Source organism: Heterodontus francisci, unplaced genomic scaffold (assembly GCF_036365525.1).
Source record: "Heterodontus francisci isolate sHetFra1 unplaced genomic scaffold, sHetFra1.hap1 HAP1_SCAFFOLD_550, whole genome shotgun sequence".
Lineage (NCBI taxonomy): Eukaryota > Metazoa > Chordata > Chondrichthyes > Heterodontiformes > Heterodontidae > Heterodontus > Heterodontus francisci.
The window spans coordinates 495641-567729 of record NW_027140873.1 but is presented as its reverse complement, the minus strand read 5'-3'; the positions used below and the strand labels follow the sequence as shown (position 1 = coordinate 567729).

At 46.1% G+C, this 72089-nt stretch overlaps 2 long non-coding RNA genes across 2 annotated transcripts; one reads left to right on the top strand and one right to left on the bottom strand.

Annotated features, from left to right (window-relative positions):
- Positions 1 to 1840: 1840 nt before the first annotated feature.
- On the bottom strand, positions 1841 to 3299 carry LOC137361304 (uncharacterized). Its single transcript, XR_010972149.1, has 3 exons — positions 3010 to 3299; positions 2780 to 2882; positions 1841 to 2157 (listed from the first exon to the last, which is right to left on the bottom strand). It is a non-coding gene; the product is annotated as an uncharacterized lncRNA (long non-coding RNA).
- A 16106-nt stretch (positions 3300 to 19405) lies between these two features.
- On the top strand, positions 19406 to 66318 carry LOC137361303 (uncharacterized). The gene is made up of 4 exons (XR_010972148.1): positions 19406 to 20143; positions 23429 to 23603; positions 61598 to 61665; positions 62309 to 66318. It is a non-coding gene; the product is annotated as an uncharacterized lncRNA (long non-coding RNA).
- The last annotated feature ends 5771 nt before the right edge of the window (positions 66319 to 72089 follow it).

Here is a 72089-nt window from a genome sequence, read left to right as displayed (position 1 = left end):
AAACAAATACTGCACAGAAAAAACTGCACTTGTCGTTATAGCAGCGGTGTGTGGACTTTCTGTTTTACAAAATATTCCATTTTACTTTGTAAATGAACCTGGAATAATGATTGATAACATACCATGGTTCTGTGTTGTAAAATCTGCATTCTATATTTTGCCCGTTTGGATGGTTTACTTGTGGCTTGACACTATTTTAACCCCATTTGCTGCATTTTTCTTAATTTTGTTCTTCAATGCTCTGACCATCAGACACATTGTAATGACCAATAGAGTCAGGAGGGGATTCCGGGAAAAGAGCAAAGATCCAGAGATAGAGAGCCGCAGAAAATCCATCATATTACTGCTCGCTATTTCGGGCAGTTTTATCTTGTTGTGGATTCTAATCTCCATCTGTGATATTTCTGTACAATTTACGGAAAATCAATTTGACCAAAGTGATTACAATGACCCTTTCACCATCATGGAACAGACCGGATTCATGCTCCAGCGTTTGAGTTCCTGCACCAACACGGTTATTTATGCAGTGGCACAGACCAAGTTCAGAGATGAGTTAAAGAATATTATTAAATATCCCTTTACCCAGATGATTAAGGTAAATAAATTAAATTAATCGGAATGCGTTAAATTTATCTCCCCACCCACCCACCCCGGATTGGTCTCATATCATACTCAATTATCTGCCGTTTAGATTGGATCTGTCCAACCACTCTACAGAGGCATATTGTTCCTGCTGTTTAATATACTACTGAAAATCAAGTTCTCTATTTGCCCTGGCGGAACTGTGGCCAGCAGAGCTGTCAACAGATTTGGAGAGACTCAAAGAGAAATGTGAGGGTAAATGTTTATGTTTACCATTTAAAGCTCTTTACAAAGACTAACATGATCTCAATGGGTATTTAATGTCCAGGAATTAAAGGTAATGAACTAACTTATTCTGTTTACACCAATTTCTAACTGGTCAAATATTTACATAAAACCAATCCAGGTTTGGAAAGAATTAAATGTATAAGTAAAATTTGCGCGGCATTTTTGAAGAATTTACCTTTGTATCGGCTGCTTTAATGTTGTCATTGTATACAATAGGTTCAATTCAGCTTCACTCAAAGAAATACTGTTCTCCCTTTTTTAACACACTATTGGTCTGATTGTTCAGTTTGCTGCAAGTAGTTTGCTTGATGGATGAACCAGTCCACTCAGTTCAAGAATCTGATTGTTTGTGTGATTTGCTCAGCTACATATCTGCTTGGCTGCTTTTTGAATTTTAGTGATGAATTATTTAATTTCACGAAGCTTCCGGCCATTTAATGTCGGCACTTTTCAGATCACAACAAATTGCTCTTGTTGACATGCAGAAAGGACAGTGACAGATTTCCCCAGCGGTGTGCCTTGGGCTATTGGATCATATAACATCGTGAATACAAGAAGCCGAGCAGGAGATGGTAAATATCCAAAAGGGATTCTGCCAAATGCTATTTTTCAGGCAGTTAAATGGGCATAAATTCAGATGAGTTCATTAGCGGTGTGTTTCTCTTGCTCCAATCGTCCTCTACTCACCAGGCAATCCAACAGCCCCAGCGTAGGAACAGGAAATATATTCTGGAACATTTAAAATATTGTCTGGAACATTTTAACTCCCTTGTTTGATGAGAAAATATTGACAGTTTTATTGCAGTAATAAAATATTTACAGCACTTTTACCATGAGACATGCAATCTTATTATTTTCCAAAACATGAAACAACTGTAGCTATCTAAGTTACAACCACTGTTTATCTGGTTTATTAAAACTCAGTCACTGTGACAATTATACATAAAACAATATAAATGTTGTGTCACTCTGTTACATTACAAAGATAAGGAAAATCCTGGGAACTCACAGGATAGACAATAAAAATCTAAACTCTAAATCTAAAATCAGGTTCTTTTGTGATGAAGTTAAACTGATGGGTTCCTGCCAAGAAGTGAAAATAGTTTTTGTCATGATTTTTCTGATCCAAGCTCTCCATAACTTTGAGCTCCTCTCATCAGATCACCACTCTGTCTTTTACCTTGTCCCACTTTGTGTAAATGGAACGGAGATCAATATAGAAGATAGAGAATATAGACTAATTCACGCTCCCTGGGCAACACAGAAGGAGTCGAGACCAAATGTAATCTTGAAGAGAAGCAGAGTTAAAGATTTCAAAGATTAATGGAGCATAAAATCTAGAAATAATATAACCCCAGTTTTAAAATGTTACATTGTGCTCCTATATTTCATGTCTTGTTATAAGTTCTGAACTCTATATTTATCTTGAAATACCTGGAATGTGTAATCAGACGGATTGTAAAACCGGTGTTGAACCTGAACGCACGTCATTGCACCAGGTGTGTTAGGTTTCAGTCAGGAATGTTTCCTCCATATTTTGTGCAGAGATTAATTTAACAATTACTCTCCCACATCCCCCCACTCCAAACCCATTTCCTTCTCATAACGATTATGGTGAAATTAACTTCAAAGGAATGAGACAAAACAGATCGCCTGGATTGTCAGTCTGAATTCTTTTTTGTGTTTTTCTGTGCTGCATTTCTCTGCACATCTGTGTCAAAAGCGTTTTGTTTTCTTCATTGGAAAAACTCTCTTCAATATAATACTTGAGAACTGCAACATTTAACCGATTTGGTGTCTATAGTTTGAAACAGATGCCAAACAAGACATTGTGATGACAAAATGTTAACTATGAAACAAAAGGAAAACATGACAATAAACGAGCTGGTTTTCTCCCAGAGCATCTCACCTTTCACCAGTAATTAAACTGAATAGTATGAGATCAATATACTCCCCAACTTTTACCGTCAACTTCTAACCTTGAGGGCTTAGGGCCTAGGATGGGTGCAGCGCTAAGAAAGAGAATTCGGATTAGATTTTAGCTTCAGAACCAAAGAATCAACCGAACCGTTCACTATAATTGCAATTCATCCCGTTCTCCAGTCCAAGATGGAAATGATCATTCCTCACAGCACCAACCTCTTCAGTTTGTCCTCCTGAGAATCCACTCCTACTCCAGATGCTCGCGGTTGCCTGTTGCCTTTCAGTATTTGCAGTGATTTTCACCCACTAGACGCTGGATCTGAGAGCATCAAACACAAAATGTAAAACTTAAATAACTAGAATGGTGCCGACCTTCGACTGACGGAGGGTGAGGTGGTTGGGGGGAATGCGGGAGGAATGTGGCTGAGAACCGACAGGGGAAAGTCCAAACTATGCAGCCCAGAAAAGGTGCCCAGTGAGGAACAATTACCACAGGTTATTAATAATAAAGTGAAGAAATCCCTCAGCAACGTAAGTGTTACAATAGGGCAATGTCAGAGCAGTAATGATATTAACAGTCATGTATGAGAACAGCCTGCTAAATTACTGATCAGTGAGAGCAGGGACCAGGAACAGGCACACAAGGGAAAATAAACACATATAAATATTTTCTTTTTGGGCCTCCTTATCTCGAGAGACAATGGATACGCGCCTGGAGGTGGTCAGTGGTTTGTGAAGCAGCGCCTGGAGTGGCTATAAAGGCCAATTCTGGAGTGACAGGCTCTTCCACAGGTGCTGCAGAGAAATTTGTTTGTTGGGGCTGTTGCACAGTTGGCTCTCCCCTTGCGCCTCTGTCTTTTTTCCTGCCAACTACTAAGTCTCTTCGACTCCCCACAATTTAGCCCTGTCTTTATGGCTGCCCGCCAGCTCTGGCGAATGCTGGCAACTGACTCCCACGACTTGTGATCAATGTCACACGATTTCATGTCACGTTTGCAGACGTCTTTATAACGGAGACATGGACGGCCGGTGGGTCTGATACCAGTGGCGAGCTCGCTGTACAATGTGTCTTTGGGGATCCTGCCATCTTCCATGCGGCTCACATGGCCAAGCCATCTCAAGCGCCGCTGACTCAGTAGTGTGTATAAGCTGGGGGTGTTGGCCGCTTCAAGGACTTCTGTGTTGGAGATATAGTCCTGCCACCTGATGCCAAGTATCTTCCGTGTTGTTTTAGTCGCTGTGAGGCAACTATGGAGTGACCTCTCCATGGCGCATGCCTGGGCAAATTTATGGAGGTTGAGAGTTGCCCAGTCGTCAAAACCCCCCTCTCGGCCTTTCTGGTGGGGTCCAAAGGAGTGCAGGACACGACGTTTGGCACCAGTATGGCTGCAGGAACTGCCGGAAACATGCCAAAGGTGACACATGACCGCCTACGGGGTTCCGCTCCGGATTTTCTGTTAGGGTTTACTCCCTTAGCCTTGGTCTCTCCCGAGACGCCCACAAGGCAGTGGGGTTGTTGGGGCCCCTACACAGGTGTAGGATGGTGCCGGTGGGAGGAGGGGATGCAAGGGGGAGGGGTAGAGGGAGGGGGTGGGGGGGGGTGCAGGGGAAGGGGGTGCGGGGTGAAGATGGTGCGAGGGGGGGGCGGGCTGGGACGGGGTTGTGAGGGGGTGAGCTGAGAGGGTGGAGCAGGGAAGGGGACGGGGGTGGGGGGGGGTGGAAGGGGGGTAAAGGGGGGGGAGGGGGGGTGGAATCTGGTGCAGGTAATAAGCCATTTCCTCAGTGCCCACCATCGACGTCCGGAAAGCTCATCCATGTCCTTCGGGAGGTGAAGCATCATTTGGCAGACTTAGAGGTGATTACATTTGCTAAGGGTTTTTTTTTCTGCAGTGGTTTAAATAAAGGCATGCAGCATTGCCGACAGTGCGCTGCAGATGCTCTGCGAGCCATCTCCCGCGGGCGCTTTGAAGTTGCGGCCGGGGGGGCCGTTCGTGGATGTTTTGGGTGTTCGGGGCACCTTTTCACAGGACTTCTCTCGGGTCCCGCAGCTCCTTCTTCACCTCAATGGACTTACCGCATGCCGTGGCTGCAGACACTCTGGACTGTGAAGACAGCAGGATCGGAGATTGAAGTATCGGCAGCTGTTCTCGTCAATTTCATCCGGATCAATTTCATTGAGAAAACAAAGAGCAGGTGTGGCTGGGGGAGGGCAGTGGGCCCAGGTAACATACACTAAACTAACTGTTAACTTTTAGATAGGGCTAAAATGAACTGATTTAAATATAAGGAATGGGAATTGGAGCACACCATTCAGTTCACTATAAAATTAAATTTGACGGAGATGAAGAGATCTTTTCTCAAATTCTCAAATCACTTTTCACCTTTTTGTTCCTACACGAAGTAAATTTGAAATGTAAAATCAGATCAAAATCAGCTCATGGGCTGAATTATCATCAGAAAATCATCCAGGCAGAGCATTTCAAGGTCTAAAATCTATTTCTAGCTGAACATTATTTATTCGGTGTATAATCAATGTAAGGTCACATAAGGCTTGTTTCTGCAGGTGTAACATCAGAATATGATCATAAAGGGGGAGTTTCTGCAGCGTCACCACGTAATGACGTCAACGAGATGACGTCCGAGTGTTGCCCGACCCGTCAATGGCCGCGATTCCCGCCTGATTCCCCCAACATTAACCCACTCCCTCCCGCACTCGTCGCCTCAGTCGCTGCTTCCGCCTGTAGACGTGTGCTCGCTGCTCCATCCCGCCGCTCCTGTGCTCGCTGCTCCATCCCGCCGCTCCTGTCTGCTCGCTGCTCCATCCCGCCTCTCCTGTCTGCTCGCTGATCCATCCCGCCGCTCCTGTGCTCGCTGCTCCATCCCACGGCTCCTGACTGCTCCCTGCTCCATCCCACCGCTCCTGACTGCTCGCTGCTCCATCCCACCGCTCCTGTCTGCTCGCTGCTCCATCCCACCGCTCCTGACTGCTCCCTGCTCCATCCCACCGCTCCTGACTGCTCGCTGCTCCATCCCACCGCTCCAGACTGCTCGCTGCTCCATCCCACCGCTCCTGACTGCTCGCTGCTCCATCCCACCGCTCCTGTGCTCGCTGCTCCATCCCACCGCTCCTGACAGCTCCCTGCTCCATCCCGCCGCTCCTGTGCTCGCTGCTCCTGTGCTCGCTGCTCCATCCCACTGCCCCTGTCTGCTCCCTGCTCCATCCCACCGCTCCTGACTGCTCGCTGCTCCATCCCACCGCTCCTGTGCTCGCTGCTCCATCCCACTGCTCCTGACTGCTCCCTGCTCCATCCCACCGCTCCTGTCTGCTCGCTGCTCCATCCCGCCGCTCCTGTCTGCTCGCTGATCCATCCCTCCGCTCCTGTGCTCGCTGCTCCATCCCACCGCTCCTGACTGCTCGCTGCTCCATCCCGCCACTCCTGACTGCTCACTGCTCCATCCAGCCGCTCCTGTCTGCTCGCTGATCCATCCCGCCACTCCTGTCTGCTCGCTGATCCATCCAGCCGCTCCTGACTGTTCGCTAATCCATCCCACCGCTCCTGACTGCTCCCAGCTCCATCCCGCTGCTCCTGACTGCTCCCTGCTCCATCCAGCCGCTCCTGTCTGCTCGCTAATCCATCCCTCCGCTCCTGCGCTCGCTGCTCCATCCCACGGCTCCTGACTGCTCCCTGCTCCATCCAGCCATTCCTGTCTGCTCGCTAATCCATCCCGCTGCTCCTGACTGCTCGCTGCTCTATCCCGCCGCTCCTGTCTGCTCGCTGATCCATCCCTCCGCTCCTGACTGCTCGCTGCTCCATCCCGCCACTCCTGACTGCTCACTGCTCCATCCAGCCGCTCCTGTCTGCTCGCTGATCCATCCCGCCGCTCCTGTCTGCTCGCTGATCCATCCAGCCGCTCCTGACTGTTCGCTAATCCATCCCACCGCTCCTGACTGCTCCCAGCTCCATCCCGCTGCTCCTGACTGCTCCCTGCTCCATCCAGCCGCTCCTGTCTGCTCGCTAATCCATCCCTCCGCTCCTGCGCTCGCTGCTCCATCCCACGGCTCCTGACTGCTCCCTGCTCCATCCAGCCATTCCTGTCTGCTCGCTAATCCATCCCGCTGCTCCTGACTGCTCGCTGCTCTATCCCGCCGCTCCTGTCTGCTCGCTGATCCATCCCTCCGCTCCTGTCTGCTCGCTAATCCATCCCTCCGCTCCTGTGCTCGCTGCTCCATCCCACCGCTCCTGTCTGCTCGTTGATCCATCCCTCCGCTCCTGTCTGCTCACTAATCCATCCCTCCGCTCCTGTGCTCGCTGCTCCATCCAGCCGCTCCTGTCTGCTCGCTAATCCATCCCTCCGCTCCTGCGCTCGCTGCTCCATCCCACCGCTCCTGTCTGCTCGCTGCTCCATCCCGCCGCTCCTGTCTGCTCGCTGCTCCATACCGCCGCTCCTGACTGCTCCCTGCTCCATCCCACCACTCCTGACTGCTCCCTGCTCCATCCTGCCGCTCCTGTCTGCTCGCTGCTCCATCCCGCCGCTCCTGACTGTTCGCTGCTCCATCCCGATGCTCCTGACTGCTCCCTGCTCCATCCCACCACTCCTGACTGCTCCCTGCTCCATCCTGCCGCTCCTGTCTGCTCGCTGCTCCATCCCGCCGCTCCTGACTGTTCGCTGCTCCATCCCGCCGCTCCTGTCTGCTCGCTGCTCCATCCCGCCGCTCCTGACTGCTCCCTGCTCCATCCCACCACTCCTGACTGCTCCCTGCTCCATCCTGCCGCTCCTGACTGCTCGCTGCTCCATCCCGCCGCTCCTGTCTGCTCGCTACTCCATCCCACTGCTACTGACTGCTCGCTGCTCCATCCCGCCACTGCTGTCTGCTCGCTGCTCCAGCCCGCCACTCCTGACTGCTTGCTGCTCCATCCAGCCGCTCCTGACTGCTCGCTGCTCCAACCTGCCGATCCTGTCTGCTTGCTGCTCCATCCCGCTGCTCCTGACTGCTTGCTGCTCCAACCTGCCGATCCTGTCTGCTTGCTGCTCCATCCCGCCGCTCCTGACTGCTCGCTGCTCCAACCTGCCACTCCTGACTGCTTGCTGCTCCAACCTGCCGATCCTGTCTGCTCGGGTGGAGCCTCGGACTGCAGTCCCTCCAGCACCGGGATTCTCGAAGCTTGTCCTAGGGAAGTGGGTGGAGCATCTGTGTCTACAACATGGAGAGACATTGTAATAACATGGAAATGAGGGGGAGGGGACTAACCCTGCCTCCCAGTTAATGTTTCTCCAGGTGGGAACCATTTGAAAGGGGACATGAGGAAACTGTCAGTAACCCTTGTGGCTGCTCCCCTCTGATCGGGTCTCCTGAGAGGGACTGGCAACAAATTGAAGCAGCTCTAAAATAGTAAATCGACATTTTCACCCACAGGAATTTGTTAGATATGTGGGTGTAAATAAAAACAGCAGTCAGAAGTCTCCAGCCTCTAGATAAATGTCCGATGTCTGTAAAGGTAAAGTACGACCATGTTATGCACTCCATAAACACCAAAACCAGCCACTCAAACTCGAGAGTGGGGAAGATTCTATTCCTTTTTTAGTACAAACATCTTCTTTTCCCCATTATTCCTCTTTCATCCCTGGGCAAAGTTCTGTTTTATTCTCCTACATTCAAGTTTTAGATCAGATTGAGCAGCTAGTTTTTTCAGCCAGCACAAACATGATGAGCTGAATGGCCTCCTTCTATGCTATAATTTTTCAATGGTTCTATTTGAACATAGATCACAATTCCTTCAACATCACTGTTTTAAGATCTGGGATTCTGTCCCCTCTTCATTCTCTTTAGGGTTCTGTATTTGATACCTATTGTACTCAATACTTCTTTAATAGCCTCCCATTGTTTTACTCTAGGTTTCCCTGTTAACAGCTCAGCTGAGTTTTATGTGTTCACCTTACATGTCATTCTGTCCAAGTCAGCCTCACTAACATTAAAACCATAGCATGTGGGGGACCTTTCTCCTGGAACTGAATGTCTGTCTCTGACATATTGTGGTCACTGATTGCTAAATGTTCATTTACTATCCGAATGTTATAGTCACAGTCATAGAGTGATACAGCATTGAAACAGGCCCTTCAGCCCACCGAGTCTGTGCCAACCATCAATCACCCATTTATACTAATCCTATATTAATCCCATATTCCCTACCACATCCCCACCTTCCCTCAATTCCCCTACCACCTACCTACACTAGAGGCAATTTACAATGGCCAATTTACCTATCAACCTGCAAGTTGTTAATTAATTCCTGGTCATTATTCATTGTTAAATCTAGTACACCCTGTTTTCTTGTCAGTTACACGATATGTTGTGTCAGGAATCTGCCCTGAATTCAATCTAGAAAATAATTGCAGAAATTGCGAGTCAGTCGCGTTCATCTTGAATGAGCCAGTGAGGGAGGAGGAAGAAAGGAGAGATCAATGTTGAGTAAATCACTGATGTTCCCAGAGTTACTGTTAAATGGGGAGAGTCAGTGTTGGCTGCATTTAGGGGGATTGGGGATGTTTTAGATGATGGTGCCTCCTCCTGGTAGCAGAGAGTGTTACAGCTCAATGTTCCCTGAATGATCCAGTAGGAGGCCATTTGGCCCATAGTTTCTGTGCCAGCTCTTTGTAAGAGCTATCCAATCATTCCCACTGCCCTGCTCTTTCACCATAGACCTGAAGTTCCGCTATTTATCCAATTCCCTTTTGAAAATTACTATTGAATCTGCTTCCACCACCTTGTCATTACTTTATTCAGATCATAACAACACACTACGTAAAAAATATTCTCATCATCTGCCCCTCTGGTTCTTTCACCAATTATCTTAAATCTGTGTCCTCTAGTTACTGACCCTCCTGTCACTGGAAACAGTTTCTTCTTATTTATTCTGTCAAAACCCCTTATAGTTAAATCTCCCCCTTAACCTTCTCTGCTCTGAGGAGAACAATCCCAACTTCTCCAACTCTCCACATAACCGATTCTGCTCAATCTCCTCAGCACAATCTCCAATGACTTGACATCCTTCCTAAAGTGAAGACAATTCTCCAGCTGAGACCTAACCCAGTGATTTGTAAAGGTGATACATAACATTGTTATATAAATGTAACCAGTTCACTGTGTGGTATCCACCAAACACACTAAGAACTGGACTCAGAAGGTGACCAGCAAGGAAGTTTTCTTGACAATGAATCCTGTCCCGTGCACCCAATATCGAGAGTGTTGGAAATGTAGAGTCAGCTTGTGTGAGTAAAGTTCAGTGGAAGACCAGCTCTCTGTGCTGGATGAGGAGATGGCAGACAGACTGGAGACAGTGATCGTCTCTCTGAGTTTCCAAGCAGAGGGAATCCCGCGATATTTTGGTGAGAGGCTGTTGAATAAGCTCAGAGGAAAGATCACGTGTAGTTTTCAGGTGAAAGGGGTGAAATAGCAAAGGCTCTGACCATCATTTTCTAATTTTCTCTGGCTGCAGGCATGGTGCCGGTGAAGTGGGGGACCACTAAAGTTTTACCATTATATAAAAAGGGAGGAAGGGATAGACTGAGTAATTACAGCCAGTCAGCCTAACCTTGGTAGTGGGAAAATTATTGGAAATAATTCTGAGAGATGGTATGAACCATCATCTAGAACAGTTTAATCAAGGACCATTAGTTAAGGGAAGGTTGTGTCTGACTAACTCAGTTGAATTCTTTGAGGAGGTAACAAGATGTGTTGATGAAGGTAGTGCATTTGATATACTCGACATGAATTTACGCAAGGCTTTTGATAAGGTCCCACATGGCGGACTGGTCATGAAAGCAAAAGCCCATTGGGATCCAGAGCAAAGTTGGATACAAAATTGACTCAGTGGCAGGAAGCAAAGGGTCGATGGGTGTCTTTTTATGACTGATAGGTTGTTTCCAGTGAGGTTCCACAGGACTCAGGACTGGGCCCCTTACTGTTTGAGGTATATATCGATGATTTAGATTTAAATAAATGTAGAATAGAAACATAGAAAAATAGGAGCAGGAGTAGGCCATTCGGCCCTTCGAGCCTGCTCCGCCATTCAATATGATCATGGCTTTCATCAAAACTCAGTACCCAGCTCCCACTTTCTCCCCGTATCACTTTAGCCCTAAGAACTATATCTAACTCTTTCCTGAATATATTTAATGATTTGGTCTCAATTGCTTTCTGTGTTAGAGAATTCCACAGGTTCACCACTCTCTGGGTGAAGAAATCTCTCCTCATCTCAGTCCTAAATGGCTTACCCCTTATCCTTAGACTGTGACCCCTGGTCCAGGAATCCCCCACCATCGGGAACATCCTTCCTGCATCTAGTCTGTCCAGTCCTGATAGAATTTTGTAGGTTTCTATGAGATCCCCTCTCATTCTTCTAAACTCTAGTGAATACAAGCCTAATCGACCCAATCTCTCTTCATACATCAGTCCTGCCATCCTAGGAATCAGTCTGGTGAACCTTCGCTGCACTCCCTCCATAGCAAGAACATCCTTCCTCAGATAAGGAGACCAAAACAGTACACAATACTCCAGATATGGTCTCACCAAGGCCTTATATAATTGCAGTAAGACATCCTTGCTCCTGTACTTGAATCCTCTCGCTATGAAGGCCAACATACCAATGATTAAGAATTTTGCAGATGATACAATAATTGGCCTTGTGATTGATAGTGAGAAAGAAAACTGTAGACCACAGGAAGATATCAATGAAGTGGTCAGGTGGGCAGAAAAGTGGTGAATGGAATTCAGTCGAGAGAAGTGTGAATTAAGCATTTGGGGAGGGCAACCAACACCAGGGAATACAGAATAAATGGTGCAATTCTGAGAAGTGTATAGGAACAGGGGGACCCTGGAGTGTTTGTCTTCAGATACATGAAGGTGGATGGACAGGTGGATAAGGTGGTCACGAAGGCATAAGGGATACTTACTCTTATTAGCTGAGTAGGGAGGTTATGCTAGAAAACTGTATAAAACATTCGTTCGACAGCAGCTAGAGAACAGTGTACAGTTCTGGTCACTGTATTACAGGAAGGATGTGATTGCAGTAGATAGGGTGCAGAGGAGATTTATGAGCATGTTGCCAGGAATGGAGAATTTTAACTGTGAGGAAAGATTGGATTGGCTGGGGTTGTTTTCTGTAGAACCGAGAAGGCTGAGGGGAGATTTAATTGAGGTGTATTAATTATGAGGGGCCTAGACAGAGTAGATAGGAAGGACCTATTTCCCTTAGCAGGGATGTTAATAACCAGGGGGCATAGATTTAATGTAAATGGTAGAAGAATGAGAGGTGGTGAATTTTTCACCCCGAGGATGGTGGGGATCTGGAAGTCACTGTCTGAAAGGTTGCTGGAGGCAGAAACCATCAGAACAGTGAGAAAATACTTAGAAATATCGTTGAGGTGCTGTAACCTACAGGACTACAGACCAAGAGCTGGAAGGTGGGATTAGAATGGAAAGCTCTTTTATGGCTGGCATTGACATGATGGGCCAAATGTCCTCTTTCTGTGCTCTAAATCTTTCTATAAATGAAAGGAAGAACTTGCATTTCTATAGCACCCTTTACTACCTGAGAATAGATGGACTGGGAAGATGGGCAGAGCAGTGGAAAATGGAATTTAATCCTGAGAAGTGTGAGGTGATGCATTTTGGGAGGACTAACATGGCAAGGGAATATACAATGGACGGTAGGACCCGAGGTGGTACAGAGGGTCAGAGGGACCTTGGTCTACTTGTCCATAGATCACTGAAGGCAGCAGCACAGGTAGATAAGGTGGTTAGGAAGGCTTACGGGATACTTGCCTTCATTAGCTGAGGTATAGAATATAAGAGCAGGGAGGTTATGATGGAGCTGTATAAAACACTAGTTAGGCCACAGCTGGAGTACTGTGTACAGTGGTCACCACACTATAGGAAGGATGTGATTGCACTGGAGAGGGTGCAGAGGAGATTCACCAGGATGTTGCCTGGGCTGGAGCATTTCAGCTATGAAGAGAGACTGGATAGGCTAGGGTTGTTTTCCTTAGAGCAGAGAAGGCTGAGGGGGGACCTGATTGAGGTATACAAAATTATGAGGGGCAGATAGGGTATATAGGAAGAAACATTTTCCCTGAGCAGAGGGGTCAATAACCAGTGGACATAGATTTAAGGTAAGGGGCAGGAGGTTTAGAGGGGATTTGAGGAAAGATCTTTTCACCCAGAAAGTGGTTGGCATCTGGAACACACTGCCTGAAGGGGTGGTAGAGGCAGGAACCCTCACAACATTTAAGAAGTATTTAGATGAACATTTGAAACGCCATAGCATACAAGGCTACGGGCCAAGTGCTGGAAAATGGGATTAGAGTAGATAGGTGCTTGCTGGCCGGCATGGACACGATGGGCCGAAGGGCCTGTTTCTGTGCTGTATAACTCTATGACTCTATCCCAAAGAGCTTTACAGCCAATGATGTACTTCTGAACTGCAGTCACTGTTGTCGGAAACATGGCAACCAATGTATGCACAGCAAGCTTCCATAAGTAGCAATGATATAAAACAACAGGTAATCTGTTTGGGGTGTTATTTGAAGAATAAACATCAACCAAGGGCACCAGGGAGAACTTCACTGCCCTTCTTCCATTAGATGCCATCCTTTACATTCACCTGAGGGGGTAAATGGGGCCCTCGGGTTTAATGTCTCATCTGAATGACAGCACCTCTGACAGTGCAGCACTCCCTCCGTACTGGCATTAGGGAGTGTCAGCCTGGATTATGGGGCTCAAGTCTCTGAAGTGGGCCTTGAACCCACAGCCTCCTGCCTTAGAGTAGAGAGAGTTACTAACTGAGTTGGGTGAAAGAGCAGGATATGGAGGGACTGAAGATTAAATCCCATTTTAAACTCATCTGATCTCTCCTGTTCCCATCTAACTGGTCAGTGTCCTGTGACCTTGAACATGGGGATGAAAAGAGGAAGAAACACTGGAACAAGTATTTTGAAAAATGATATCGATTGATGGACACATGCTGGTTTAAATGATGGATATTGTCCTGCACGGAAGGAGCCGTGATGAAATAAACAATGAAATGGAGGAATCATGAAGTTTAAAAGTCAGCTGTTAAAATACATCACAGGAACTTGAACACTTGAAACACAGTCAAAATGGAGTAGTGACCACGTGACCGCTCCTGTACTGGAAATCCACAAACTCAACTGCAAAGATGAAGCTCATTAGCCTTGTCTGAAATAACTCTGTGGAAAACCCCTGTGAAATTGAAAGGAGCCAAGGCATATTAATGACTATGATTGATGTGAATAGACTAACAGAGGATGCTGGAGACAATCAGACTCACAACTCAAACCAAGATGAATAAGGTGTAAAGTAGCAACATCTTCACAGAATGCTAGCCATTTAAACATCAATCGATAGCAATCGCTATCACATCCTGACCCATTTTGTGGTCACAACAGGGGACAGGTCATGTGTTTCCTAACAGAAACTCTAATGTGATAAACTTTTATCTTGAAAGGTAAATGTCTGGAGAGAGAGACAGAGATCAAGCAAACACCTTCAGAAAGCAGTCAGGCCAGGGACTGTGGAAACAGTTCCAGCCAAGCAAGAAGATGTCCTGCTGCCAAGTCTACCCTTCAACTTGCTGCAGCAGGGAACTGAAAATGACCACCAGCTCCAGTCTGAAGTCTTACCCTCTAGAAATCTGCAACACCTCAACAAGCCAAGACTGCATATACCCAGGCCTGCACCTTTAAAAGAGACTGGTCTCCTGAGAATTTTCAACATGTTTTACCCACAACCGAAGTAAGGCTCACAGGTCTATAATTACCAGGGCTGTCTCTACTCCCCTTCTTGAACAAGGGGACAACATTTGCTATCCTCCAGTCCTCCGGCACTACTCCTGTCGACAATGACGACTTAAAGATCAACAACAACGGCTCTGCAATCTCCTCCCTGGCTTCCCAGAGAATCCTAGGATAAATCCCATCTGGCCCAGGGGACTTATCTATTTTCACTCTTTCCAAAATTGCTAACACCTCCTCCTTGTGAACCTCAATCCCATCTAGCCTAGTAGTCTGTATCTCAGTATTCTCCTCGACAACATTTTCTTTCTCTACTGTAAATACTGACGAAAAATATTCATTTAACGCTTCCCCTATCTCCTCTGATTCTGCACACAACTTTCCACTACTATCCTTGATTGGCCCTGTTCTAACTCTTATCATTCGTTTATTCCTGATATACCTATAGAAAGCCTTAGGGTTTTCTTTGATCCTATCCGCCAATGACTTCTCGTGTCCTCTCCTTGCTCTTCTTAGCCCTCCCTTTAGATCCTTCCTGGCTAGCTTGTAACTCTCAAGCGCCCGAACTGAGCCTTACTTCGGTTGTGGGTAAAATGTTGGAAAAGGTTATAAGAGACATGATTTATAATCATCTTGAAAAGAATAAGTTCATTTGCGATAGTCAGCACGGTTTTGTGAAAGGTAGGTCGTGCCTCACAAACCTTATTGAGTTTTTCGAGAAGGTGACCAAACAGGTGGATGAGGGTAAAGCCGTGGATGTGGTGTATATGGATTTCAGTAAGGCGTTTGATAAGGTTCCCCACGGTAGGCTATTGCAGAAAATACGGAAGTATGGGGTTGAAGGTGATTTAGAGCTTTGGATCAGAAATTGGCTAGCTGAAAGAAGACAGAGGGTGGTGGTTGATGGCAAATGTTCATCCTGGAGTTTAGTTACTAGTGGTGTACCGCAAGGTTCTGTTTTGGGGCCACTGCTGTTTGTCATTTTTATAAACGACCTGGATGAGGGTGTAGAAGGGTGGGTTAGTAAATTTGCGGATGACACGAAGGTCGGTGGAGTTGTGGATAGTGTCGAAGGGTGTTGTAGGGTACAGAGGGACATAGATAGGCTGCAGAGCTGGGCTGAGAGATGGCAAATGGAGTTTAATGCGGAGAAGTGTGAGGTGATTCACTTTGGAAGGAGTAACAGCAATGCAGAGTACTGGGCTAATGGGAAGATTCTTGGTAGTGTAGATGAGCAGAGAGATCTTGGTATCCAGGTCCATAAATCCCTGAAAGTTGCTACCCAGGTTAATAGGGCTGTTAAGAAGGCATATGGTGTGTTAGCCTTTATTAGTAGGGGGATCGAGTTTCAGAGCCACGGGGTCATGATGCAGCTGTACAAAACTCTGGTGAGGCCGCACCTGGAGTATTGCGTGCAGTTCTGGTCACCGCATTATAGGAAGGATGTGGAAGCTTTGGAAAGGGTGCAGAGGAGATTTACTGGGATGTTGCCTGGTATGGAAGGAAGGTCTTACGAGGAAAGGCTGAGAGACTTGGGGTTGTTTTCGTTAGAGAGAAGGAGGAGGAGAGGTGACTTAATAGAGACATACAAGATAATCAGAGGGTTAGATAGGATGGATAGTGAGAGTCTTTTTCCTCGGATGAGGATGGCAAACACGAGGGGACATAGCTTTAAGTTGAGGGGTGAAAGATATAGGACAGATGTCAGAGGTAGTTTCTTTACGCAGAGAGTAGTAGGGGCGTGGAACGCCCTGCCTGCAACAGTAGTAGACTCGCCAACTTTAAGGGCATTTAAGTGGTCATTGGATAGACATATGGATGAAAATGGAATAGTGTAGGTCAGATGATCGGCGCAACATCGAGGGCCGAAGGGCCTGTACTGCGCTGTAATATTCTAATTCTAATTCTAATGTTTACTGTTAACCATGAATACCTAACTCAGTTTGAACTAACTCCTACCCTTTTCTCTCTATCTATCTATTCTTGTTTATGTGTGTGTGACTGAGTATGTGTGTGAGTGAAGTTGTGACCATTTCAGGAATTGTGTAAAAATAGTTATTTTTTTAACCAACAAGAAAATCTGCCATTTGTCTATTTTTTGACCAAAAAGATACTCAGTAGCTAAAGCATCATTTTTAACTAAACACGATTGCAGTCAGTTGGATGGTGAACAGTGGGAACCACCCACATTCCTTCACAACCGTCCGTAACAATATGCTGTGTAAATGTGGTTGCTTTTGGTTGGAAGAAGCTACTTAAATAGGTACAAACCCTTTTAATATATACATGGTTTCAAATTATTTATCTACTGTTTAAAGTTATACTTGTTTTCTGAAATATTAGGTCCTCCATTTCAATGTATAGATATGTTGCATTAAATTTCACACACTCACATCTCTATAGTTACCACTAATAATGTTAGCTTATCAATACAATATTGCAGATAGATGTTATTCCGAGAGATAAGTCTACCCAGATATATTGTACACCTGCTGCCTTATATTACACAATGCTGCTTGGATTTATATTTCTATTGTGGTGAGTTTTAGATAAGTCTTATGATAAGCTCATACTTAATATTTTAAATTATATCAATGCTGATTTGAAGTGTACATGTCAACCAATAAATTATCTGCTGTGGATACCGAATTGAAACTCTCCCATATTGACACACATATCTATAACCAACAACAACTGGCAATGATGGAGTGTCTTCATATAGTAAAACATTACAAAGTGTTTCACAGGAGCGATGATCAGGCAAAATTAGATACCGAGTCACATAAGTAGATATTAGGACAGGTGACTGAAAGCTTGGTCAAAGAGGTAGGTTTTATGGAGCATCTTATAGGAGGAAGTGTCTCCCTCACCTTCTAATCTATCATCATCACACACTCCTTAAATATTCCACCCTTGACCACACTGTCCTGGAAAATTACTGCCCAATCTCCAGCCTCCCTTTCCTCTCCAAAGTCCTTCTCCCAAATCCGTGCCCACCTTTCCCAGAACTCCGTGTTTGAATCCCTCCAATCAGGTTTCTGCCCCTGTCAATATACTGAAACGGTTCTCATCAAGTCATTAATGACATCCTATGTGACTGTGACAAAGGCAGTCTACCCATCCTCATCCTTCTCAACCTGTCTGCACCTTTTGACATGGTTGACCACACCGGCCTCCTCCAACTCCTTTCCCACATTGTCCAGCTGGGTGCGACTGACCTTGCTTACTTCCATTCTTATCTTTCCAGTCATAGCTGGAGAATCACCTGCAATGGCTTCTCTTCCTGCTCTCCCACTGTTAGCTCTACAATCTCTCAAGGAGCTTTCCTTGACTTCCTTCTATTTCCCATCTCCATGCTTCCCCGCGGAAACATCGTCCATAAACATATTGTCAGTTTCCACATCTGCGCTGATAACACCCAGCTCTACCTCACCACCACCTCTCAACCCTCCACTGTCTCTGATTTGTCACATTGCTTGTCTGAAATGCAGCAACGGATGAGCTGAAAATTCCATCAAATAAATATTCGGAAGACCAAAGTCATTGTCTTGGGTCCCTGCCACAAATTCCATTCCCTAATCATTGACTCCATCCCTCTCATTGGTCACTGTCTGAGGCTGAACCAAACTGTTGTAACATTGGCATCCCATTTGACCCTGAGATCAGCTTCCGACCACCTATCTGCTCTATCACGGAGACTGTCTATTTGCAGCTATGTAATGTCACACATCGTTGATTCTGTCTCAACTTATCTGCAACTAAAACCTTCATCAGCTGCTGAAATCCTCATCCATGCTTTTGTTATCTCTAGACTTGACTATTCCAATGCACTCCTGGCCAGCCTCCCATTTTCACCCTGCAGAAACTAAAACTCATCTAAAACTAACCTGAATTCACTCCAGTTCCCATTCTGCAATCACCCCTGTGTTCACTGAACTACATTGTCTCCCGGTCAAGCAACGTCTTGATTTTAAAATTCTCATCCTTGTTTTCAAATCACTCCATGACCTCGCTCCCTCCCTATCTCTGTAATCTCCTCCACCCACTCAACCCTCTGAGGTATTTCTGCTGTTCTAATTCTGCCCTCTTGAACATCCCTGATTTTAATCGCTTCATCATTGGTGGCACCTTCCGCTGCCTCGGCCCTAAACTCTGGAATTCCATCTCCAACCCTCTCCGTCTCTCTACCTCACTGTCTTCCTTCACCTCCCTTTCCCCCGGGTGCCTCTCCTCTCATTCACTGATTTCCCGCAGTTCAGCTCGTGCTGCAATTGACAACAGTGAAATATGGTTGTACAACAGTAATTCTCTGTGCAGCCTCGCTTTAAGCACCTTTGCCCCGCCTCCAGCATCAGCAGCTAACTGGTCGGAATTGCCCTTCAGAGCGCCATGACGTAATGACGTTCAGCCAAGTGGATGCAATGACACTGAACGGGGAGGAACACTACAGGAATTGAGCAGCAACGCTCTTCTTTGATTGGTTAGTGTGCAGCAATTCTGCTTACCGATTGGTTCACTGAGCTGTTGGTCACACACATTGAGAGGCGGTGCTGAGCTGAGAAAAGCCGCGCTAGGATTGGTCGGAATTTGACACGCCGCTTCTGGTGTGTCGAGACATGTTGCACGGCGGAGGCGGAAAGACTGCACGTCGATTGGGTAAAGCAGCTGTCACTCAGACAATACAATAACTTTATTCGTTGCAGAAGATGTCGGTCACATTGTAGTCCCTTGCCATTGGTTGGGGCCGTGTCGGTCTCTAACCGTCCGCTCTGATTGGCCTCCTCATGTCTCGAGGGCGGGGATTATCGCGGACTGATCACACACTGGGCAGAGCGGCAGCGGGTGGCTGTGTTTTGGCGGGGATTTCAGTCTCCCAGCCTTGGCCAGGTTTATGATCCAGCTACGGGGCTGCAGAAGAAGGAAGGCGTTTAGGGCTGGGAATCCCCGCGTCGTCCGACTATTAATCGCCAGCTCAGGGTTGCCAGTGGGAGAATCCGATGTAAACATGTCACGCTGCAGTTCCCCAGTCCTGCCAGTGAAGGAGCTGCAGCAACTGTTCAATCCCCCTGGAGTCAGATCACTCAGCACAAGGCGGGGATAGCGCCTGGGATCTTCCTGTGCTCTGTGTTTGGGCTTTGGTACCACACCAGCTTTGAGCATGTCACATAGCACAGGCTGGGAATGGATCCTGGGATCTTCCTGTGCTCTGTGTATGGGGTTCTGTACCAGACTGGGTGAGAGAAGCTCCTTCAGCATGAGCTGGGGATGGAGCCTGGGATCTTCCTGTGCTATGTGGGGCTCAGTGCACTCTAGTTGGATATCCCTCATTGTATGTTTCTGATTGCAGCCTCTCTCTCAGTTAGTCTGGGAGTTCCTGACTGATCAGAATGCCCCTCTCCTGTCACACCCATCACACACATTGAAGATGGACGACCTGCTGCCAGAGATCCAGATGATCAGGAACTCGAGCCTTCGGTACACTCATTTACTTAAGTGACTCCCAGTCCCTGATTCAACATCAGTTTCCCTGGAATGTCAGGTACATTATCATCTTCCTCCACTGTGAAGACTGACATAAAGTAATTATTCAACAAATCTGCCATTTTCTTATGTGTGGGTAAACATGTCAGGAAAGGATGAACAGACTGGGTCTCTTTTCGTTTGCAAAAAGGGAGGTTGAGGGGTGGCCTAATAGAGGTCTTTAAAATGATGGAAGGTTGTGATATAGTGGATCCAGAGAGAATGTTTCCTCTTGTGGCGAAGAACATCACTCGAGGCCATCAATATAATATCGTCACCAAGAAATCCAATAGAAGAAACTTCTTTACCCAGAGAGTGGTGAGAATGTGGAACTCGCTACCACAGGGAGAGGGTGAAGCAAATAGTGTAGATGCATTTAATGGGAATCATAGGAGGGAGAAGGGAATAGAGGGTAATGATAGATTTACATGAGGAAAGACAGGAGGAGGCTCGAGTGGAGCATAACCGCTAGCATGGACTGGCTGGGCCGAATGGCCTGTTTCTGTGCTGTGTATCCAATATAATCCTAGTTATGTGGAAAGATTAGAGAAACTGGGGTGGTTTTCATTATAGCAGAGAAGGTTAAGGGAATATTTGATAGAGTTGTTCACAATCATGAATGGTTTTGAAAGAGTAAATAAGGAGAAATTGTTTCTGATGGCAGGAATGTCAGGAACCAGAGGACACACATTGAAGGTAATTAGCAAAATAACAAGAAGGAACATGAGGAAATGGTAATTTACACAGTGAATTATTATGATCTGGAATGTTCTGTCTGAAGAGGTGGTGGAAGCAGATTCAATAATAACTGTCAAAAGGGAATTGGACGAATAATTAAAGTTGAAAAAATTGCAGCCAACGTGGAAATAACAGGTGTGTATAACTGATTGGAAAGTTCTTTCAAAGAGCCAGCATAGGCATGATGGGCTGAATGGACATCTCCAGTGCCATATCACTCTATAATTCATTATATATATTAATGACCGAGACTTGGGTGTGAAAGGCATAATTTTAAAATTTGCAAATGACACAAAAATTGGAAGCATTGTGAACTTTGAGGACTGTGATAGACTTCAAGAGGACATAGACAGGCTGGTGGAATGGGCAGGCATGTGGCAGATGACATTTCATACAGAGAAGACTGAAGGCATTTGATACAGTGCCACACAGCAGACTTGTCAGTAAAATTATAGCTAATGGAATAAAAGGGAACTTGAAAAGGACAAAGACAAGTTGGTGGAATGGGCAGACAAGTAGCAGATGAAGTTCAATGCGGAGAAATGTGAAGTGATTCATTTTGGTAGGAAGAACATGGAGAGACAATACAGAAACATAGAAAAATAGGAGTAGGCCATTCGGCCCTTCGAGCCTGCACCGGCATTCAGTATGATCATGGCTGATCATAAAGAGCAGAGGGACCTCGGTATATATGTGCATAAGTCATTGAAGGTGGCAGGACAGGTTGAAAGAGTGGGAAATAAAGCATACAGTATCCTGGGCTTTATTAATTAGGGGCATAGAGTACAAGAGCAAGGAGGTTATGGTAAACTTGTGTAAGACACTCGTTTGTCCTCAGCTGGAGTATTGTGTCCAATTCTGGGCACTGCACTTTAGGAAAGATGTTAAGGCTTTGGAGAAAGTACAGAAAAGATTCAGGAGAATGGTTCCAGGGATGAGGAACTTCAGGTATGCAGACAGATTGGAGACGTTGGGACTGTTTTCCATGGAGAAGTGAAGGCTGAGAGGTGATTTGATAGAAGTATTCAAAATCATGAGGGGTCTGGACAGAGTGGGTAGGAAAAAACTGTTCCCACTCATGAAAGATTGGAGAACGAGAGGGCACAAATTTAAAGTAATTGGTAAAAGAAGCAAAAGTGACATGAGGAAAAACATTTTCACACAGCGAATGGTTAGGATCTGGAATGCACTGCCTGAGAGAATGGTGGAGGCAGGTTCAATCGAGGCATTCAGAAGGGAATTAGACTGTTAACTGAAAATAAAGAATGTACAGGGTTACGGGGAGAAGGCAGGGGAATGGTATTAGGTTAATTACTCATTCAGAGAGCCGGTGCAGACACGATGGGCCGAATGGCCTCCTCTGCACTCGAACAATTTGGTGATTCTGTGATTTTGTGAAGTGGTATATGTTTTTAGGAAGAACGAGAAGAGGCAATATAAAATAAATGATACAATTCTGAAGAGGGTGCAGGAACAGAGCGACCTGGGGGTATATGTGCATAAATGATTGATGATGACAAGCACAGATTGAGAAAGAGGTTCAAAAACATATGGGAACCAGGGCTTTCTAAATAGAGGCATGGAGTACAAAGGCAAGGATGTTACGATGAACCTTTATAAAATACTGGTTCGGCCTCAACTGGAGTATTATGTCCAATTCTGGGCACCGCACATTAGGAAGAGGTTGCAGAAAAGATTTACAAAAATGGTTTAAGGGGTGAGGGAATTCAGTTACGTGGATAGATTGGAGAAGCTGGGGCTGTTCTCCTTGTGGGAGAGAAGGTTGAGAGGAGATTTGATGGAGGTGTTCAAGATCATGAGAGGTCTCGGCAGAGTAGATAGAGAGAAACTGGTCCTGTTGGTGGAAGAGAACAAGAGGACCCTGGCAAAAGAACCAACTGCGAGTTGAGGAAAAACCTTTATCGCACTTCGAGTGGTTAGGAAGTGGAATTCACTGCCTGAGAGTGGTGGTGGCAGGTACAGTCAGGACTTTCAAAAGGGAATTGGATAAGAACCTGAAGAGGAAAAAAATGCAGATTTATGGGGACAGGGCATTGGAATGGAACCAGCTGAGTTGTTCTTGCAGAGAGCTGGCATGGACATGACAAACGGAATGGCCCCCTCCTGTGCTGCAACCATTCTATGATGGGAGTGGGGTTGGAGACGGGACTGATTGATGTTCATGTCCAGTGAGATTGCACACCAGGAGCAGAGCCTGGTCATGTGATCCTGTGACACCTTGAGTGGGAGGGGCTCTGGCTGCTTTGTGACATCATTGCTGGGTGCTGTGTGATTGGCTTCTGACAGGTTCCTGCCCCTGGTTACGCCCCATCACTGGGATGTCGGTGTGGGAGGAGCTGGTGTGACAGCTGACACTGGAGTGAGTTCAGTCCTGATAAACAGGACAAAGGACAGAAAAGACCAATTTAATAACAAGTTAAAAATTCAAGACAACTCATTAATTGCAAATAAATTGATATGAAATACAATCATAATTATAAAAATAGTCCCATTGTATTCCAGTTACAGGTTCTGGGATTAATATGAATCATTTTTCTATTGATAGTTTCTTGGCGTGTGGAATATCTCAGGAAGGTGGAGAGAGAGAGAGAAGTTGAATCATTGCCACACTAACTGGGATTGGAGAAATGTCACCGGATCCCCAGAGCAGTTCTGCTGGAACCAAGAGCCTCGGTGTTGGAGACGGGAGAAAACAGGAATCATCAACAATAACTGGAAAGGTGAGGATCTTTACTGAGAATCCCGTTAGTCCAGGATTTTGCTGAGGTGAGAGTGTAACCAGATACTGGGAGCATTTCACCATCTGCCATCAGGCTTGGCCTTTGATTTGAGCCGAGCTTAACTCGTATAATCTTGTACACCTCTATTAAATCTCTCCTCAATCTCCTTTCCTCTAAGCAGAACAACCCCAGCTTTTCCAACCTAACCTGGAACTAAAATCCCCCATCCCTGGGACCATTCTGGTAAATCTCCTCTGCATCCTCTCCAGGACTTTCACATCCTTCCTAAAGTGTGGTGACCAGAAATGGACACAATTCTCCAGTTGGGGCCTAACCAGTGCTTTATAAAGGTTTAGCATAACTTCCCTGCTTTTGTACTCAATGCCTCTATTTATGAAGCTCAAGATCCCATATGCTTTGCTAACCAATCTCTCAATATGTCCACTCCCTGGTCCCTCTTCCTGCGCTCTTTAAAACTGTGCTATTAAGTCTATATTGTCTCTCCTTATTCCTTCTGCCAAGATGCATCACTTCACACTTGTTAGTATTAAATTCCATCTGCCACCTGTCAGCCCATTCTGCTGGCCTGTCTATGTCCTGTTGCAGGTGGTTCATGTCATCCTTAAAGATTGCCACATCTCCAAATTTGGTGTCATCAGCAAATTTCAAAATTCTACTCTGCATTAAAAGATGCAAATCATTTCTATTTAGCAAAAAAAAGCAGTCGTTCCAGAACTGACTCCTGGGAAACACCACTGTCTACCATTCTCCAGTCTGAAAAACAACCATTTACTGCAAGTCACTGTTTTCTGTCCTTAAGCCAATATTTTTATCCAATTGGACACTGACCCTCCTATTCCCTGAGCTTCAGTGTTTTTAAACCAGCCTTTTATGTGTACATTATCAAACACTTTATTAAAATCCATACAAACAACATCCACCACATTCCCTCATCAACCTTCTCTGTTACTTCATCAAAAAAATCATTGAGATTGAATCTGATCTGCCTTTTACAAATCCGTGCTGGTTATCCTTAATTAACTCAAACCTCTCCAAGTTTCAGTTGATTTCCTCCCTAATTATTGTATCGAAAACCTTACCCACCACTGATGTTAAACTAACTGGCCTGTAGTTGCTAGGACTGACCTTCTTGAATAAGGATGTCACTCTCCAGTCCTCTAGCACCTCCTCCATATCCAGTGAAGATTGGAAGATTATGCAAACCCTTCTGCTATCTCCATCCCCATTTCCTTTAGTAACCTGGGATGCAAGCCATCTGGATCAGGGGACTTATTTACCTGATGCATAGCCAGCCTTTTTAGTACTCCCCCCCCACCTCCCCTCCGCTCAATATTTACCCTATCCATTACCTCTACCTTCTCTGCTTCCACTGATATTTTGTCAGACTGCACTGCCTTCGTGAACAGAGTTACAAAGTACTCATTAAGTATATAAATATTGCCCAGCTCCTCTCAGCATATATTACCCACTTTGTCCCTAATAGGCCCCACTTCACATCTTACTACTCACTTACTGTTTACATGCTGGTAAAATATTTTGGGTTCCCTTTTATGTTGACTGCCATCCTATTCTCACATTCTCTTTGCCAGTCTTATTTTCCGCTGCACCTCTCCTCTCAACCCATTGTAAATGGCCTGATTCTCACTTGAAGAATTCACCTAACATGCACCACACACCCTCTTTTTTTGTTTCATCATAATCTCTATCTCCCTTGTCATCCAAGGAGCCCCATTTTTGGTTCCCCTACCTGTCGCCCTTGTTGGAATGTATCTAGCCTGTACCTGAAGCATCTCTTCCTTCAAGATATCCCATTGTTCCGATACAGTGCTTCCTGTCAGTTTTTGGTTCCTTAGGTTAGATCCCTTCTCATCACATTAAAATTAATTCTCTTCCAATCTAGCCGTTCTAGCTTATTTAGTTCCTTGTTTTTCCACGTTACTAGTCTAAACCTTATGATGTGATGATCACTCTACCCAAGTGTTCCCCCACTGATACTTGGTCCACCTCATTTCCCAGCACCAGATCCAGCAATACCTCCTTTCTAGTTGGGCTGAGAACAGACTGGTCAAGGAAATTCTCCTGAACACATTTCAGAAATTCCTCCCCCTTCTTAACTTTGACTCCAGAATTATCCCAATCGATATTTGGATAATTAAAGTCCTCCAATATCACCACTCTATAGTTCTTGCACATCTCTGTGAATTCCCTGCAGATTTGTTCCTCTATTTCTCTCTATCACTATTTGGAGGCCTATAGAATACCCCCAATACTGTGATCTTACACATTTTGCTTCTCAGCTCTAAGCAAATGGATTTAGTCCTTGCCCCTTCAAGGGTTTCCTCTCTTTTCAACAGTACAATGCCTTCCCGAATAAGGACTGTCACCCCACCTCCTTTTTGTTCCTTTTCTGTCTTTTCTGAACACTTTATGTCCTTGTATATTCAGTGCCCAGTCCTCACCATTTTTAAGCCACATTTCTGCCATTGCCATTACATCATATTCCCATACTGCTATTTGTGCTTGGAGTTTACCAAAATTTTTCACCATACTTTTTGCATTTTCACACGTGCATTGTAATCCTGTCTGGAGTATTGTGTACAGTTTTGGTCTCCTTATCTAAAGGAAGGATATACTAGCCATCGAGGGTGTGCAATGGAGGTTCACCAGACTAATCCCTGGGATGGTGGGATTGTTTTATGAAGAGAGATTGCAGAAACTGGGCCTGTGTTCTCCGGAATTTCGGAGAATGAGAGGTGATCTCATTGAAACTTAGAAAATTCTTACAGGGTGTGACAGGGTAGATGTGGATCGGATGTTTCCTCTGGCTGATGTGTCTAGAAGAAGGGGACACAGTCTCAGAATAAGGGGTAGGTCATTTCAGACTGAGATGAGGAGGAATTTCTTTACTCAGAGGGTGGTGAATCTGGAATTCTCTCCCCCAGAGGGCTGTGGAAACTCAGTCGTTCAGGATGTTCAAAACAGATTTCTGAATACTAATGATATCAAGGGATATGGGAATATTGGGGGGAAATGGTGTAGAGGTAGATGATTAGCCATGATCAGTTTGAATGACAGAGCAGGCTCAACAGGCCAAATGACCTACTCCTACTTCTCTGATCCTATGATCCTTTGCATTCCTCTCAGTCCGCTGCAATCTAATACAGAACTTCTGTAGTCCAGTCCAACGCTCTCTCACATTGTGCACCTTATTCCTTTTTCTACTTCCATGTACTGGTGCCCACCCCGTCAATTTAGTTTAAACTCTCCCAACCACACTACTGAATCTCCCTGCAACGATTGTGATCCCATTACTGTTCAGGTGCAACCTGTCTCTTCTGTCCAGGTGCCTTCTGCCCTGGAACTGGTCCCAATGCCCCAAGAATCTGAAGCCCTGCTTCCTATACTGAATCTCAAGCCATGATGTTTCCTCTTGTGGGATAATTTATAACTTGGGGTCACTATTTAAAAATAAGGAGTTGCCCATTTAAGACAGAAATCAGAGGGTTGTGAGTCTTTGGAACTCTCTTCTTCAAAAGACGGTGAAAGCTGAGGTCTTTGAATAATGTTAAGGCTGAGGTAGATAGATTATTGATAAGCAAGGGGTGAAAGGTTATCGGGGGGAGGCAGGAATGTGGGGTTGAGGTTACAATCAGAGGAGCAGGCTCGAGGGGCCGAGCGGCCTACTCCTGCTCCTAATTTGTGTGTTTGTGTGTAAACCACGCATTGATCCTCCGAATCTTCTTATTTCTACTCTCGCTAACACGTGGCACTGGGAGTAATCCAGAGATTACTAAGCTCAAGGTTCTACTCTTCAACTTCCTCCCTAGCTCCTGAAAATCTGACGTAGGACCTCAATCCCTGCCCTTGCTATGTTGTTGGTGCCAACGTGTACCACAACTTCTCAGCAATTCCTACCCAGCAGATTGGAAATCCACCAAGGCAGTGGTGATGGATCTAGTCGTTGAAAATAAATCAGAGCAAATATGAAAAGCAAACTTAAGTGAAAATTGAGCCAACATAATAAGGTTTAAGGCAATGATTCAGATCAATATAAGTAAGAAAAGCCAAAAATAATAGATTAGAAAAAGCTGATTATTGGGGATTGAGAATGCAACGAGTGAAGATTTAACTGGAACAGAATATTAACAAACAGAGAGAACAGTGCGGGGGAATCATAGACTTCAGGAGAAATCTGTTCCATGATAAAAGAACAGACTGGCCTTTTATGAATCATTATGGACAAATAAAGGGATAAGGACAAAATTGAAACTAAAGTAAAAATCATGTACTAAATACATTGGCAAAAATGAGCAAACAATGAAAAACTAAATCAAAGAGATTAGGAATGAAGTCAAAAAATTATGAAGGCAAAGAAGAGCAGCAAATACAAATAGTCAAGGAACATGAAAAGCAGAAGTAAAGTATCATACAGACACATATAGATAACAAAAGGTCATTCAGAATAGGGACAGAGTCACTGAAGGATGTACAAGAACAATTCACAGATAATGACAGAGGTATGGCAGAAATATTAGAGAATTAGTTTATCTCAATTTTTACCAGCTGGACTAACAATGTGGACTAGACAGCATTCCAAGTAGATATTAAAATATATAGAATAGAAAGGATGGGATACCAGGAAATATTAGAGAAAATAAACTCTTGGAACTGGATGAATTACATCCACATGGGTCAGTGGAATACTCCATTGAGAGCAGCACATACAGTTCGAGACCCCACACCTGAAGAATGATGTTTTAGTTTTGGAGGGGGTGAAACACAAATTCACCAGAATGAACATCGGGTTGAAAGGTTTAAATAATAAGGATAGGTTTTACAGACTAGCCTTGCATCTCCTTGACGATAGAAGATTAATGGGTGATATTTTGAAGTGTTCTTGATGATTAAAGGCTTAGTTCGGATAGCTAGCGGGAAACTAATTCCTCTGGCGGCTTCAGAAGAGGCTTATCCCTAATAATAGAGAAAGGCCTCTCATCTCTCTGCCTCTATTACTTCTCTCTTTCACTTTGTCTTTCTCACCTCATTTCCTCTCACTATTTCTGCCTCTGTCTCTTAGTCTCTCTCAACAACAATCGACAATGGTGGTCATCATTAGACTAGCTTTTAATTCCAGATTTTTTTTATTAATTAAATTCAAATTCCATGATCTGTTGTGGTGGGATTCGAAACCATGTCCCCAGAGCAATACCCCGGGTCTCTGGGTTACTAATCCAATGACAATACCACCATACCACCATCTCCCAACTGTCCCAACACAATATACACACAATCCCAGCCTGTATTCTGAATACATTCGAAGATATATTATTCCATACTGAATATACTGTATCAGCTGATGCAGCATCTACACTCCCAGTTTTTTAAATGATCTGTGAATGTACCAGGCCCCATCAGTGGCTTCGAGTCCGGCAAGATTTTGCTGTTAAACTGGAGGGGAAATTGCCTTTGCTTCTGTACTCGGAAGCAGCTCTGCCTCCCATCTCACCCAGTCCTCTTCATAAACTCATTTTATCACGTTTCATTTTGCAGTGACATATCCACCTGCTGAAGTATATACACTAGCTGTAGAGTCTAGAACTAGGAGACACAGTCTCTGAATAAGGGTCAGCCACTTAGGACTAAGATGAGGAGGAATTTCTTCCCCCAAAGGGTTTTGGATCTGGAATTCTCTACCCCAGAGGGCTGTGGATGCTCAGACATTGAGTATATTGAAAGCAGAGATTGATTGATTTTTAGACAATGAGGGATTAAGGGATATGGAGATGGTGTGTGAAGGTGGAATGAAGGTAACAGATCAGCCAAAAACATATGAACTGGTGGAGCAAGTTCCAATGGCCGAGTGGCCTACTCCTGCTCCTATATCTGGTGTTCATATACCTGCAATGTGCTCCACTCTGTAAATCTTCTGGACCTTGTTTTTCCTTATTTCTGACAACCTGTCTTTGTAACTGAAGCTATTTGGTCAGTTTCCAAATTTATCTTAAACATTTGAGTAATTGGCAAGCAATTGCTGCTGATCTTATAAAGACATTTCCATATAGGACATAGATACCTCAGAGGAATGTGGATCCAGTCAGGTTAAATAATGTAACAAAGGTTATTCTACAGACCACCTAATAGTGGAAGAGATCGAAAGGAAAATATACAAAGCTATGAAACAAGTAAAATTCATAGCATCATAATCATGGAAAATTTCATAGCAAATAATCTGTCAGGAAGAGGAAGGAAAAGGGGATAAAAGGGAATGGAGCAGTTACCCTGTGTTCCAGACATCTTTCCTCCCCAGTACATAAGAAGCCCAAACAAGAGAGGAATCACTGATGGATCAAGCAATATAAAATGCACCAGAGCAGATAAAAGTTGGAGATTTCGGAGAAATTCGTTGGAATATCAGTCAGAACAGAATATAGTTTAAGGGAATGTTTGAGAAAGATGTAACTAAGAAAAGGCAAAAAAAAATTGATTGTAAAAAGCTGACTTTGGGGGGATGAAAATGGAAGTTGTGAAGAAAACTGGAACAAAATATTGATGAACAAAGATAGATCAGCAGTGGAAAATATGTAAAAAAGTGATCACTAGACTTCAGGAGAAATAAATTCCACAAAACAAGAATCAATTAACCAATTATGAAACACCATAAATGAAAAAAGGGATAAGTGTGAAACTGAAATGAAAGTCAAAGGCAGGCAATAAGTATGTTGAGAATAAGGGAGAGGATGACGAAAACCAGAATCAGGAGGTGAGGGAACATGTTCAAAAAGTAAAACAAAGAGAAACTGTGAAATTAAATTCTGAAGAAATTTAAAAAGAAATAGTAAAATCTCCTACAGACACATAAATAACAGAAAGGTAAATCCGAATAGGGACAAAGTCAATGTCGGCTGCACAGGAAAAACTCACAGGTAATGAGGAGAGATGGCAGAAAGATTGGAGAATTACTTTGCCTCAGTTTTACCAGCTGGACTAACAAGTTGGATTTGACATCATTCCAGGTAGATATCAAAACATTTAAAACAGAAAGGAGGGGATAGCAGTAAAACCTAGAGATGATAAATTCTGGAAACTGGATGAATTGCATCCGTGTATACTAAAACAGGCAAAGGAAGACCCCATTGAGAGTGATGTATTCAGTTCTGGACCCTACACCTCAAGAATGATGTATTAGTTTAGGATGGGGTGCAGCACCTATTCACCAGAATAATACTGAAGCTACAAGGGTTAACCTGTGAGGACTGATTTTTAAAAATTATTCATTCATGGGATGTGGACATCGCTGGCTGGGCCAGCATTTATTGCACATCCCTAATTGCATTTGAGAAGGTGGAGATGAGCTGCTTTCTTGAATCGCTGAAGTCCATATGGTGTAGGTACACCCACAGTGCTGGTAAGAAGGGAGTTCCAGGATTTTGACCCAGCAACAGTGAATGAACAGTGATATAGTTCCTTGTCAGGATTGTGTGTGGCTTGGAGGGAACTTGCAGGTGGTGGTGTTCCCATACATCTGCTGCTCTTGTCCTTCTGGGTGGTAGAGGTCACAGGTTTGGAAGGTGTTGTCGAAGGAGACTTGATGAGTTTCTGCAGTGCATCTTGTCGATGGTACACACTGCTGCCACTGTGCGCCAGTGATGGAGGGAGTGAATGTTACATCCTGTTATGACGAGGTGCAAAAAGTGTCTCAGGGTCTGTTACTATCTTCATCTGGTCTTATTGTAACAGGGTTTTATTTTTAAACACACTGTATTTTGAGATTCCCCTTTGTGAATCCTTGTTCACAACTTTCCAATTACAAGGCTTTCTGTGGTTTAAAGAAGAAAGATGAAATTTATTAAACCTACCTAACTTAAACTCTAATACAGTTAACACCTACAGATATACGACGTGCCTATGCTTGCATGCACATGCAATACACACATACAAATTGGGACAGAAAAGAGCAGAGGAACAGATAAGTAGAACAGTTTGATGCAATATCTTGTTACTGTTTCTCGAGCTCGCCGTAGTCCTTGATTGAAGATATGGTCTTGCGTTTCATTGGGGCCCAGTATCCTTCGTAAACCTAGTTCACGTAGGAGATTTTTCTCTGTCTGAGTTTACATGTCTTCACAAGATTCAGTTCTGTGGGGAAGAGCTGGAGGCAGGCAGACAGGAGAGGAGGTAATTCTTGCTTCAGTTCCAGGAAAGATCTTCACTCCATGAGTCACAGAGTTATACAGCACAGAAACAGGCCCTTCGGCCCATCGTATCTGTGCCGGGCATCAAGCACCTATCTATTCTAATCCCATTTTCCAGCACTTGTCCCGTAGCCATGTATGCTGTGGCGTTTCAAGTGCTCATCTAAATACTTCTTAAATGTTGTGAGGGTTCCTGCTCACAACTTTTTCTCAGTTGAAATCCTGTTTTCTCCAATTTAGAACTCTCAGATCAAACCTCTGCAGCCGCCAGTTAGTCATGTAACTAAAACTGCTCTGACCACTTCTTTGTATTGGGGAAGCAACTACTGGATCCCCATTGTTTCAACACCGTCTGGTACTTTGCAAAAATGTCTTTCCAGTCAGGGGCTTGTGATTTTTAAGTTTTAATGTTCATGTGGCAAAATAACATGTGCCTCAGTCTTGGCAGGTGGGGGGTTTGCCTGACAATGCGAACATACGAATTAGGAGCAGGATTAGGTCACTTCGTTCATAGAGCCTGCTCCGTTATTCAATCAGTTCATGGCTGATCTCAACTCCACATTCCCGCCTAAGCCCGATAACCTTTCAACCTATTGCTTATCAAGAATCTATCTACTTCTGCCTTAAAAATATTCAAAGACTGTGCTTCCACCACCTTTTGAGGAAGAGAGACTCACGACCCTCTGAGAGAAAAAATTTCTCCTCATCTCTGTCTTAAATGGGCGACCCCTTATTTTTAAACAGTGACCCTTAGTTCTAGATTTTCCCACAAGGGGAAACATCCTTTTCACATCCACCCTGTCGAGACCCCTCAGGATCTTATATGTTTCAATCAAGTTGCCTCTTACTGTTCTAAATTCCAGGGGATACAAGCCTAGGCTGCCCAACTTTTCCTCATAAGACAACCTGCCCATTCCAGGTACTAGTCTAGTAAACCTTCTCTGAACTGCTTCCAACACATTTACGTCCTTCCTTAAATAAGGAGACCACTACTGTTCACAGTACTCCAGATGTGGTCTCAGCAATGCCCTGTTCAGCTGAAGCATAACTTCCCTACTTTTGTATTCAATTCCCCTTGCAATAAATGATTAAATTCTATGAGCTTTCCTCATTACTTGCTGAAACTACATACTGAACCTTTTGTGATTCATGCAGTAGGACACCCAGATCCCTCTGCATTTCAGAGCTCTGCAATCTCTCACCATTTAGATAATATGCTTCTTTTTTATTCTTTCAACAAAATGGACAATTTCACATTTTCTCACATTATACTCCATTTGCCAGATCTTTGCCCACTCACTTAACCTGTATATATCCCTTTGTATCCTACTTATGCCCTCTTCACAACTTACTTTCCTATCTATCTTTGTGTCATCAGAAAATCTAGCAACATACCTTCAATCTTTTCATCCAAGTCATTTTTAACAGTTGTAAAAAGTTGAAGCCCCCAGCACTGATCCCTGCGGCACATCACTCATTACATCTTGCCAATCAGAAAATTACCATTTTATGCTGTTTTGTTTCCTGTTAGCTAGCCAATCTTCTATACATGCCAATATGTTACCCACCCCGCCCCCATCCCACAAACTTTTATTTTCTGCAATAACCTTTGATGTGGCCCCTTATCAAAATGCCTTCTGGAAATCTAAGTACAGTACATCTGCAGGTTCCCCTTTATTCCAGCACGTTACTTCTTCAAAGAACTCCAGTACATTGGTTAAATGTGTTTTCCCTTTCACAAAACCATGCTGACTCTGCCTGATTATCTTGAATTTTTCTGTGTCCTGCTATAATGTCTTTAATAATAACTTCTAACATTTTCCCCAAGACAGTTGTTCAGCTAACTGGCCTCTATTTTCATGCTTTCTGTCTCCCTCCCTTTTTAAATAAAGGAGTTACATTCGCTATTTTCCAATCTAATGGAACCTTCCCCGAATCTAGGGAATTTTGGAAAATTAAAACCAACACATCAAATATCTCACTGTTCACTTGTTTTCGGAGCCTAGGATGACGTCCTTCAGGACCCGGGAACTTGTCAGCCTGCAGCTCCAACAATTTGTTCAGTACCACTTCCCTGGCGATTGTAATTTTAGAGTCATCGAGTCGTACAGCATAGAAACAGGCCCTTCGGCCCACCGCGTCCATGCCGACCATCATGCCGATCTATACTAATCCCACCTGCCTGCATTAATTCCATATCCCTCTATGCCTTGCTCATTCAAGTACCTGTCCAGATGTCTCTTAAATGTTGCTACTGTTCCTGCCTCCACCATCTCCTCAGGCAGCTCATTCCAGATACCCACTATTCTTTGTGTGAAAAATGTATCCCTTTGATCCCCTTTAAATCTCCTCCCTCTCACCTTAAATCTATGCCCTCTAGTTTTAATCACCCCTACCATGGGAAAAAGACTCTGGCTATCTACCCTATCTGTACCTCTCATAATTTTATATACCTCCATCATGTCCCCCCTCAGCCTCCTTCGCTCCAGGGAAAACCGACCCAGCCTATCCAATCTCTCTTTATAACTCAAGCCCTCCAAACCAGGCAACTTCCTTGTGAATCTTTTCTGCACCCTCTCTAGCTTAGTCACATCTTTCCTGTAGTGCAGCGACCAGAACTGCACACAGCACTCCAAATGCGGCCCAACCAACGTTTTGTAGAACTGGAACATGACGTCCCAACTCCTGTACTCAATGCCTCGGCCGATGAAGGCAAGCATGCCATACGCCTTCTTCACCACCCTGTCTACCTGTGTTGCCAATTTTACCTGCCAATATCTTTTCATGTCCTCTCTTTGCTGTTCTAATTTCCTTTTTTACTTCACCCCTGCACTTTCTATACTCCTCTAGGCTTTCTAAGGTATTAAGGTGTTAATTTTCTTGAGTTACTCCCTCCCTTCTATGTCTTGATTTACAGCTTTTTCTGGGATGTTGCTGGTATCCTCGATGGTGAAGACCGATGCAAAATACCTGTTCAGTTCATCTGCCATCTCCTTATTTTCCCTTAGTAATTCCCCAGACCCACTTTCTATTGGACCAATGCTCACCTTGTTAACCCTTTTCTTTTTTAAATATCTGTGCAAACTCTTACTATCTGCTTTTATATTTCTAGCTAACTTTCTCTCGTAATCTAATTTTTCCCTTATCAATCTTTTGAGTCATTCTTTGCTTTTTTTAAATATTTTTTCCAATCTTCTGACCTGCCACCCATTTTTGAGTAATTATATGCTTTTTCCTTAAGTTTGATTCTATCTTTAACTTTTTGATTAACCACGGATGGTGAGTCCTCCCCTTGGAATTTTTCTTTCTCGTTGGAATGTATCTATTCTGTGTATTCTGAAATATCCCCTTATATGTCTGCCACAGCATCTCTATTACCTAGAAAATTCTAACAGGACTTGATAGGGTAGATGCAGGTAGGATGTTCCCGATGGTGGGGGAGTCCAGAACCAGGGGTTATCCTCGAAGGATAGGGGGTAAACCTTTCAGGACTGAGATAAGAAGAAATTTCTTCTCCCAGCGAGTGGTGAGCCTGTGGAATTCGCTACCACAGAAAGCAGTTGAGGCCAAAACATTGTATGTTTTCAAGAAGGTGTTAGATGTCGGTCTTGGGTCTAAAGGGATCAAAGGGTATGGGTAGACAGGAGGAACAGGTTACTGAGTTGGATGATCAGCCATGATCATAATCAATGGCGGAGCAGGCTCGAAGGGCCGAATGGCCTACTCCTGCTCCTATTTTCTATGTTTCTATTGATCTGTCCTTTAACCTGATTTGCCAGTTCAGTTTAGCTCTGCGTTCATGCCCTCATAATTTGCCATTATTTAAGTTTAAAATATTAGTCTTAGACCCATTCTGCCTCAAAATGAATGTAAAATTGAATCATATTATGATCGCTGCTGCCTGGGGGCACCTTCACTATAAGGTCATCAGTTGTGCCTGTGCTGGCATTTTGCTACAGCAATCTTTGTCCAGAGAGTGGCGCTCTAAGCATTCACATTATTAATTTAAAATCGACCAACAAAACAATTTATCCAGTGTTTTGAAGGTAAATTACTAAACCTTGCTTCAACACCTTACATGTTAACATAAGCTTTTATATTGGAAATATTATTGGAAACAGATGTGTTCTTAAATCCACAGTTTTGTCAGTCTGAGTTTAGTTACTTGTGTAATCTTTCTCTGAATACGGGGACTTATCTCTAGAGGCAGCTAATGTACCTGGCATTAGCACATCACCTTCCCAGGGTCAGCTCCTGTGATTGGGATGTTTTGTGCGCTTGTGATGATCTCAGTGAATGTGCAGAATGTCCCTGATTTCAGGTCAGTGCTGAGTTCAGCTTCCTCCCCCCCCCCCCCACCCCCAATCCATTCCCAGCCTGCTGTCTATCACCTCTGAAACATTACCTGCTCACCCTCTCTGCTGTCTGAACCCAAATCCAGTCTTTATCACCTCGACTCTCAATCTCCCCAATGCTCCCCCTACCAACCACCCCAATTCCCCACTCCACAAACTACAATGTATCCCGACTGTCACAGTGCAAATCATGAACTGGGAAAAGGCCCAAACACCCTGGAAATCCTAGGACAGCATCATGTGGATCCACCCCTTTCTCCTCTCATTTACATCTGGGAATTAAACATGTAGCAGACACATGGAAGGGGAATTTAGGGACCTGTATCATGTCCAACGATCCCTCCTCCTGTCCATGTCTGATGTACCAGCTGCCAACTCCAGCACCTGCCCACGGGAACTACAACTGATGAATTGTAACCAGGGGCTAAAACCTGTCTCCAGGTGACATCACAAAGGGAGCCAATCACACAGCAGCCAGCACAGGCCCTGCCCACTGGTGGTATTGCAGGGTCACATGACCAGGCCCTGCTCCAGTCTCACTGGATTGGGAGCACAGGTTACAAGATCAGCCCAATCGTATGATGGCCGTGTCCCCGACCCGAGCTCCCGTATAATGACACCACAGGCAGGGAGCCCCATCCACCATCTTCAACATTCACTCCTTCACCACTGATATACAATGGCAGCAGTGTGTACCATCTACAAGATGCACTGCAGAAACTCACCAAGAACTGACTGACCTGCAGTTGCTGGGATTTTTTACACTCTTTTTTTGCACAATTTGCAATTCTCCAGTCCTCTGGCACCACCCCTGAGTCTAAGGAAGACTGGAAAATTATGGCCAGTGCCTCTACAATTTCCACTGTCACTTCCCTCCGTATTCTTGGATGCATCTGGTCCTGGTGCTTTATCAACTTGAAGTATAGACAGCCTATCTAATACCGCATCCTTATCAATTTAAAATCATTCTAGTTATTATCTCCTCTTTCACAGTGGTCTGGGTAGCACCTTCTTCCTTAGTAAATACAAATGCAAAGTATATATTTAGCACCTCAGCTATTCCCCCTGCCTCCATATATAAATCCTCTTTTTGGTCCCTAAATGGCCCTACTCCTCTCTTCACCACTTTTTTACTATTTAAATGCCTGAAGAAAGCTTTGGGATTCCCTTTTACGTTAGCTGTCAGTCTCTTTTCATACTCCCTCTTTGCTTCTCTTACTTGCTTTTTCACTTCCTCTCCGAACCTTCTGTATTCAGCCTGGTTCTCCATTGTATTCTCCAGCTGACATTTTTTCTTCTTCATCGTAATCTCATCTCTTTTGACATCCAGGGAGCTCTGCATTTAGTTGCTCTCCCTTTCCCCTTTAAGGGAATCTACCTTGATTGTGCCCAAACTATCTATACTTTGAAGGTAGCCTATTGTGCAGCTGCTGTTTTTTCTACCAACCTTTGATTCCAGTTTATTCGGCCCAGATTCATTCTCACCCCATTGAAGTTGGCTTTCCCCCAATTAAGTATTCTTACTCCAGATTGTTCTTTCTCCTTTTCCATAGCCAACCTAAACCTTATGATACCTGATCACTGTTCCCTAAATGTTCTCCAACTGATATTTGATCTACTGGGTCCACCTCACTCCCATGAACCAGGTCCAGCAGTGCCTCCCTTCTAGTTGCAGTGGAAACATACTGCTGTAGAAAATGTTCCTGAACACACTCTAGGAACTATTAGTCCTCTCTGCCCTTTACACTATTAATATCCCATTCAATATTCAGATATTTACATGCCCCATTACAATGATTCCATAATTCCTGCACCTTCCTGTAATTTCATTGCAGATTTCTTCCTCTGCACCCTTTCCATTAGTTATTGGCCTATAGACTACACTGAGTAATGTAACTGCACACTTTTTGTTCTTTAGCTTTAGCCAAATAGGTGCAATGATCACAGTCCCCTAAATGTTCTCCGACTGATATTTGATCCACTTGGCCCACCTCACTCCCATGAACCAGGTCTAGCAGAGCCTCGCCTCTTGTTGGAATGGAAGCATTCTGCCAGTCCTGCCCTTCATTAAGCCAGGTCTCTGTTTAGCCACATCATATTTCCACATATCAATCTGCACCTGAACTCACCAGATTAACGACACTCTGATGAATGCACAGTGTGCACATTAACCCTGATTTTACTCTAGGTCTTTCTCCCTGACTCTGACCCCACCTGATATCCCCAGATACAGGAGTGTGAGACAGGGCTTCGAGGGACCTCCCCAGATACAGGAGGTTGAGAGGGTTTAATGCAAACTCCCGATACATGGACTGTAACCTGTATCAGGAGTAGGACTGACTGTTGACATTAGTGGTGCTTTGTAGATGAGCTTATTTTATCAACTCCCAGGTAACATAAGTTGAACAAACCCTGCCCTTTTTCAAACCTGACAAAATATTTAAGATAAGAATCAAATGGCAGCAGGTAACTGGGATGAATGTCACATGTGATGGTATCTCTGAGGGCGAATCAGTTCAATAACATTATCTAACCTTGTCCTTCTTTAAACCTCAGCAAGAATTTCAGGTCGGTTCAGGTATGCAGCAGAGAAATGGAATGAATGTCGTGGTTAATTGCAGGTTCAGTGAAGTTCAGAATCACAAACATCATCCAAACAAACCGAGTCAGTTGTTCATTGGTTACTGTAAACAATACCAGGGAAATGTAAACAGAATTTTTATAATACATGAACTGATAGAATCATAGAGACATGTCCGGCACAGTGGCCCAGTGGTTAGCACTGCAGCCTCACAGCTCCAGCGACCCGAGTTCGGTTCTGGGTACTGCCTGTGTGGAGTTTGCAAGTTCTCCCTGTGGGATTTCGCCGGGTGCTCCGGTTTCCTCCCACAGCCAAAGACTTGCAGGTTGATAACGAAATTGGCCATTGTAAATTGCCCCCAGTGTAGATACGTGGTAGGAGAATGGTGGGGATGTGGTAGGGAATATGGGACGAATGTCAGATTAGTATAAATGGGTGGTTGTTGGTCGGCACAGACTCGGTGGGCCGAAGGGCCTGTTTCTATGCTGTATTTATTTATTTTATTTTTTATTTATACAACACTGAAACAGGCCCTTCGGCCCACCGCGCCCATGCCGACCATAATGCCTATCTATACTAATCCCACCTGCCTGCATTAATTCCATATCTCTCTATACCTTGCTGATTCAAGTACCTGTCCAGATGCCTCTTAAATGTTGCTACTGTTCCTGCCTCCACCACCTCCTCAGGCAGCTCATTCCAGATACCCACTATTCTTTGTGTGAAACATTTACCCCTTTGATCCCCTTTAAACCTCCTCCCTCTCACTTTAAATCTATGCCCTCTAGTTTTAGTCACCCCTACCATGGGAAACAGACTCTGGCTATCTACCCTATCTATGCCTCTCAATTTTATATACCTCTATCATGTCACCTGTCTGCTTCCTTCGCTCCAGGGAAAACAGACCCAGCCTATCTAATCTCTCTTTATATCTCAAGCCCTCCATACCAGGCAACTTCCTTGTGAATCTTTTCTGCACCCTCTCTAGCTTAATCACGTCTTCCCAGTGGTGCGCAATTTTTGGCCTGGTCTGACTTTTCTGCACCGCCGCTGAGTCAACAGGTCCTTGATGGCATCCCTTCACTTTGGCAGATGAGTACGTCAGGATGCCCAGCAATTATACACCATCTGCGTGGAGCCATTCCTGTGCCTGCTTTGCAAGAGGTTGGTGGGTTTGGCTCTGCATGGGTCAGGCATGCGGGTCGTCCTCTCGGCTTACATCGATTACGTGCTCCTCATGATCACAGATCCTGTTGACTTACAGGGGATGCTCTCAAGAGGCAAATCCCCGGGGCTGACGGTCGAGTTCTTCAGGGCATTCTGGGATGTCCTGGAGGGCGACAACGTGCCAGTCCTTGGGGGGGGAAAGCAGGGCAATCGGGGAGATGCCCCTCGCCTGGCGCAAAGTGGTCCTGGCCGTGCTCCCAAAGTGGGGTGATCTCCACTTGTTTAAGAACTGGCGTCCGGTCTCTCTCCTCAGCACGGATTATAAGATCTTTGCCTGGGCTTCATGCTGACTCATATCACCACCCCGACCAGTCCTACATGGTCCTAGGCCGGTCCATCCATGACAACTTTGTCCTGGTCTGGGACCTGATCCATCATTCCCAGAGGACTTGTCTGTCTGTCTGTCGGCTTTCTCTCCCTCTCTCTCCGTTTACCCTCCTCGCGCTCTTTTCCATTCCCCCCCCCCACCAAATCGCTCTCTCCGATTTCCGCCCCCTCGCTCTCGCCGATTTCCCCCCCCGCCCCCGCTCTCGTCGATTCCCCCCCCCAGCTCTATTTGATTTCCCCACTCTGTTCCGCCCCCCCCCGTCTCTATTTCTTTGTTCCCCACCCCCCACCATGTTCCACCCACCACCATCCCCGACAATTACACTGAGCAGGAGCGCTCAACACTGCAGCATTGACATTAACCTTATCTAACCTTGTCCTGCTTTAAACCTGAGCAAGAATTTCACATTAATTCAGGTATGCAGCAGAGAAATGGAATGAATAAATGTCGTGGTTAATTGCAGGTTCAGTGAAGTTCAGAATGTCATACATCAAACACACCCAGTCAGTCGTTCATCGATTACTGTAAACAATACCAGGGAAATGTCAACAGAATTTTTATAATACATGAGCTGATAGAATCATAGAGTCGTACAGCATAGAAACAGGCCCTTCGGCCCACCGTGTCCATGCCGACCATAATGCCAATCTATACTAATTCCACCTGCCTGCATTAATTCCATATCCCTCCATGTCTTACTCATTCAAATACCTGTTCAGATGCCTCTTAAATGTTGCTACTGTTCCTGCCTCCACCACCTCCTCTGGCAGCTCATTCCAAATACCCACTATTCTTTGTGTGAAAAATTTAACCCCTTTGATCCCCTTTAAACCTCCTCCCTCTTAAATCTATGCCCTCCAGTTTTAGTCACCCCTACCATGGGAAAGAGACTCTGGTTATCTAACCTATGTATGCCTCTCATAATTTTATATATCTCTATCATGTCCCCTCTCAGACTCCTTCACTCCAGGGAAAATAGACCCAGCCTTTCCAATCTCTCTTCATAACTCAAGCCCTCCAAACCAGGCAACATCCTTGTGAATATTTTCTGCTCCCACTCTGCCTTAATCACATCTTTTCTGCAGTGCGGGAACCAGAACTGCACACATTACTCCAAATGCGGCCTAACCAATGTTATGTACAACTTAACATGACATCCCAACTCTTGTACTCAATGCCTCGGCCGATGAAGGCAAGCATGCCATACGCCTTCTTCACCACCCTGTCTACCTGTGTTGCCACTTTCAGGGAACTATGTACTTGCACCCCAAGGTCTCTCTGCTCAACAACACTTCCCAGGGCCCAGCTTTTCACTGTATATGTCCTGCCCAGGTTTAACTTCCCAAAATGCATCACTTCACACTTGTCTGCGTTAAATTCCATTTGCCAATTTCTTGCCGTCTTTCCCAGTTTATCTATATCCTCTTGTAACCTCAGACAACCTTCTTCACTGTCCACTATACCATCAATTTTGGTGTCATCTGTAAACTTACTAATCATGTCCCCTACATTCACATCCAAGTCATTAATATATTTGACAAACAACAGAGGGCCCAGCACCGATCGCTGCAGCACACCACTGGTCACCGGCCTCCAATCTGAAAAACAACCCTCCACTACCATCCTCTGCTTCCAATCAACAAATCAATTTTGAATCCAGTTGGCTAGCTCACCCTGGATCCCATGTGTTCGAACCTTTTGGACCAGCCTACCACGCAGGTCCTTGTCAATGGCCTTGCTACAGTCCATGTAGACAACATCCACCGCCCTGCCCTAGTCAATCCTCTTGATCACCTCCTAAAAAAACTCAGTCAAATTCGTGAGACATGATTTCCCACGCACAAAGCCATGCTGACTATCCCTAACTATCCATGACTATACCTTGCCTTTCCAAATGCACATAAATCCTGTCTCTCAGAATCCCTTCCAATAACTTTCCCACCGCTGATGTAAAGTTCACCGGCCTATAGTTCCCTGGCATATCCCTGCTGCCCTTCTTAAATAAAGGCACAATATTAGCTATCCTCTAGTCTTCCGGTACCTCATCCGTGGCTAACGATGAGACATAAATCTCTGCCAGGGCCCCAGCAACCTCCTCCCTTGCTTCCAAAAGCATCTTCGGATACACCTGGTCAGGCCCTGGAGATTTATCCATCCTAATGCGCTTCAAATCATTGTCCCATCCACCACTGACTGCTCTTCACTTCCCCATGCAAGTTACTCACTGCTTCCCTGATAGAGATACAGACACTGACTCATTCTGAGTATAGATCCAAAGACAATGAAACTGCTGGGAAATGGTCCGTGCCAATAATCACTCGGTGTTTATGTAGAATTTTGTGATGAGTGCGAGAGAGTGGTCTACCCAGATACAGGAATGTGAGGGAAGGGTTAGACAGACTTCTCCATGTACAAGAATGTGACAGAGGGGTTTACTGGGGTGTCCCCAGGTACAGGAGAGGGACAGAGGATTTAGAGTGGCAGCCCCAGATACTGGAGTGAGAGACAGCAGTTAGAGAGATCTCTGCAGATACAGGAGTGTGAGTGAGGGGTTTGTGGGTCCTCACCAGATACAGCGGAGTGGGAGAGGTGTTAGAGGGGTCTCCAAAGATACAGGAAATGTGTTAAAGGTATCTTACAGAAACAGGCGTGTGAGAGAAGGGTTAGAGTGACCACCCCAGAAAGAGGAGTGTGAGAGACGGATTATAGATTCCTGCCCAGAAACAGGAGAGTGACTGAGGGGTTAGAGGGTCCTCCCCAGGTACAGGAGTGGGAGACGGGGCCTCCGACCCGAGTTTCTGTCCAACAACACCGCAGGCAGGAAGCACAGTCTCCAAATATTACCCTTTATAAATGTTACATCTTAACCTCTTAATGTGAGGTCCCACTATTCAATGTCCCTCACCTCCCAATGTCTCCACATATTTTTCTTCTCCATTGTAACTGGGAACTAAGCATTTTCCAGATACATAGAAGAGGAATATAGGGATTTGTGTCACATCCAATGATTCCTCCTCCTGTCATTGTCTGATGTAAAGCTGGACATTGTCCCTGCTCTCCTGATTATATATACACTAATCATCTGTCAGATCAGCAGGATGCATGGGGCCAGCTTCCACAAGAAGATAAATGACATTCCCCACCTCCTCCATTGACCTCAGGGTGTCGTCACTCTCTCCAACTGTCTGTCCAACATTTAGATCTGGATGAGACAGAAGTTTCTCCAGATAAATGTCGGTCAAACTGACTCCGTCCTCTTTGACTCGCACAAACACTAACACAATCCCTGCCCCTGGAATGGTTGATGGGACAGTGAAGAAGGAGCTTTGCTCTGTACCTAACCCGGGCTGTACCTGCTCTGGAAGGATTAACAGACCGCTCCACACTCCCAAGCCCCCTCAACACCCGCAGTGAGGGGCGTCTCGGGGGCTTCGGCTACTCCTCCACCCGTCGATCCATCCCCAGAGCCGGCCACACAGACAACCAGAGCCCCCTCCTCCGCCGGCAGGGAAGCACCCTGACTGGAGGTGACCATGTTCCAGACTCTGAATAGATCCCAGTAAAAGTCAGGCAACTCCCTTCGAGAGGCATGGCTAATGTTTGCTACCGGGAGCTGTCTGTCATCTTGAAGGCTGGCGGAAAAAATACATCGCCAGTGCACATCATCTGGGAGGACGATCGACGTACAGGTGTCTCTGTAGGGTCCAAAGGCGCGGAGTCACAGTCTGGTTCCAGACCAGCAGCTGAGCACCCTCCTCAATCAGGAGACGCAGGACTGTGGTAGAGACCCAGTGTTTCCTCTTGCCCCAGCAGAAATAGACGAGCTTCTTCTGCATGTTGGTGAAAAATGCAGGGGGCAGTACCAAAGTGACCAACCGGTACCACAGGATTGAGGACACCAGCTGATTTAATACCAGTACCCAGCACCTGAAGGAAAGCACTCTGAGCAGTCCTGTCCAGTGCCCTAGCAGAGCTGGGAGTTTCACCTCCAACTCCAGCCAGTTTCTGGTCAGGCTTCCTCAACGGGGCTCAGGTGGACTCCCAGATAGAGGAAGTGCGTGGTTAACTCCTCCGGCAGGGAATCCACCCACCACTGACCCACCAGGAGTCTGGAACATTTCTCCCAATTGCTCCTCAGAGAGGATGCGGCAGAAATGGTTTGATAGTACTCGGGCATCCTCTGCAAGTCAATGGGATCTGTGACCATGAGGAGCACGTAATCGATGTAAGCCGAGAGGACAACCCGTATGCCTGACCCATGCAGAGCCAAACCCACCAACCTCTTACAAAGCAGGCACAGGAATGGCTCCACGCAGATGGTGTATAATTGGTGGGCATCCCTGACGTACTCATCTGCCAAAGTGAAGGGATGCCAACAAGGACCCGCTGACTCAGCGGCAGCGTAGAAAAATCAGACCCACAACAAATTGCAGCCCGAGTCTGAACGTGCGCAGAATCCCGAAGAAATATTCGTGATCCACCTTGCCGAGTCCCTTCTCCTGATCGAAGGGGAGAAAGGCGACTGACAAACCAGTCCACTTAGAAAGATGCATCATGTCCAGGACCAGGTGGATTTTGTCCTGGATGGACCGGTCCGGGGGCAAAGATCTTATAGTCTGTGCTGAGGAGGGAGACCGGACACCAGTTCTCAAGCAGGTGGAAATCAGCCCTCTTCAGCCCTGCAGCATGAGAGGGGCATCACCCCGGTCACCAGGGTTTCCCCCAGGATCTGTACATAATGGTCCCCCCAGGATTTCCCAGAACCCCCCGAGGATGTCTATTGTCAGCCTGTCAAGCTCTGTAGATTTTCCCGATGAGAGCTGCTGGAGGGCGCTGGTCAGCTCTGCCAGTGTGAGCAGAGCCTCCAGTCGAACAGCACCCTCCGGGCTGACCTTTGGCAGGCCCTCTCAGAAAACTCTGCACGCATCCTCTGGGCAGATCCAGAGAGAACAATGTGCTGTAATGAGTATGGACCAAAAAGCCCATTCCCTCCGGATCTGTGATGGAGGTTCCATCATCAGCCAGCAGCTCTGACCATGACACCACCTGCATGGAGGCCATCGAGACACACGAAACATATGTCTACAAAATGTAGAGGTTGTCAATTCAGGAACCTCCTCCTCCAGACCTGCAGCTGAAGGCACTGGAGTCGGGATTGAGATTCCACCAGACGTTCACCAAAGCGAGGGTGCTGATCAGTTACCTCAACTTCTCCAAGGCAGTTGCAGCAAGTGTTAGATGAAGTAATGCTCATTGTACACGTCCTCCTCAGTGACTCTTCAAAACATAGATTTTTATGAAAGAACAGGATTCTGCTGCATTGCCGCCTGCACATGGAGTGTTAGATTCCCTCCACACTTTCCCATCAAACACTCACAGGGCAGCTACAGCTCTGATTGGTTGGTGAATTTGGAGCATTTCCTGTCTACAATCAGGTGAAACAGCTGCACCTGTGCAGACTGGTGGGAGTTGAAACATTTACAACATGCAAGTGTGGAACTGATTCCATCCATTGCAGAGAAACAGGATCTGCGAGTTATTTTGGAGAGGTGGGTGTTGGAGCACTGAAGAACTGATTTTCTTGGACTGTTGGGGGAGGGAGGAGATGCCGGAATATCCAGGGGTGGGACACAAGATTCTCTACAGAGCCCCTGTATTTGCTCTTGTGCTTTCCTCCATCTGGCACAAATGGAGCACCCTCCCCACCCCAACCGCATGGCTCAGGACAGCTGGAGCCACCTGGGTGAAGAAAGTCTTTGTCAGAACAGCAGAAAGTGGAAAGAACCGGACAGCTCCAGCCGACCAGGGATCCAGGGTGAGCTAGCAAATTGGATACAAAATTGGCTTGGTGATAGGAGGCAGAGGGTGGTAGTGGAGGGTTGTTTTTCAGATTGGAGGGTGGTGACCAGTGGTGTGCTGCAGGGATCGATGCTGTGCCCTCTGTTGTTTGTCATATATATTAATGACTTGGATGTGAATGTAGGGGGCATGATTAGTAAGTTTACAGATGACACCAAAATTGGTGGGACAGTGGACAGTCAAGAAGGTTGTCTGAGGTTACAACAGGACATGGATAAACTGGGAAAGTGGGCAAGGGATTGGCAAATGGAATTTAATGCAGACAAGTGCGAAGTGATGCATTTTGGGAAGTTAAACCTGGGCAAGATATGTACAGTGAATGGCAGGGCCCTGGGAAGTGTTGTTGAGCAGAGAGTCCTTGGGGCACAAGTACATAGTTCCCTGAAAGTGGCAACACAGGTAGACAGGATGGTGAAGAAGGCGTATGGCATGCTTGCCTTCATCGGCCAAGGCATTGAGTACAAGAGTTGGGACGTCATGTTAAGTTGTACATAACGTTGGTTAGGCCACATTTGGAGTACTGTGTGCAGTTCTGGTTGCCGCACTGGAGGGAAGAAGTGATTAAGCTAGAGAGGGTGCAGAAAAGATTCACAAGGATGTTGCCTGGTATGGAGGGCTTGAGTTGTAAAGAGAGATTGGAAAGGCTGGGTCTTTTTTCCCTGGAGCGAAGTAGTCTGAGAGGGGACATGATAGAGGTATATAAAATTATGAGCGGCATACATAGGTTAGATAGCCAGAGCCTGTTGCCCATGGTAGGGGTGACTAAAACTAGAGGGCATCGATTTAAGGTGAGAGGGAGGAAGTTTCAAGGGGATCAAAGGGGTAAATTTTTCACATAAAGAATAGTGGGAATCTGGAATGAGCTGCCAGAGGAGGTGGTGGAAGCAGGAACAACAGCAACATTTAAGAGGCATCTGGACAGGTACTTGAATGAGCAGGGCACAGAAGGATATGGAATGAATGCAGGCTGGTGGGATTAGTATAGAAAGGCATTATGGTCAGCATGGACACAGTGGGTCAAAAGCCCTGTTTCTATGCTGTCCGACTCTATGACCCTGTGACCCGGGCAAAGAATTCCCCACCGCCCCCCACTGGAAGATTGAGCTTTTTGTACTATTTCCAGTCGGGTGCTCCAACCACCTATTCAAGAGGAACATCCTTGCAGTCTTTCTCTCCTTTCCACTACTCAGCCACCTATCCTCTCCTTTTCCATTTCACCCCCATCTCCTCTACACCCACCCCCCATCATATCCTTTAACGTTTTAAAAAATCTGCTATTTGCTTTGTTTCTCGGGTGGGTCTGGCTCTGCTGTTCAGAAGGGCGGGAAAAAAGAGTGGAAGGGCTATAGTCATAGGGGATTCGATTGTAAGGGGAGTAGATAGGCGGTTCTGTGGTCGAAAACGAGACTCCCGAATGGTATGTTGCCTCCCAGGTGCACGGGTCAGGGATGTCTCAGATCGGCTGCAGAACATTCTGAAGAGGGAGGGTGAACAGCCAGTTGTTGTGCACATAGGCAACAATGATATAGGTAAAAAAACGGGATGAGGTCCGACAAGCAGAATTTAGGGAGTTAGGAGCCAAGTTAAAAAGTAGGACCTCAGAGGTAGTAATCTCAGGATTGCTACCAGTGCCACGTGCTAGTCAGAGTAAAAATGAAAGAATAGTCAGGATGAATGCGTGGCTTGAGAGATGTTGCAGGAGGGAGGGGTTCAGATTTTTGGGACATTGGGACCGGTTCTGGGGGAGGTGGGACTATTACAAATTGGACGGTCAACACTTGGGTCGGACTGGAACCAATGTCCTTGGGGGTGCTTTTGCTAACGCTGTTGGGGAGGATTTAAACTAATGTGGCAGGGGGATGGGAACCAAATGAGGAGGTCAGTGGACAGTAAGGAGGTAGTAACTAAAGCCTGTAAGGAACTAGAGAATGAAGTCAGCGTGACTAAGAGGAAGAGTAGGCAGGGAGCAGATGATGAATGCAAAGGGACTGGTGGTCTGAGGTGCATTTGTTTTAATGCAAGAAGTGTAGTAGGTAAGGCAGATGAACTTAGGGCTTAGATTAGTACCTGGGAGTATGATGTTATTGCTATTACTGAGACTTGGTTGAGGGAAGGGCATGATTGGCAACTAAATATCCCAGGATATCGATGCTTCAGGCGGGATCGAGAGGGAGGTAAAAGGGGTGGAAGAGTTGCATTACTGGTCAAAGAGGATATCACAGCTGTGCTGAAGGAGGGCACTATGGAGGACTAGAGCAGTGAGGCAATATGGGCAGAACTCAGAAATAGGAAGGGTGCGGTAACAATGTCGGGGCTGTACTACAGGCCTCCCAACAGCGAGCGTGAGATAGAGGTACAAATATGTAAACAGATTATGGAAAGATGTAGGAGCAACAGGGTGGTGGTGATAGGAGATTTTAATTTTCCCAACATTGACTGGGATTCACTTAGTGTTAGAGGTCTGGATGGAGCAGAATTTGTAAGGAGCATCCAGGAGGGTTTTCTCGAGCAGGATGTAAATAGTCCAACTCGGGAAGGGACCATACTGGACCTGGTGTTGGGGAATGAGCCCAGCCAGGTGGTTGAAGTTTCAGTAAGGGACTATTTTGGGAATAGTGATAACAATTCCGTAAGTTTTAGAATACTCATGGACAAAGACGAGAGTGGTCCAAAAGGAAGAGTGCTAAATTGGGGGAAGGCCAACGATACCAAAATTTGGCAGGAGCTGGGGAATGTAGATTGGGAGCAGCTGTTTGAAGGTAAATCCACATTTGAAATTTGGGAGGCTTTTAAAGAGAGGTTGATTTGCGTGCAGGAGAGACATGTTCCTGTGAAAATTAGGGATAGAAATGGCAAGATTAGGGAACCATGGATGACAGGTGAAATTGTGAGACGAGCTAAGAGGAAAAAGGAAGCATACATAAGGTCTAGGCGGCTGAAGAAAGACACAGCTTTGGTCCTACATTCCCGATATTCTTCCAATCTGAAACGAGGAATTAAGAGAGCTAAAAGGGGTGATGAAATATCTTTAGCAAACAGGGTTAAGGAAAATCCCAAAGCCTTTTATTCATATCTAAGGAGCAAGAGGGTAACTAGAGAAAGGATTGGCCCACTCAAGGACAAAGGAGGAAAATTATGCGTGGAGTCAGAGAAAATGGGTGAGATTCTAAACTAGTTCTTTGCATCGGTATTCACCGAGGAGAGGGACATGACGGATGTTGAGGTTAGGGACAGATGTTTGATTACTCTAGGTCAAGTCGGCATAAGGAGTGAGGAAGTGTTGGGTATTCTAAAAGGCATTAAGGTGGACAAGTCCCCAGGTCCGGATGGGATCTATCCCAGGTTACTGAGGGAAGCGAGAGAGGAAATAGCTGGGGCCTTAACAGATATCTTTGCAGCATCCTTAAACACGGGTGAGGTCCCAGAGGACTGGAGAATTGCTAATGTTGTCCCCTTGTTTAAGAAGGGTAGCAGGGATAATCCAGGTAATTATAGACCGGCGAGCCTGACATCAGTGGTAGGGAAGCTGCTGGAGAAGATACTGAGGGATAGGATCTATTCCCATTTGGAAGAAAATGGGCTTATCAGTGATAGGCAACATGGTTTTGTGCAGGGAAGGTCATGTCTTACCAACTTAATAGAATTCTTTGAGGAAGTGACAAAGTTGATTGATGAGGGAAGGGCTGTCGATGTCACATACATGGACTTCAGTAAGGCGTTTGATAAGGTTCCCCATGGTAGGTTGATGGAGAAAGTGAAGTCGCATGGGGTCCAGGGTGTTCTAGCTAGATGGATAAAGAACTGGCTGGGCAACAGGGGACAGAGAGTCGCAGTGGAAGGGAGTTTCTCAAAATGGAGACGTGTGACCAGTGGTGTTCCACAGGGATCCGTGCTGGGACGACTGTTGTTTGTGATATACATAAATGATTTGGAGGAAAGTATAGGTGGTCTGATTAGCAAGTTTGCAGACGACACTAAGATTGGTGGAGTAGCAGATAGTGAAGGGGACTGTCAGGGAATACAGCAGAATATAGATAGATTGGAGAGTTGGGCAGAGAAATGGCAGATGGAGTTCAATCCGGGCAAATGCGAGGTGATGCATTTTGGATGATCCAATTCAAGAGTGAACTTTACAGTAAATGGAAAAGTCCTGGGGAAAATTGATGTCCAGAGAGATTTGGGTGTTCAGGTCCATTGTTCCCTGAAGGTGGCAACGCAGGTCAATAGAGTGGTCAAGAAGGCATACGGCATGCTTTCCTTCATCAAATGGGGTATTGAGGACAAGAGTTGGCAGGTCATGTTACAGTTGTATTGGACTTTGGTTCGGCCACATTTGGAATACTACGTGCAGTTCTGGTCGCCACATTACCAAAAGGATGTAGATGCTTTGGAGAGGGTGCAGAGGAGGTTCACCAGGATGTTGCCTGGTATGGAGGGCGCTAGCTATGAAGAGACATTGAGTAGATTCGGATTATTTTCATGAGAAAGACGGAGGTTGAGGGGGGACCTGATTGAGGTGTATAAAATCATGAGAGGTATAGACAGGGTGGATAGCAAGAAGCTTTTTCCCCCAGAGTGGGGGATTCAATTACTGGGGGTCACCTTTCAAAGTGAGAGGGGAAAAGTTTAGGGGGGATATGCATGGAAAGTTCTTTACGCAGAGGGTGATGGGTGCCTGGAACGCGTTGCCAGCGGAGGTGGTAGACGCGGGCACGATAGCGTCTTTTAAGATGTATCTAGACAGATACATGAATGGGCAGGAAGCAAAGAGATACAGACCCTTAGAAAATAGGCGACAGGTTTAGATAGAGGATCTGGATCGGCGCAGGCTTGGAGGGCCGAAGGGCCTGTTCCTGTGCTGTAATTTTCTTTGTTCTTTTCTTCGACCCCATTGCAAGCCCCTCTTTACTGGTGACGGGGCCTTCTCACACATATGCTGCTGCTGCTGCAGCTGCACCTATTGCCCTGTCACCATTTACGCTGTTAACATCAAAGCATGGGGTCGAGAGCTACGTCCACCCCAATAAGTCAATAGAGGCACGTGTAAAAGCAATGGCTGAGGTTGTCGGTCCGTCGGCCATTGTTGCTGTCTTGAAAATATATGGGAGACCATGTTACTCCTGAATAGCGATTGGGCGGTGTTCCTGGCCCTGAGCAAGGGTCACTGTGGGTGGGACCTTTCTGGCAGTGGACTCCCTCGAGGCTTCGGGAGAACTGCCTCCGGCATGTATACTCCTTCCGCTGCCAACTCTTTATGCAGCTGGCGCGGGAGGAAGTCACGGAAGGTCAATTTGATGTGGGGTTCCAGGGAGTGGCCTACCGTTTCCTCTGGACCTCGAGTGGGACGCGGTGTCACGCCTCTAAGGGGGTGGGACATGTTCGTAAGAGCGACCTCAACCTCCAGGCTGCTAACTTTACCTCGGCGGCACAGAGTGGAGCTGCTGCACCTCCCCCAATTCCCCCGACACCTGCAACAGCAGCCACTCGGGTGGTTCTGGAGGCCGTGGTTTTCACAGCTTCCGATAGGGATGGGAGACCCGTCCAGGTGGAAGGAAGGCACGGTGCAAGTCAAAACACCCAAAGGTGCGCCACCTGGACACAAAACAACCTGAGCCAGGCCCGAGACAGGGGAGCCCACCTGTCCTGTGGCTGAGCTTGGGCCCAAGGGATCTGGGCAGGTCGCCAACACAGCCAAGCCTCAGTGGAGAAGTTGTGGGAACTGATCAGCTCCGTCAACTTGGTGGACGTCTGGCGCAATCTGCATCCCGACTCCAGCGCTTTCACCTGGAGGTCAGGAGGAGGAGGGTCCCAAATCGGCCGCCTCTGCACTTTGTCTCGCTGGCCTCCCTGCGGTTGGTGCCGTGCTCGGATCACTGCCTGGTGTGGGCGGAGCTCACTCCACTCTGCACACAAGCAGGGTCCTTATACTGGCACTTAACAACCGGCCCCTGGAGGACAAGTGATTTCCGCACTCAGTCTGTCGATTCTGGGCCGACTGGAGAAGGAAGCAGGGGGGCTTCCCCTCCTTGAGGCAGTGGTGGGGTGTGGGCAAGACTCAAATCCGTGTCTTCAGTCAGGAGTAGGCAAAGCGGGTCGAAAAGAGGTGGGAAGCTGGGATCAGGCTCCTGGAGAGGGTGGTACTTGATCTGGAGTCCTGTCTCAGTCAGGCCGTCATGGTCCCGGCCCTGTTGGAGGGGTACAAAGAGAGGAAGGACACGCTGAGGGACTTACAGCTCGTCGGGTCCAGAGGCAAGTACGTGAGGTCGCGGAACCAGACCTTGGAGATCAGGACCGCGCCTCACCCTTCATCGACATGTTGGAAAATGGCGGGGCGTCTGGAAGCAGCTCGTTGAGCTGCTGGCCGACAACGGATATTCCGATATGAATCCAAAGGGAATGGGCCTCTTGGTCCATACCTATTACATCACGTTGTTCTCTCTGGATCCGTCCTTTGAGGACGCATGCAGAGTTTTATTTAGAGATTCAGCACTGAAACAGGCCCTTCGGCCCACCGAGTCTGTGCCGACCAACAACCACCCAAATCTTTGGCTGTGGGAGTAAACCGGAGCACCCGGCGAAAACCCACGTGATCACAGGGAGAACTTGCAAACTCCATACAGGCAGTACCCAGAATCGAACCCGGGTCCCTGGAGCAGTGAGGCTGCGGTGCTAACCACTGCACCGCCTTTGTGGGAGGACCTGCTGAAGATCAGCCCGGAGGGCACCAAAATATTGGAGGCTCCGTCTGCATTGGCGGAACTGACCGGCGACCTTCACCTGCTCTCGAGGGGCAAATCCCCGGGGCTGACCGTTGAGTTGCTCAGGGCATTCTGGGACGTCCTGGGGTGTGACTACGCTCCGGTCCTTGGGCGGTGTGAGGGGAAAGCACAGCAATCGGGGAGATGCCCCTCTCGTGGCGCAGTGTGGTCATCGTCCTGCTGTCAAAATAGGGTGATTTCCGCTTGCTTAAGAACTGGCATCCGGTCTCCCTCCTCAGCACAGATTACAAGATCTTTGCCCGGGCTGTGTCTACTCACCTCGGTTCCGTGCTGACTCATATGATCCACGCTGACCAGTCCTACACGGTCCCGGGCCGGTCCATCCAGGACAACATCGACCTGGTCTGGGACCTGATCCGTCATTCCTAGAGGACTTGTCTCTCTCCCCGACTTCCCCCCCCTCGCGCGCTCTCCCCGATTTACCCCCCCCTCGCCCACGCTCCCCGATTTACCCCCCCCTCGCCCGCGCTCCCCGATTTACCCCCCCCTCGCCCGCGCTCCCCGATTTACCCCCCCGTCGCCCGCGCTCCCCGATTTACCCCCCCGTCGCCCGCGCTCCCCGATTTACCCCTTCCCTCGCCCGCTCTCCCCGATTTACCCCCCCCTCGCCCGCTCTCCCCGATTTACCTCCCCCCCTCGCCCGCTCTCCCCGATTTACCTCCCCCCCTCGCCCGCTCTCCCCGATTTACCTCCCCCCCTCGCCCGCTCTCCCCGATTTACCCCCCCCCTCGCCCGCTCTCCCCGATTTACCTCCCCCCCTCGCCCGCTCTCCCCGATTTACCCCCCCCTCGCCCACTCTCCCTCTCTGTTTTCCCCACCCATGTTCCACCCACCACCATCCCCGACAATTACACTGAGCAGGAGCGCTCAACACTGCAGCATTGACATTAACCTTATCTAACCTTGTCCTTCTTTAAACCTGAGCAAGAATTTCACATTAATTCAGGTCTGCAGCAGAGAAATGGAATGAATGAATGTCGTGGTTAATTGCAGGTTCAGTGAAGTTCAGAATCTCATACATCAAACACACCCAGTCAGTCGTTCATCGATTACTGTAAACAATACCAGGGAAATGTCAACAGAATTTTTACAATACTTGAGCTGATAGATTCGTAGAGTCGTACAGCATAGAAACAGGCCCTTCGGCCCACCGTGTCCATGCCGACCATAATGCCAATCTATACTAATTCCACCTGCCTGCATTAATTCCATATCCCTCTATGCCTTACTCATTCAAGTACCTGTCCAGATGCCTCTTAAATGTTGCTAGTGTTCCTGCCTCCACCACCTCCTCTGGCAGCTCATTCCAAATACCCACTATTCTTTGTGTGAAACATTTACCCCTTTGATCCCCTTTAAACCTCCTCCCTCTTAAATCTATGCCCTCCAGTTTTAGTCACCCCTACCATGGGAAACAGACTCTGGTTATCTAACCTATGTATGCCTCTCATAATTTTATATATCTCTATCATGTCCCCTCTCAGACTCCTTCACTCCAGGGAAAATAGACCCAGCCTTTCCAATCTCTCTTCATAACTCAAGCCCTCCAAACCAGGCAACATCCTTGTGAATATTTTCTGCTCCCAATCTGCCTTAATCACATCTTTTCTGCAGTGCGGGAACCAGAACTGCACACATTACTCCAAATGCGGCCTAACCAATGTTATGTACAACTTAACATGACATCCCAACTCTTGTACTCAATGCCTCGGCCAATGAAGGCAAGCATGTCATACACCTTCTTCACCACCCTGTCTACCTGTGTTGCCACTTTCAGGGAACTATGTACTTTCACCACAAGGTCTATCTGCTGAACAACACTCCCCAGGGCCCTGCCTTTCACTGAAGATGTCCTGCCCAGGTTCAACTTCCCAAAATACATCACTTTGCACTTGTCTGCATTAAATTCCATTTGCCAATCCCTTTCCCAGTTTATATATATCCTGTTGTAACCTCAGACAACCTTCTTCACTGTCCACTATACCACCAATTTTGGTGTCATCTGTAAACTTACGAATCATGTCCCCTGCATTCACATCCAAGTCATTCATATATATGACAAACAACAGAGGGCCCAGCACCGATCCCTGCAGCACACCACTGGTCACCGGCCTCCAATCTGAAAAACAACCCTCTACGACCACCCTCTGCCTCCCATCACCAAGACAATTTTATATCCAATTTGCTCGCTCACCCTGGATCCCTGGTCGGCTGGAGCCATCCAGTTCTTTCCACTTTCTGCTGTTGTGACAAAGACTTTCTTCACCCAGGTAGCTCCAGCTGTCCTGAGCCATGCAGTTGGGTTGGGGAAGGTGCTCCATTTGTGCCAGATGGAGGAAAACACAAGAGCAAATACAGAGGCTCCCTATAGAATCTTTGTGCCCCACCCCTGGATATTCCAGCATCTCCTCCCTCCCCCAACAGTCCAAGCAAAACAGTTCTCCAGTGCTCCAACACCCACCTCTCCAAAATAACTCACAGATCCTGTTTCTCTGCAATGGATGGAATCAGTTCCACATTTGTATGTTGTAAATGTTTCAGCTCTCTCCAATCTCAGCTCCCACCAGTCTGCACAGGTGCAGCTGTTTTACCTGATTGCAGACAGGAAATGCTCCAAATGCACCAACCAATCAGAGCTGCAGCTGCCCTGTGAGTGTTTGATGGGAAAGTGCAGAGGGAGTCTTGCACTCCATGTGCAGACGGCAATGCAGCAGAACCCTGTTCTTAAATAAAAATCTATGTTTTGAAGAGTCACTGATGGGGACATGTACAATGAGCATTACTTCATCTAACACTTGCTGCAACTGCCTTGGAGAGGTTGAGGGAACTGATCAGCACCCTCGCCTTGGTGAACGTCTGGTGGAATCTCGATCCCGACTCCAGTGCCTTCAGCTGCAGGTCTGGAGGAGGAGGCTCCTGAATTGACAACCTCTACATTTTGTAGGCATATGTTTCATGTGTCTCGATGACCTCCATGCAGTTGGTGCCATGGTCAGAGCTGCTGGCTGACAACGGATCCTCCATCACAGATCTGGAGGGAATGGGCGTTTTGGTCCATACTTATTCCAGCACATAATTCTCTCCGAATCTAACCAGCGAGGATGCGTGCAGAGCTTTCTGAGAGGGCCTGCTGAAGGTCAGCCTGGATGCTCTGCTAACATTGGCAGAGCTGAACAGCACCCTCCACCAGCTCTCCAAGGGAAAATCTACAGAACTTGACAGGCTGACCCTGGGCTTCCTCAGGGGGATCTGGGAAATCTTGGGGGGACCATTTTGTACAGATCCTGGGGGAAAGCCTGGTGATTGGGGTGATGTCGCTCTCATGGTGCTGGGCTGAAGAGGGGTGATCTCCACCTGCTTGAGAACTGGTGTCCGGTCTCCCTCCTCAGCACGGATTATAAGCTCTTTGCCCGGGCTAGGTCGACTCGCCTGGGCTCCCTGCTGGCCCATATGATCCAACCCGACCTGTCCTACACAGTCCTGGGTCGGTCCATCCAGGACAACATCCACCTGGTCCTGGACATGATCCATCTTTCCAAGAGGACTGGTTTGTCAGTCGCCTTTCTCCCCTTCGATCAGGTGAAGGGACTCGACAGGGTGGATCAAGAATATTTTTTCGGGATTCTGCGCAAGTTCGGACTCGGACTGCAGTTTGTGGCCGGGTCTGAATTTTCTACACTGCCGCTACTGAGTTAACGGGTCTTTGATGGCATCCCTTCACTTTGGCTGATGAGTACGTCAGGGATGCCCAGCAATTACACACCATCTGCGTGGAGCCATTCCTGTGCCTGCTTTGCAAGAGGTTGGTGGGTTTGGCTCCGCATGGGTCAGTCATGCGGGTCGTCCTCTCGGCTTCCATCGATTACGTGCTCCTCATGATCACAGATCCTGTTGACTTACAGGGGATGCTCTCAAGAGGCAAATCCCTGGGGCTGACCGTTGAGTTCCTCAGGGCATTCTGGGACATCCTGGGGGGCGACTACGTGCCAGTCCTTGGGGGTTGGGGGGTGGGGGGGTGGAGTGGATGCTGGGCAATCGTGGAGATGACCCTCATGTGGTGCAGTGTGGTCATCGCCCTGCTCCCAAAGTGGGGTGATCTCCACTTGCTTAAGAACTGGCATCCGGTCTCTCTCCTCAGCACGGATGATAAGATCTTTGCCCAGGCTATATCTATTCGCCTGGGCTCCGTGCTGACTCATATCACCACCCCGACCAGTCCTACATGGTCCCGGGCCGGTCCTTTCATGACAACATTGACCTGGTCTGGGACCAGATCAATCATTCCCAGAGGACTTGTCTGTCTGTCAGCTTTCTCTCCCTCTCTCTCCGTTTCGTCCTTCTCTCTCCGTTTCGCCCTCGCGCTCTCTGTTTCCCCCCCCCTCGCGCTCTGATTTCCCCCCATTCGCGCTCTCTGATTTCCCCCCACTCGCTCTCTGATTTCCCCACTCTGTTCCCCCCTCTCTGTTCCCCCTCCCCCCCCGTCTCTATTTCTCTGTTCCCCCCCCATGTTCCACCCACCACCACCCCCGACAATTACACTGAGCAGGAGCGCTCAACACTGCAGCATTGACATTAACCTTATCTAACCTTGTCCTTCTTTAAACCTGAGCAAGAATTTCACATTAATTCAGGTATGCAGCAGAGAAATGGAATGAATAAATGTCGTGGTTAATTGCAGGTTCAGTGAAGTTCAGAATCTCATACATCAAACACACCCAGTCAGTCGTTCATCGATTACTGTAAACAATACCAGGGAAATGTCAACAGAATTTTTATCATACATGAGCTGATAGAATCATAGAGTCATAGAGTCGTACAGCATAGAAACAGGCCCTTCGGCCCACCATGTCCTTGCCGACCATAATGCCAATCTATACTAATTCCACCTGCCTGCATTAATTCCATATCCCTCTATGCCTTACTCATTCAAGTCCCTGTCCAGATGCCTCTTAAATGTTGCTACTGTTCCTGCCTCCACCACCTCCTCTAGCAATTCATTCCAAATACCCACTATTCTTTGTGTGAAACATTTACCCCTTTGATTCTCTTTAAACCTCCTCCCTCTCACCTTAATTCTATGCCCTCTAGTTTTAGTCACCCCTACCATGGGAAACAGACTCTGGCTATCTACCTTATCTATGACTCTCATAATTTTATATACCTCTATCATGTCCCCTCTCAGCCGCCTTTGGCTCCAGGGATAACAAACCCAGCCTTTCCAATCTCTCTTTATATCTCAAGCCGTCCATACAGGCAACATCCTTGTGAATCTTTTCTGCATCCTCTATACCTTAATCACATCCTTCTTGTAGTGCGGTGACCAGAACTACACACATTACACCACATGCGGCCAAACCAACGTTATGTACAACTGTAACACGACGTCCCAACTCTTGTACTCATTGCCTCGGCCAATGAAGGCAAGCATGCCATACGCCTTCTTCACCACCCTGTCTACCTGTCTTGCCACTTTCAGGAAACTATGTTTAGTTTAGTGATACAGCACTGAAACAGGCCCTTCGGCCCACCGAGTCTGTGCTGACCATCAACCACCCATTTATACTAATCCTACACTAATCCCATATTCCTACCACATCCCCACCTGTCCCTATATTTCCCTACCACCTACCTATACTTGGGGCAATTTATAATGGCCAATTAACCGATCAACCTGCAAGTCTTTGGCATGTGGGAGGAAACCGGAGCACCCGGAGGAAACCCACGCAGACACAGGGAGAACTTGCAAACTCCACACAGGCAGTACCCAGAATTGAACCCGGGTCACTGGAGCTGTGAGGCTGCGGTGCTAACCACTGCGCCACTGTGCCGCCCTGAACTCACTTGCACCCTCAGGTCTCTCTGCTCAACAACATTTCCCAGGGCCCTGCCTTTCACTGTATATGTCCTGCCCAGGTTTAACTTCCCAAAATGCATCACTTCGCACTTGTCTGCATTAAATTCCATTTGCCAATCCCTTGCCCACTTTCCCAGTTGATCTATATCCTGTTGTAGCCTCAGACAACCTTCTTCACTGTCCACTATACCACCAATTTTGGTGTCATCTGTAAACTTACTAATCATGTTCCCAACATTCACATCCAAGTCATTAATATATATGACAAACAACAGAGGGTCCAGCACTGATCCCTGTGGCACACCACTTGTCACTGGCCTCCAATCTGAAAAACAACCCTCCACTACCACCCTCTGCCTCCTATCAACAAGCCAATTTTGAATCCAATTGGCTAGCTCACCCTGGTCCCATGTGTTCGAACTTTCCAGACCAGCCTACCCGCTTGGTACGGACCTTGTCAAAGGCCTTGCTAAAGTCCATGTTGACAACGTCCACCGCCCTTCCCTCGTCAATCCTCTTGGTCACCTCCTCAAAAAACTCAATCAAATTCGTGAGACATGATTTCCCATGCACAAAGCCATGCTGACTATCCCTAATCAGACCTTGCCTTTCCAAATGCATATAAATCCTGTCTCAGAATCCTTTCCAATAACTTTCCCACCACTGATGTAAGGCTCACTAGCCTATAGTTGCCTGGCATATCCCTGCTGCCCTCTTAAACAAAGGCACAACATTAGCTGTCCTCCAGTCTTCCGGTACCTCATCCGTGGCTAACAATGAGACATAAATCTCTGCCAGGGCCCCAGCAACCTCCTCCCTTGCTTCCTATAGCATCCTAGGATACACCTGGTCAGGCCCTGGGGATTTATCCACCTTAATGCTCTTCAAATCATTGTCCCATCCGCCACTGACACACCATGCGTCTTGAACATTTCTCACAGTGGATGCGGCAGAAAAGGTTTGCTGCTACGCATGCACCCACCAACCTCTTGCAAAGCAGGCACAGGAATGGCTCCACGCAGATGGTGTATAATTGCTGGGCATCCCTCATCTGCCAAAGTGAACGGATGCCATCAAGAACCCGTTGACTCAGCGGCGGCGTAGAAAAGTCAGACCTGGCCACAAATTGCGGCCCGAGCCCGAACGTGCGCAGAATCCCGAAAAAAATATTTGTGATCAACACTGTCGAGTCGCCTTCTCCTGATCGAAGGGGAGAAAGGCAACTGACAAACCAGTCCTCTTCAAAAGATGGATCATGTCCAGGACCAGGTGGGTGTGTCCTGGATGGACCGGCCCGGGACAGTGTCGGAGAGGTCAGGTTGGATCATATGGGCCAGCAGGGAGCCCAGGCGAGTCGACCTAGCCCGGGCAAAGATCTTATAATCCGTGCTGAGGAGGGAGACCAGACGCCAGTTCTTGCAGGTGGTTCAAGCAGGTGGAGATCACCCCTCTTCAGCCATGTACCATGAGAGGGACATCACCCTGGTTACCAGGCTTTCCCCCAGGATTTCCCAGAACCCCTGAGGAAGTCCATGGTCAGCCTGTCAAGCTCTGTAGATTTTAGCTTTGAGAGCTTGTGGAGGGTGCTGGTCAGCTCTGCCAATGTTAGCAGAGCCTCCAGTCATTCAGCACCATCCGGGCTGAACTTCAACAGGCCCTCTCAGAAAACTCTGCACGCATCCTCGCTGGTCAAATCCGGAGAGAGCAATGTGCTGTAATAAGTATGGATCAAAAAGCCCATTCCCTCCAGATCAGTGATGGAGGATCTGTCATCAGCCAGCAGCTCTGACCATGACACCAACTGCATGGAGGCCATCGAGACACACGTAACATATGCCTACAAAATGTAGAGGTTGTCAATTCAGGAGCCTCCTCCCCCAGACCTGCAGCTGAAGGCACTGGAGTCGGGATCGAGATTCCACCAGACGTTCACCAAGGCGAGGGTGCTGATCAGTTCCCTCAACTTCTCCAAGGCAGTTGCAGCAAGTGTTCGATGAAGTAATGCTCATTCTACACGTCCCCCTCAGTGACTCTTCAAAACATAGATTTTTATGAAAGAACAGGGTTCTGCTGCATTGCCACCTGCACATGGAGTGTTGGATTCCCTCCACACTTTCCCATCAAACACTCCCAGGGCAGCTACAGCTCTGATTGGTTGGAGCATTTCCTGTCTGCAATCAGATGAAACAGCTGCACCTGTGCAGACTGGTGGGAGCTGAGATTGGAGAGAGCTGAAACATTTCCAACATACAAATGTGGAACTGATTCCATCCATTGCATGTGAGTTATTTTGGAGAGGTGGGTGTTGCAGCACTGGAGAACTGATTTGCTTGGACTGTTGGGGGAGGGAGGAGATGCTGGAATATCCAGGGGTGGGGCACAAAGATTCTTTCGGGAGCCCCTGTATTTGCTCTTGTGCTTTCCTCCATCTGGCACAAATGGAGCACCCTCCCCACCCCAACTGCGTGGCTCAGGACAGCTGGAGCCACCTGGGTGAAGAAAGTCTTTGTCAGAACAGCAGAAAGTGGAAAGAACCGGACGGCTCCAGCCGACCGGGCAAAGAATTCCTCCACCGCCCCACCCCACTGGAAGATTGAACTTTGTACTATTTCCAGTCAGGTGCTCCAACCACCTATTCAAGAGGAGCATCCTTGCAGCCTTTCTCTGCCTTCCACCACTCAGCCACCTATTCTCTCCTTTTCCATTTCCTTTCCACCCCTGTCTCCTCTACTCCCTGCCCCCACTCCCCCCCATCATATCCTTAAAGTTTAAAAAACTGCCATTTGCTTTGTTTCTAGGGTGGGTCTGGCTCTTCGACTCCAGCGCAAGCCCCTCTTTACTGGTATGGATGAGGATCCAACAGCAGGTGAGTTGAGGCAGGGGTGGAGACCGTGACTGTTATAGAGGTGACAGTTGGCAGTCTTGGTGATGCAGAGGATGCAGGGTTAAAAATGCAGCTCTGGATTAAATAGGACGATGAGGTTGTGAACAGTCTGGTTCAGTTTCAGACAGTGACTGGGGAGAGGAATGTAATCAGTGGTTAGGGCCTGTACCGGTAGGTCACAGTGGGAACAGACAGTGATGTTTCCAGTGGTCCAATAACAATAGTCAGAACATTCCCGTGAAGGAACTGCCGATGGAACCCGGACCCCAGTGAGAGATAGAACTATCTGGGCTGAACGGAAAGAGGTTTATAATAACATTGGAAACACATCCGGCGTGTCCTTACTGGTTTATCAGCTGAGTTCCTTCTCTGAAACAGTTGGAGACTGGCTTGGTTTTCATTCCCTACTTTCCTTTTCTCTCGAGCCCATTTCTGTTCCATCTGCATCCCTGCTATCTCTCCCTGGCATGTAAGAGTTACTAGACCCAAATTTATTCAGAGTTATGGGATCTGTGTATTAACTCATCATTGTCAGTCATTTCTGTGGCTTCTCTTGCCCTTTAACTCTTTGTTCTTCAAGGTGGGTTCTTGTATTAACTGCGATACTATTTTTAATTTCTTGCAGCAACGTCACTTCACTCAAATTTTCACGTGAGGGTTTAAGCTTGAAAGATCGTATCCAGCGATCGAATGTCATCTGTTTAATTCTTTGAATTTCAATGCAAGTCTAAGCGGGTCTCATCCTGGTGTGTCTCAGTTTCTGTCAATAGGCTGCACGTACTAACTCACACGCATTTAGAATTCTAATTTTAGTTTGTTGACGGTCAAAGGAGCTTCTGATAACAGAGAAAAAGCTTCACATGCCCTACCCAGGAACTCACCTTGTTAAGATGAGAGTCCAAAATTCTTTTGGCCAACTTAGCCTGGTAGCTCTTTTTTGCAGCTGACATTAAATATGACTCAACCTTCTCATTAAAGTTTGACACTAGTCTTGAATGTCTCAGTACCTCATAGTCAGTCCCTGAATTGGAGATAAGGTCTGAGTGCCTGGTGACATTTTCATTTTGGGTTTGCAGCCTCACTAACTCAAACTGTTTCGATGTGATGGGATTGTCTGCCTCATAATAATGGTAAGTAGTTGTATATGTTTACAGCAACCGAGTTAGGCCATTCAGCCCCTCAAGTCCATTCCCAATGTAATTACATGATGACTGTTCTGGCCCTCAAATTGATTTACCACCTTTGATCCATATCCCTTGATAAACTAAGGAACAGGAGTCGGTCATTCAGCACCTCAAGCTTGGTCTGCCTTTCTATTGGTTGATGGTTGATTTGCAGATTAACTCCATCTAATCCACTTAGTTCCATATTCCTTCATTCCCTTCCTAACATCTATCACTTTTTGTAACTTTACAGTTGACCCCCAGTCTCAACAGCCTATTGGGGGCGGAGAGGTTCTGATTTCCTCGACTTCTTGTGTAAAGAAGAGTTTCCTGACATTAATCCTTTTATCATCTTAAACACATCAATGAGATCATTATTTAATCTTCTATACTCAAGACAATACAAGCCTAATCTATACAGCCAGGCCTCATAATTTAACCCTCTAAACCCTGGTACAATGCTGGTGAATCTGTACTGCATCCTCTTTAAAACCAAATTATCCTTCCAGAGGTGAGGTGTCCAGATCAGAACACAGTCCTCCAGATGTGATTTAACCAGAGCTTCACACAACTGTAACATAACTTCCACCATTTCTGTTCCAGCCCCATTGAGGTAAAGACTTCAATTCCATCAGCATTTTCAATAATTCTCAGGTGGTCCAATGGTTGCTAATCATTTCCATACCTATCCCTTTAAATCTCTCTGTTCCTCCACAGTTCCCAGATTCTAACCATTTGGAAAATACCCTGATTTATCTTTGAGGTTAAAAATTATTGACCTCAAACTTCCCCACATTTTACACCAGCTGCTGTAGTTTGATCCTCTCACTGAATCTATCAATGTCCCTGGGTTGTAACTGTGTGGAAACCTGAGTACACTGTGAGTCAGACAGGGCTGTTCTCTCTCCCCGGTCTTGTTTGTTTGCTGTATTGAACCCTTTGCTGAGTCTATTAGGAAGGATGCGAGCAGAAGAGGGGTGACAATCCCAGGCAGTGGAGGCATTCAGGTTAAAACCTCCCTGTACATAGATGACATCGCCATCTTCTGCTCGGATCCGCTGTCTGTGCACAGACTGATGAGAATCTGCGATCAGTTCAAACTGGCCTCGGGAGCCAAAGTTAACCACGGCAAGAGCGAGGCCATGTTCTTTGGGAACTGGGCTGACCGATCCTTTGTCCCCTTCACCGTCAGGTCAGACTACCTGAAGGTGATGATGAACTGGTTCGCAAAGGCCAGGACGTGCACCAAAACCTGGGAGGAGCGCATAGCCGGGGTACAACACAAGCTGAGCATGTGGGAGCAGCGATCTCTCTCCATTGTGGTTAAGAACGTGGTCATCAGGTGCGAGGCGCTCACGTTGTTGCTGTACGTGGCGCAGGTCTGACCCATACCCCACTCCTGCACTGTGGCAGTCACCGGAGCCATTTTCCGCTTCATCTGGGGATCCAAAATGGACCGGGTCCGGAGGGACACAATGTTCAAACCTCTGGATAAGGGCGGGAAAAATGTACCCAACGTTTCCCTCATCCTGATAACTACCTTTGTGTGCGGCTGCATCAAGCTGTGTGTTGAACTCCAGTACGCAAACTCCAAGTGTCACTGTGTGTTGAGGTTCTATCTGTGCCCGGTGTTGCGAAGGATGGACCTGGTCACATTGCCGCAGAACGCTCCATCCAGTTGGACTGTGCCGTACCACCTATCTGTCGTGGAACAGTTTCTGCACAGAAACCCTTTTGACCACCGGTCCATCAGGCAGTGGTCTGCACGGAATGTTCTCAAGGCCCTACGGGAAAAGGAGATGGTAGATTCTGTCGGATAGTTCCTTGAGCAGACTGCCAAAGTCATTTGGCGGAATGCCTCATCACCAGAACTTTCAAACAAGCACCAAGACGTAGCTTGGCTGGTGGTGAGAAGAGCCCTCCCAGTCAGATCCTTCCTGCACGCCCGAAGTCTCACCCCCTCCGCACAATGACCTCGCAGTGGCTGTGGTGGGGAAGAGACGGTTGCCCACCTCCTTCTGGAATGTGTCTTTGCAAAGTAGGTGTGGAAAGAGGTTTTGTCGAGGTTCATCCCAAGCAGCTCTAACAGGAGTCTGTGCTCTACGGCTGTTCCCAGAGACGCACACGGAGATAAACATCAACTGCTGCTGGAGGACTATCAATTCAGTGAAAGAGGCCCTTTGGTCTGCCCGAAACTTGCTGGACTACCAGCGCAAAGAGTTGTCCACGACCGAATGGTGCAGACTGGCACATTCCAAGGTCCAGGACTACATGCTGAGGGACGTACTAAAGCTTGGGCAGCCGCAGCAAAGGCTCAATGGGGAAAGACCTCAGTGTAAGGTCCCCCCACCAAGCAGAATGGAGGGGCTGGATCCATGGAAAACCCCTTGAACTGTATCGGGAAAATTTTCGTTTGCTGTAAAATGTATATGGCACGAGAAATGAAATGGAAGGGTTGTGAGCCAATTCATGATTGCATTGAAGGAAACTGACCTCCTTTGCACTGTCTGTAATTTTTGACTTGGTGCTGTTTGGAACTGTTTGTCATGTTTTTTTTTACAGATTTTTATGAATAAAGTATATTTTGAGAATAAAATAAAAGAAACCTGCGTACACTGTGCACAGGGGAAATGGAATTTTTTTTCTCATACCAATAGAGTTTATGTTGCCCATTCAGCCTGTTCCACTCAATTCGGTTCGGGCTGGTTTGTACATTAACTCCATCTGCACCTCTCCTTGGTTCCATATTCCTTAATATCCTTCCAAACATAAATCTCTCAATCCAGTTTATTAAATTATCAATTGACATTTCAATGTAGCAACTGTGCCTGGGGTGTTGGGTAAACTGTCGGCAGGAGTTAAAGGGACAGTATTTGCCTGGAAAGTGGAGGTGACATTGTTCACACAGTACTCCAGATGTATAATTGCAGCAAGACATCCTTGCTCCTGTACTCAAATCCTCTCGCTATGAAGGCCAACATACCGTTTGCCTTCTGAAATGCCTGCTGCACCTGCATGCTTATTTTCAGCGACTGGTGCACAAGGACACCCAGGTCTCACTGCACCCTCCCATTTCCCAATCTATCGCCGTTCAGATAATAATCTGCCTTTCTGTTGTTGCCAACAATGTGGATAACCTCACATTTATCTACATTATACTGCATCTGCCATGTATTTGCCCACTCAGTCAATCTGTTCAAATCACACTGGAGCTTCTCTGCATCCTCCTCACAGTTCACACTCCCCCAGCTTTGTGTCATCTGCAAACTTGGATATATTACATTTAATTCCCTCATCTATATCATTAATATATATTGTGAATATAGTTATGGATCTTGTGTTTGGAATCATGTTCGAGGAAATGTATATTTGTATGGTGCATTGGAGAGATGGTCGAAGACGGTGTCTACTGTAACAATAGAAGAAATGGCTTTGCTATGAGACAGGATTGTTTAATTTCAATTAAGACAGGCTCAGGGTCACAATAATTGATAGACTTGTAGGCCTCACGATGGAAATGTAAGTAAAGGTGTTCGGAGACTATTCATGACTGGAATGTTGATGGGGATAGCAAACATTCCCCATTGTGGGAAAATGACATAGGCCATCAAGCTATCTTCAGAGATAATGTATGGGAGGTGCAGTCATAACTGATCAATCGAAAGCGATAAGGTGGAATGTAACCTTACATGGAATTAAGGAACCTTCGGTGGCAGCACAAATGGAAGGTTCTGAGAGACATCGGGGAGAAGTCTGCAGTCAACAGAACACCTCGAGAGAGAAGACTGCACTACAGCAGCTCAGCAAACAAGAATCGAGGATGCTCTTCACTCTGCGTTATAGAGTAAGTTGGGGAAACAGCGAGCATTTGTGTCTGCTGTCACCCTATATGATCCAGAATATACTGATTCCTCAGAGGTAGAGTGGGGTTCATTCTGGGAGAAAGCCTCCAAGTACCACTCGGGTGAAGACTAGCGGGTCCAGGACCTCCCCACTCCACACACCCCCCCTCCCACCCCCGCCGATCTTCCTGTTGATGTGGTGGTGGAGACTCGTGTTTTAAATCAAGCGGGACAGCAGACTGGAACTAATTCCTGACCCCGGTTCCTGAGTCCCAATGATTTACAAACCTGCATCCATGAGTTAGACATTATTAAAATGGGGATTCATTGTGAATTGAGAATTTCAGAACCTGAAAGCAGATTGCACATGAGGGAGAATGGACAGAAGGAAAAGAAATTACGATAGCCCACCGTAAAGGTTAGGATGGTGTGTGAGCAACCAGATTGTTGTGAAAAGAAGTTCAACTTGAAACCTTCACTGGAGTTCATATCCAGCTCAGATCCTGTGTCGAGGGAAATTTAAAGAGAGAGTAACTCCTCTCTGTGTGATTCCCTTGTGTGTGTGCTCAGTGTTCTGTGTCACTGGAATTGTAGACTAATTAACCCTCTTTGGTCTCGTCTTGTATGTTGTTTGAAGATTGTTGGTTGTTTAATCTGTGTTCTGTATACACTTGGATCAAAGTTGATTTAAAGAGAAGGATGAGTTCAGTTCTGATGAAATGAAGGAGAATGGAATATGAGTTTGTAGTGTTCTGTCTCTTTAAGAATCTGTGACTGGAAGCACTGAATAACAGGCTGCAAAAACTTTGCTGGGTGATTTTCTTTTGGGTTTCCTTTTGTTGTTTGTGGAATTAACTCTTTCTTTAGTTTTCTATTTACAGGCATTCATAAAGGTACCAGAAAAAAGAAGACACATTTAATTTAATTTCCTCTTTTCCCTTTTAAAGAAAAAGCACGTGTTTATTCTGTTCTGTGTTTAATTAATCATTAGTTCTAAGTTATTAAAGTTGAAAAGACCCAGAGTGGCTGCAGTGTGTGTGAGAGGAAGCTTCCTAATTTGTGAATAAAAGACCTTTTTTCCAGTTTGTGTGTGTGTGTCATCTTCACTGTTCTGTGCAGAGAACTTAAACCTGTTTAACCTGTTTTGGTGGTCTTTAGTGGAAGTTGTTTGAAGTTGTCTGTTTAATGTGTGTCTGCATTTGTAATATTTAGTTTTTATCTCTGGGACACACAATCCTGCAATAGTAGAATTGACACTTTGAGTTAAATATGAGAATTGTAAGCACAGTCTAAAGGGATGTGGAATTAATAAAGTAAACCTTTCTAAGTGATGAAATTGGAATTTCATTGGTAGCCACAGTGGCATTCTAGTGACAATGATAAAACATGTGGGAATTTTTTTCTGGAGACTAATTCACACATGTCAGACTGGGCAGTTTTAAGGTTTTATTGTGTAAATTGGAATTTGGGATGTTTGAGGTGATTTTTCAGTCACCTGGGTTGGAATTAGTCTTGGGTTTTTAAGAAAGCTAAGGAGTTTTGGAAACAATTGGGAGTTTAATTGAAAATGCTTTAACCCATTTGGGTGTGTGTACATGACTTAAAGGAATGTATTTGCTCTTTTTTCAAAGAAAAGGTGGTGATGTAATCTGAGAACTTTTGCCCCGCCCCCTTTTCAAACTAGCAGTGTCAGTTAACCCTTTCAGCTCGCAGCTCAGCTCACTACAAAACTTTTAGTTCATTGAAGCTTTATATACAGTACATTAGGCATTATGAAATTTTAAGCTGATGAATTCACAGATACAATTAGACATGTTAACCCATTGGGCTCCTGACCAGAGACAAATGGATTCTTTGTGCTTTTTTTAAAAACAGAAACAAGAACAATAAGCAATCCAGAAGTTTTGAAAATCTTTCAAGACAAAGTGCTTGAAAACAAGAGATGTGAAGATCACCTCTAAACACCTGCAAACACTTTTATCTGATGTAAAAGCACCATTTAAAAGCACCAAGCCTGGGGATAACTATTTCTAAAATTGGAATTGATAACACAAATTGATGAGTTGTTATTCCAAGCACTCAGAAGTGAAGCTCACTTGAAGTTTAAGGAGATAAACAAAATTTTACTTCAAAACAAAATGGTAATGCCTGGGGCAACTACATGTCTGTCTGCCAGTATATTATTGTGAAGTAAGATGTTGTGTCAGTGGGAACTGCCGCTACAGTGAGATAATGATTAAGGGTCTGTTTGATTCTTCAGTTAAAAACGTTCTGGGTAATGGACATTAAAGTTTCTCCAGGGCGCAAAAATGAAATAGAATTGTAATTCATTAGAATTGGGAATAAAATCTGGTTGCTGCAAGATCTAAGCAAGGAATTTTGGGGACAAAAATTGACAGAATAAGAACTCAAACTGTTAAATTAATGTGCATAATTTCCAGGAAGTTCAGAACTTTCGAATAAGAGTTAGGAGAGTGTTGTTATGAATTGTAAATTGATAGCTTTCTCTTGGAGATTTGTATCTTGCCTATGTTTTTTTTAAGAGAACTGAATTTGACATTCTGGCCACTGCCCAACGCATTGGGACCATGCAGTGGGAGATGAGCAAGGTCTCGAAACACTTCCCTCACCCCCTCCCCTTTTTGATCTTTTGTTAAGATCACTGGCGAGTCAGGAATGTGTGACATGATATTGGGACACTGGTGGAAATGTGATGTGTTATGCACAAAGTAACTAACATGCAGATGCATGGTGAAATGCACTGAAGAATGGGTCTCAGACATGTTCACCAACTTAACAACAGTACAACACGGAATGGTTAATGTGGTCAGTCGAGTGAAACATGTTTTAAATTATCAAGGCATTGATTAATATTCCATAGTAACTGACTTTAAAACAATTAGAATAGAATTAAACACCCTGGAAATGGACAGAGGGAGCAAGATGAAAGTTCAGAGAGAGACAGTTGAAGGGCGAGGAATGATTCAAAAGATGGATATGATAAAGGGAGAGCTGGAGAATCTTTCAAGTCCATGACTGATCTGTTACTTGAAACAAAAGTACTGAGAACAGGACAATCATTCAGAATTAACAAGCTTCAGCAAAAGAATAAAGAATTGATCTTGGGAATCTTGAATTACTGCAACAGTTGTTAAGGAATAGATAATAATGAGGAATCACATTGTTAGATACAAAAATCCACCTATTTATATCTCCCTTGTCAATGAAAACACCTGTGTTGCCCCTGACTTGTCTGGGGGTCTCCAGTCAGAGGATGTCTTTGTTTGCCCATATGATATTGTAGAAAACTCTGCTCCAGCATGTGGATTAACCTGGAACAAAGACCCCCCACAACTGTACAATGGAAATAGTGAGTGGAGAGAAGTTCCCCAATCACTCTGTCTACCAAGGTGAGGGAAGGTATTGTGTTGTTACTACCCACACAGAGTATACATATGGCAGTTTAATGTGTCAAATAAATAAGGGAGAATTTTGTTTTAGTCCCTCTCTAAGGGCTCAGATAGTAAACGAGGTCCTATTCAGTATAAGGAATCATCAGCAAATAAATATCACTGTTAAAGATGATCTCAAGGAGCAGTTATATCAATATGTCAGTAGATTTGTTTATGGCATTCCCCCTTTTCCTGAACATCTGACTGAGCTATTGCAAAGACTCAATACATCCAACAAACACTTTTATGTCCTGCAACAATAAAATGAGGAAATTAATAAGGAAATCCCTGAGATAGGGGATGAGTCTCACTGGTGTGACATTGAAATACCCCCTTGGATCAGGATTATTTCCCATGTCTTTGTAATCGTTCAATAGGTGATAATTTGATTTTGGTGTGTGCGTTAAGACAAATCATGGGGATGATAAAGAAAATGAGAATTAGACAGGAGACCATGAAAGAATATGCCCCACTTAAGGGTAATGTATGAGGGATCAATGCCATCTGGTATTTTACCCTCACAGTGGGCACTGTAGGGGTTAACAACTACCATGTTTAATCTGTTGGATGAATCTGTGCGAGTTGTGGCCTGATACAATTCACATGAGGTGCTATGTTTTAAAGTAGAATAATTTGAAATGATATTGTGGTTATGTTCAGGAATAGTTATACTTTGTATATGTATCAATGTATTATATTAGAATTAAGTTCTGGACCTTGTGTTTAGAATCATGTTCTGTGAAATGTATATTTGCACGCTGTATTGGAGAGATGGTGGAAGACGGTTTAACTGTAACAACAATAGCAGAAATGACTTTGCGATGAGACAGGATGTTTTGATAAGTGCCTTACTGCATTTCAATTAAGACAGGCTCAGGGTCACAATAATTGATAGACTTGTCGGCTTCATGATGGAAATGTAAGTAAAGGTGTTCGGAGACTATTCATGACTGGAATGTTTATGGGGATAGCAAACATTCCTCATTGTGTGACAATGACTTAGGCCATCAAGCTATCTTCAGAGACAATGTCTGAAAGGTCAGGTCAGACCTGATCAATTGAAAGGGTTCAGGTGGAATGTAACCTAATATGGATGAAGGAACCGTCAGAGGATCAGGGTGCGGGTATAAATGAAAGGTGCTGAGAGACATCAGTACACACAGATTTGAGAAGAGACCATCCTGCAGTCAACAGAACACCTCAAGAGAGAAGACTTCACCACAGCAGGTCAAGAAGCCAAACTGAAGGCACTCTGCTGTTTAACGACTGCCATTGGTTTAGAATTGCTTGCAAATCCTTGCTGTGCTCAATGAACTCACTATCTTGATTTAAGAATACCAGAGACAGTAACTTGTGGGTTAAAAGCGAGTCAACGTCCCACACAAAAATACAGAGGCCCCTCTAATGCTTCTGTTACCCTCCTGTAATATCAGGAAACTTTGCATCAAACACAGTGGCGCAGTGGTTAGCACCGCAGCCTCACAGCTCCAGTGACCCGGTTTCAATTCTGGGTACTGCCTGTGGAGTTTGCAAGTTCTCCCTGTGTTTGCGTGGGTTTCCTCCGGGTGCTCCGGTTTCCTCCCACATGCCAAAGACTTGCAGGTTGATAGGTAAATTGGCCATGAGCAATTGCCCCTCGTATAGGTACGTGGTACGGAAATATAGGGACATGTGGGGATGTGGTAGGAATATGGGATTAGTGTAGGATTAGAATAAACGGGTGGTTGATGGTCGGCACAGACTCGGTGGGCTGAAGGGCCTGTTTCAGTGCTGCATCTGTAAACTAAACGCAAAGTAATTGTTGGCACTGTCAGTTTTCCAGTAGGTGTCATTGTCCGTGGATTTATATTGGGAATGTGTTAGTGTCTGTCTCTCTATCATAAAACATAAAGAGACCAGGAGAGAGAGCGAAAGTTCACTCAGCAAGCGGGAAAAAGCAAGAGCAGAGC